Source organism: Labeo rohita, chromosome 17, assembly GCF_022985175.1.
Source record: "Labeo rohita strain BAU-BD-2019 chromosome 17, IGBB_LRoh.1.0, whole genome shotgun sequence".
NCBI classification, from domain to species: domain Eukaryota; kingdom Metazoa; phylum Chordata; class Actinopteri; order Cypriniformes; family Cyprinidae; genus Labeo; species Labeo rohita.
In genome coordinates, this window is record NC_066885.1 from 32,571,961 (window position 1) to 32,644,049 (window position 72,089).

The window sequence follows — 72,089 nt, forward strand, 5'->3', positions numbered from 1 at the left end:
ACAGGAAAACGTGTGCAGGGGAATGGAGAGACAGTAGGTGAGCATCAATCGTTACTGGAGAAAGTGTCAACTTAGCTTCACGGGCCAACAAGCTCTTTTCTTCTTTTCACAGGTGTCCTAGTTCGTGGTTGGTAGCAGAAGAAGGAAATCGGGATCGGCAGGTAAGCATCCAACAGAAGATGAGTCAGGTAAGTCTGTGGTAGCGACATTAAGACCAGACAGAGGTAGGTGAGGAGTGAAGGTGGCTTTATATTGGTGTTGATTACATAACGACAGGTGCGGGGAATCTGAACCCAGGTGACTGTGATTGTGCAGGATGAGTGCCGGGACCTGACAAGGCTGATGTTTCTCTGACAGTACCCTCTCCTCCATGGGCGGCTCCTGACACCCACTGCCGGCGACAAGGACTGACGCGTCTTCTGGGTGCTGGCTTATCTGGACTGATGGAAGTCAGACAGCAGAGAGGGGTCAAGTATGTCATCTCGAGGCACCCAAGCCTGTTCGTCCAGACCAAAGCCCAGATATTCAAGGCGGCCGCCTCTGCTGGGAATCCAGGATGGAGTTAACCTTGTAGATGGGCATTTACTGGCAATCTCTGGAGGACGATGCACGTCTGGCTAGACATTGGATTAGTGTATGGTTTCAGAAGGTATCCATGAAAGGTGGGTGTGATATGGTAGGTGGGTGGTAGGTCCTGTTGATATGTGACATTATTTATCTGCCTCCTGGCGGTGAATGGACCGATAAAGTGGGGACTCAGAGACAGATGTCCTGCGTAAATAGCCAAGCCTTGTCACCAGGGTGGGCATCAGTGTGGGTCTTATGTCTCCTAACTGTCCGCTGAACATGGATGTGTGCCAAGTCCCAAACCCTCTCGCTCTCCCTAAACCAGTAGTCTATGGCTGGCACTTCCGAGGGCTTTCCATCCCGGGGCAAAAAAGGAGGTTGGTAGCCGAGTACACACTGGAAGGGGGTGAGACTGGTGGAGTGCTGGCGGAGTGAGTTTTGTGCGTACTCGGCCCAGAGAAGGAAGCGACTCCAGCCATGCTGGTTCTGGTGGTAATAACTATGCAGGTACCTCCCAATGTCTTGAATCTTCCGCTCAGCCTGGCCGTAGGATTGTGGATGGTATCCAAATGTGAAACTTACGGAGGCTCCTAGGTGGCAGAAGAAGGCTCACCAGACCCTTGAGATGAACTGTGGCCCACAATCAGAGACAATGCCTTCTGGGATACCAAAGTTTCTAAAGGCATAAATAAATAGTAATTCAGTGGTCTGCATGGAGGTAGATGGCCCTGGGAGTGGCATCAGTTTACAGGCCTTGGTCAACCACGACCAGGACACAGGTGTAAGAGTCGGACTTTGGCAGGTCAGTAATATAGTCGATGTGGGACCAGAGTCTGCGAAGTAGTGGTAGTGTAACCAGTCTGCCATGAGAAAGATGACGGAGTGTTTTTTCGATGTGGCGCGGACTGAGCAACTCTTGACGAATTGTGAGACTTCTCGTGCCATGTTCGACCACTAGTACCTTTTTGGAGGTGGGAGAGGGTTCACTCACTGCCTGGATGTCCAGACCCTGAAGACGAATGGAGCGAGTCCAGAAGGGTAAGGCAGAGAATAGCCGGGATCTAGGTTTTCCCTTCTGGACCTCCCGGCGAAGCAGGTTCCATGAGCATGGCTTGTCGGCTGTCCTCATCAAGAGACCATTCAATCGGGCTTACGATGAGGGCTGGACGGAGAATGGTTTCTGGGGCCATGTTGTCTTGCATGGGTTGATGGAGATGGGAGAAAGAGTCTGCAAAGGAATTCAGGGTTCCAGGCCTGTAGGTGACCGTGAAGTTGACCTCCACGATGAATGGCTTCTGAGGATTGGGATGAATCAGGGTGGGAGCAGTGCAAAAGGCTTCTCACAGCTGGTCAAAGCTTCTTCGGGTCTCCGGAGGTCAGGACAGGGTCTAGGGTTTATTGCAGAGCATCGAGGTGAGTGGTGCTGTTATTATGCTGAAGGATCGGATAAAACAGTGATATAAGTTGGCGAAGCCTAGAAATCACTGTAATTATTTCACTGATGAAGGTAAGGGCCAGTCGATATAGATGATGATGAATCAGTGGAGAAACTCCCGGAACACCTCATTCATGAATCCCTGAAAGAGAGACGGTAAGTTGGCTAACCCATACAGCATCACCCAATATTCATAGTGGCCAGTAGGTATAATGAAGGCTATCTTCGAATTCAAATGAGGCTGTATGCACTCCGCAGGTCCAGTTTGGAGAAGATGCAAGCTCCACGAAGTTCCTTGAGGGCAGCCAGAACCAGAAATAAAGGATAAGGGTACATGACAGTTTGTGAATTCAGTTTGGTAAGCCTCCATCCATTTTGCTTACAAAGAAGAAGCTTGACACAGCTGGTGAGGTAAAAGGGCAGATGAAGCCTTGTCAGAGACCCTCTTAAATATATTCATCCATAGCAGCTTGCTCCGGGATAGACAGTGGGTACACTCTACTTTTCGGGAGTTTCGCTTCAGGCAGCAGGTCGATGGCACAGTCCCACGGCCTATGTGGCGGCCTGCCCTCTAAAGACATTCTGGAACACCCGGTATTCCGGCAGAATGGAGGGTTTCTCTGCTGGCTCGGAGCTCTTCACACTGGTAGAAAACATTTGGATCGGGAAACTGGTAGATGAGGAGATTCGGGGCAGGCAATATTGAAGACAGTATCCACTCCACTGTAGGACCTTGTTCCTCCAATCCAAGCAAGGAGAATGTTGGGTGAGCCATGGGCGTCCAAGGACTACATCAACGGTGGATAGCTCCAGCACGAGGAATGAGAGGACCTCCTCGTGTAGGCACCCTACATGAAGCATGATGTTGGTTTTTCTTGGATGGTGACGAGGTTTAGAATCTGGGGGTGAGGTTTTTTTTTCCATTGCAGGCGATTTAACATATCTACTGAGACGAAGTTCCCACAGCATCCAGAGCTTGCTCTGAAATGGAAGTGTGAGGAGAAATTAGTTGTATGGTCATACATGATAAGGTTCAGGTGGATGGTACTTATCGCTGGGCAGGGCGTACGAACAGGACAGGTATGGAGAAGGTGACCGCTCTCCTCACAATACAGACAGAGGCCAGAGTTGATTCTTCTGTCAAGCTCTGTGCGGGTTGGGTGGTGTGAGCTGATCTGCAAAGGCTCTGGAATGGCAGATCTTCTTCACAGGCAGTGAGATACTTAGAAATGCGAATTGCCTTTAGGATGAAAGTCTCGAGCGCCACAGTGGCATCATAGATCGCCATCTGTTGGCAAAAGTGGGGATTCAGCCCTTGCCTGAAAGCAGTGAGGAGAGTGGTCTCATTCCAACCACTTGAGGGATTCCTCCCTGACAAAGCCGGAACAAACAATCCTGAACAGACAGCTCTGACACAGCTTGGCCAAAGACCTTCTTAAAGTGGTTCGTGAAAGCATCGAATGTTTGTGTCACCGGACTGTTGGCATTCCAAAGGGACTCTGCCCACTGCAGGGCGCGTCCTGTCAGGAGGGTAATCATGAAGGCAATCTTTGATTGTTCAGTGGGGAAGGCTCAGGGCTGCTGTTCCAAGAACAGTGAATGCTACAATATAAAGCCACTACAATCCACCGCCATGGGACTGGCGGAAACAGATGCAGCGGTGGAGAGAGGTACAAATGCAGTGTTGACAGCTTGAATGAAGTCCTCGAGGGTGAGCAGTTTTGGCGGCTGAGGATACATACTGCTGACATCCTTTCTCAGTCTCGTCTTCTGTTAGGAACAGAAGGAGACCACAAGGCGAGTATCAGGTAAGTGATATGGAGTTTATTTCACAACAGGAAAACAGGTGCAGAGGAATGGAGAGTCCGCAGGTGAACATCAAACATTACTGGAGAAAGTGTCAACTTAGCGTGATGAGCTAACAAGCTTTTCACAGGTGCCTTGGTTCGTGGTTGGTAGCAGACGAAGGAGATTGGGATTGGTAGGTAAGTATCCAACAGAAGGTGAGTCCGGTAAGTCTGTGGTAGCGATATTAAGACCAGACAAAGGGTAGGTGAGGAGTGAAGGTGGCTTTATACTGGTGTTAATTATGTGGCAACAGGTGTGGGGAATCAGAACTCAGGTGACTATGATCATGAAGGATGATTGCTGGGACCTGACAAGACTGATGTTTCTCTGACAGGTGGACACACAGTGTAATGGACCACACCGCTTTCCCTGTTTGTATTCACAACAACTCATTCAGCCCATTTTGTTCTCCTGTGTATTTATACCTTGGTGTTAGCCCATGTTCTTTGTCTAGTCTTGTTCTTTTGCTGCCTGTTATGCAGGGCTGTATGTTAGCATTTTTTTGCACATAGCACTGGTGATACAGAAGTTAAAAGTTTTGTGGCACAGGCCAAACAGTTGTAGCACAAGTTAGGGGTGGGTGATATGGCTAAAATATAAAATATAAGTTCATCAGTCATGAGCAGTGAGTGATTTTTCGCAGTTTTATTAACATTAAAAGAATAGTTCACCCAAAACTGTCTGTCAATTCTGTCAGTGTTTTATTTTTACATCATCATTTACTCACTCTCAAGTTGTTTTAAACCTGAACAAGTTTCTTCGTTCTGTTGAACATAAACGTTATGTTGAAGAATGTGGCTAACCAAACAGTTGCTGTCGAATTCCATAGTATTTTCCCCTCTACTATCAAATGTGGACCAGCCACTGTTTAGTTACCCACATTAATAGAAATATCTTTTGTTTTCAGCACAAAAAAGAAATTAATACAGGTTTAGGACGCATACATAGCTGCACGCATCTGTTTCTCTCTTAACTGTTTACTTTCGTTTTAAGACAAAACCAACTGTGTTTATATGTAAACCTTATACTTTTTTGACTTATTAGATGCAAAATCAATCAGATGCGGAAGACAACTTAAGCCAGTAATCAGGTGCTGTTTAACAGGTGTGTGTGTGTGCGCTTCAGGTAGGTGCTCAGAAAAAGCGCAAGTCAGAACAGCACGTGAATTAAATGTTTAACCGGAAAGGCTTTAAATCAGATGCCGTAGAGACATAACTCTACTGCTGAGTTAACACTTGATGTGAACGTATGTCGTGCTGTACAGTATATTGAGGTGGATGCACCAGAACTGCAACTGACAGAATGTGCGCTGTACCACAACACTACAATATTTCTTCAAAAGAAGATTGTGGAAACATTGTAATTGTTCATGATCAAAAAATCATCATATTGCTCACCCATAACTACTAAGTATAACCACACACACAAACAAGCACAACGAAATCACTTCACACTACTAAGCAGTTGTGTTATGAATACACGAAACTGTATCACACGTGTGCTACAGTGGTAAATTTATCCATTGCACAGACCTGATTTTTTGTAGCATATATGTTGCACTGTACAGCCCTGCTGTTACGTGTTTGGTTCCTGTCTGTTCATGATTTCCTGTTAATTCCATTAATAAAGCTCATCTGCATTTGGATCCTCTCGCCTTCATCCCTGAATCTCTCTAAGTGTAACACTTAGTGTAATCGGGCTTGTTTATAAATAACAGTCACGCATTATGGATAACGATGGTTTTATTTTAATATTGGCATTTTAGTATGAACATTCACGCATTTAATTCAGTGTAAACTCTTGTAGCTTCTATCTGAGCTGCTTATCACAGGAAGGAAAGACTGATAACATTAGCCTTATTTAACACATTATTCCATATATAGATTTTATATATATAGATTTTGCCTCTCTGTCACAAACTCATAATGTGGACGAATAATGTCACACTTTGATGTAACCTGAGAACTGGGCGATTTTACTGCAACTACATGTTAAAGCAGTGATCCGTCTGACAAACACCCAGCAGCAAGCACCACACCAGCTACAGACTCCTGTCCTTTAATACTGTCCTTTAATCTCTCCACAACACCTTACAAATAAATCTCTGGGTTCTGCATAATAACAGGAACATTGCTCACAGGATATATTTAAAGTCCAACAGTGACTGTTTTGAAATTTACTGTCAAAGAATGTGAATTTGTCCACAAGAACTGCTTAAACCCCAGGGCTTTGGGCAGGTACTCTTCAGATTTTGGTAGCCCAAAAACTATTTTTTTTTTAAATACAGAAAATCAGATAGGAGTCTAAACGCCAATGAAAAATATTTTCAGTACTCAAATATCAACAAATATTAAGAAAGGGATTTTATTTCCACTATTTACAGGGTATCTACAGAATTTAAAGGGGTCTTATTATGCTCTTTTAGAAAGTCTTGAATTTGTTTTCGGGGTGTGCTAGAACATGCTTTCATGCTTGGTGGTAAATTACATTATTACAATACCTTTCTCCCCAGCCTGGCACAAATGGCTCGATTAGTTCCAGGTTTAATGAAGGCCAGCCTTCCGACAAAATGTTTACATTACATTACATTACATATTACATTATCCTGGGAGTGCCAGGATAATGTAATAACTCCGACTGCATTCATCTGAAAGAAGGAAGTCATATACACCTAGGATGCATGGAGGGTGAGTAAATAATACGCTACAGCAGTGTTGAGTCCTATCGTCAGCCTGCGAGATCGCTGATACATGATATTATAGTGCTAATTTATTTAATTATTTACATACTTAGTTTCATTGCCCGAAACCAGCTCCAGCATAAGGTTAAAAGCAGCCTAACATTAACATTATCAAAGAACATCATCACTGATTAGCCTAGCCTATTCTAGTGCAAGTTTATGCATTTTAAAAAACACTCACGTTATAAGTGAAGCTATCTACACTGTATGATGCACGAATCTCTTACCACACACTGCACAGGTCTGTGGCGAGTTACGGCTCTGACACGGCAACTGGAGTAGATTGCGGCTTTAGCATGTGTTTCGACCCCCTGTACTGCACACGTCTGTGGTGCGTTACTGCTCTGAAGCGGTCACTCTAGTCAATGCTTGTGTTTATATCCACCATGCTGCGGCCTGTTGAAGCAGCTCTCCGCGCTGCATCGCTAAAGTTAGGCTAATCCCCCACCTCGTCCATACCCACCCCCTAACAATTAAAATATTAGTTGGCGGGATTAATTTGAATGATATTCTAATAGGCCGCGTTGTGACATCATAGCATGCGGAAAACAAACGCTGTAGTCCAAAGGAGCTGTTCGTTGTAGTTCTTGAAAAGGGATTTTTTAAAAACGAAATATCTCCTTGGAGTGGACTTTGAGATTTGTAACTTTGTAGATCTTTTACATACCACACACTGACTAAAATTCAAAAAGTGAAAAGGCATAATAGCAAAAATGGCAAAAATGTAAATAGTCATAGTAAAATGAACACAGTATGAGTGTGGCCAGACAATTTCTATGATAACATACAGTATTTAGCCATAAAATGACATGATTTACAGTTCAGATACAGGTTTTCACAAAACAAAAATCTTATACAACAGCATTTAGGCCATTTTTATGAAAAGGGATAAATCAAGCATATAAATTATTATTTTCACTGAAAACGTATGAATATTACCGTCTTAATTGTTACGATTTTTAGAAGGTGCATTAACTTCTTTCACATGTACAACTCAATGTCTTTGCTGTGTAAAAACATGATATTTGCAATTGATCTGACCATCCGTGTCGCGTTTGGACTTTTAAACATGCCGCACTCACATAACTTATTCAATCACATCATTGCCTTTTGAAGTTTAATCCAGCCCTATCGCAATTCTTGTCTTTCCGTCCCCAACTGTAAGGCCTTTTATTTAATTATAATTATAAATTATAATTATGACACTTCTTATACCATTTAACGTATTTAAAACTTTTTATGGTCTTATGTTTGATACAACTAAATTGAAGAGTTTTTAAGGAGCCGAGGGAGGTCTGTTTTTAAGACAGCCCGTCAGGCAGGGCAGTGATACATTCCGGTAGCCCGACTGGAAAACACAATAGCCCCGGGATGTCGGGCTAATGTTTTTGCGAGCCCTGAAACCTCTGGGGTCTGAGGGGGTTTTGGGGTCCTGGAGAAGCTTTGACATGCCCTGACATTTGTGTTTTTTCAGTATCTTAAAAACATATTAATGGCTAAAGACTGATTACACTGTAATCAGCAAAAACTGTGCTACAATAATATGAATGTACATGTTTATGCGTGGTTAGTGAAAACTAAACTTTTTAAGTCAATGAAATAAGGTCATAAAACACATACGTTTGTTCACAAGACTTTTGAGAACTGTATGTGGTAGACTAGAGTTTTTGCTACAAAATGTTGTGACAATCATTCTGTTCACTCATTCACAGCAAACAATATATTGACTTAACTTTTGTAACATGTTTTGTGTTAGAAAGGCTGTATGCGAAGGACTGACAATGGCCATGAATATATAGTACTTCACACCTGAGAGACAAAGGGACTCCGATAATGAGCCATCAGTCAGTAATGTGTCTGTGAAGCAGGTAAGAAAGAACATGAGGAGAGTAAATAACGGGGGGTTTGATTATTTGTATTTTATTTACAACACAGTATAATCAAAATATACACAGTGCAGGTCAAGGACACATGATTGAACATACTGATCTAAACACTGAGACTTGAACAATTATACGCCTTTATGCCAAAATTCCTAGACTTCAACATTCATAGTGTTACAATAAACACTCATACCATTTTTAATTGACCTATGGGTAAGCCCAGGCCCCCTTAGTTACTGTTGCTGCCTCAGACAAACGAACAGAGTTGCCCACTGTCTTACAATGACAGCTGTCAATGTGAAAACCTTGTCCAAAGATGTTTTTGATCAATTTTGAACACAGAAAGATCACCTCTGGTTGAGGAGCATTCAAGTTGGACTTAAATATGCCATGGAGGGATATATAAATTATTTTAAAATAAATATGGTGAGTAACATGATTAATTTGGAAGCGAGGGTTTACAGATCACAATGCAAATCGGAGAAATCTCACGTTACGATCCCCACGATCGCAGATTTACAACATTCTGGATCAACACTGTTCATGTACTGCAGTATAAGATTAATTAATTTACATTTAACCAGTTTAATATGGAGAGAATAGTTAGCTGAGGCTTGTACGTTAGCATGGACTCACTAACTTTGGTAGCTAATAGTAGCTAGTTATCGATATTAACAAACAATAACTGCTTGAGCAGATGAATATTGCCACTTAATAAGAGTATGACAACCAGAAAATTAACATTGAATAATAAAATAAATTCCAAATTCCACTGCCAATCTTCTCAGGATACCTGGAATCAGTGTTACAAGCACCCCAGGCACATCATTTTATTATTTTTGTAGCATAAACACTATCAAAACAACAAGAGCTCAGGATCTTCCAATGCTTCTCTATGGCACCGAAACCTAAAGATATCCGAATTCAGGTTTGCGTGCAGCTGTTACTCAAACGCCACTGGCTCATCTGCATTCAAGGGGAGGGGCTTACCGTTAGGTAAATTCTTGTGGTTTTATATTTTATAGAACATTAAAAAAAAAAAAACATCCTGGCGTTTGTGAGATATTTAGATGCAATAAAATGATACATATTTCAAAATGTTTAACTTGATTTCATACATGTAGCCAGGAATTATAGTTTGGGGCAAGTCTAATTAGTAAAATTTGTACAAGTTACGTCACAATAACACAATTACAACTAACTAAGCAAGTTATCTTACTCATCAGAATGATATCCTCGACTGGTACAAGCTGGTCACATTCCTCTCAGCGCGTCTTCTTCCAGAAACAAAAACGAAAACGAAACGAAAAGATGAACTTGATGAATGTTCATGTTCGTTTACGGAGGTGATGTGGGTATTTACCTACATGTCTGCGCGTCTCACGTGAATGTTTAAAACATTCGAACATTTGAAAAAGGGGGCTGCTTGCGGCCGCGATAGAGATAATAAGTTTAGAAAAGAACAACTGGAGCTCGCATTGGTATTATATGGAAAAATTGTTTTCTACATGACTTACTTAATTTAAAAGTAGACATTTCAAGCTTTCTATACATATATTTCTCATGTCTGTGCAGGTATTGGCTGAGATTCTGGTTGTTTTATTTACGTGTCTGTGAAGAGAGGTGACGGGGACCGAGACAGCAGAGAGCGCACCCTGTTTATTTTCTTTGTTTTACAAAAGCACATCTTCACGAACTTGAATCTTCATGTTTATTTACAGAGGTCATGTGGGCATTTACATGTCCACGTGTCTCACGTGAACAACTGTCATATCAAAAGCGGAGCCACTTATGGGCATGATCACAATGGAGATAATGAGTTTAGGCAGGAAAAACTGGACCACACTTTGGTTTCATACGGATTACTTTATCAGAGAATAGAGTTGGGGTACTCAGACTCGTACTTGGACTCGAGTACAATTTTTAGGCGATTCAGACTTGTCACGGACTAGGATGCATTTTTACTCAGACTTGACAGACTTGAAATATCCCGAGTCCATCCGAGTCCAGAGATGCATTATCATGAAAGTGATATTTAGTATTTGCATGTGTTTTTAAGTTTTGTCCAGTAGCCTACTTGAAAGCAGACGGGTTTATGTGCGCACACACACTCAAAGCGCGCTCACAGAATGCGCCTCTCAGTTGGTATGCGAATGCTAAGTTAGATTTTGCTTCTAGTAGGTTCTGTTATTGCTACACACATGCTTGCCTTGGAGACTATTCATGTAAACGAAGTTGGTTTTGTCTTAAGTAAACCTGAATGTCTGTAGAATGTCTTCATGAATGTCTGTATTCTATTTCTGTAGTAGCCTTTATATAGACCTACCTAAAAAAACTTAAAAAAAACAAAAAAACAAATAAATAAATAAATAAATAAAAATTCTATTTTTAAAAAGATTTTATTTTTTAAAAATATTATTTCATTTGTATTATTGTATTATTTCATTTTTGATTAATATATTTATTAATACTTTTGCTTGTAAGTAATAGGCCAACTTGGAGTGTTCACTTGCCTTCGGTAAGCTTGAGAATGTTTTACTTACATTAGTTGATTAGTTTTTTTCTGTATTGAAATTATTTTTTAAACATGGTGGCAGTTTCTAGCTTCAAAGAAAAAAAAAATTCTAACATCTTTGCAGCAAGAGTTTTTATGGGTCCTTAACCACCTTGTGTGCATGATTTTCTAATAATTCAATGGCCCATCATTAATTATTCCTTATATAATGTAATTTATTGTAATTAATGTAACTATAAATGCATTCAAAAATAAAACGGGTTTGAGTTGGCTGTGACTTATGGAAAGTATATGTAGGGCTTTATGCACAGTGCGTGTCATTGTAAAGACTAGGTTTATCCCTCACAGCCTCATTTTCATCCAAGAAAAAGAAATGTCATATACAACCCAAAACACACAGCCACAACCAGAAATAAAAGAGGTGCATTTTCTGCTCTTAAGTTCCCATTCACCAAGATACCTACTCCTTTACCCCCACCCTTGAATTTATACATTTACTACATCAGTGAATAAAGTCAAGTCCCGCTCTATAATTTTTCACATTCTAAAACCTGTTTCACTCTAAAATATGTCCCATTACATAGGTCAGCCATAACTTCTGTTACATGACTTTAAGTTTGCTAAGCAGAGCAGGACACTAATTATGAGATGTTGTGAAATCAAAAATCAAAATGGCAAGATCCTCTAGAGGTTTGCTTTTCTTACAATTCAACTGACATTGCATTTTTCTAATTGTAAAGGTTAAAAACAGGGGTGCCCAAACTTGGCCCTGGTCCTTGGTTTAGCTCCAACTTGCCTCAACACACCTGCCAGGGGGTTTCTAGTATGCCTAGTAAGAGCTTTATTAGCTGGTTCACGTGTGTCCGATTGGGGCTAAACTCTGTAGGACACCTTCCCCCAGGACCGACTTTGGGCATCCCTGGCTTAAAACAATGTTAAGATACTGACAAACAGCAGTGTTTCCTTGGACTCGGACTCGACTCAGACTCTGCCCTTTGGGACTCGGACTTGAGACTTGGCTCCAATCCTATTCTCCCTAGCCACTGACTGACTGATGCGTAGCGTCACCCAAGGTAAGTGTCAAGGCATCCAATGGACCATAACCTCGTCTCTGGAGGACCTGGACTAAGCCGACGACCTTGGTCTGCTATCTCACAAGCACAAGGACATTCAGCAGAAGAAAGAAAAATTCAGCGAAATAGCTAGTACCATCGGGCTAAAGGTCAACAGTAAGAAGACTTGAGGAAGTCATGAGGAAGAATGCCACGGTCAATACTCCTGTCAACATAGATGGAACACCCTTGGAGGATGTGCAGGAGTTTGTCTACCTGGGCAGCAAAATGACAGCAGATGGTGACTGCGATGTTGAAGTGAATGTCAGAATCAGTAAGGCAAACCAAGCATTCGCCATGCCCAAATCAGTCTGGAGATCTACAAACCTGAGCCAAGATCAGGATCACACCAAGATCAGGATCTACAAGAGCATTAACATTAACATTACTAACATCCTAACATTAAGACGAATTCCTTGTGCTCTTTCTGATTCGGAAGCCGGAGGGCGCCCTTGCGCAGAAACTCCACATATGCTTTATAATAGAAGTAATAGTACTGACGACGCATCAGGAATCTCTAACCCAGTTATCGCTGTAGCTTAATAAAACGCAGACAGGGGAGTTTTAACCGAAGAAAATGTGTTCTTCAAGCAATCTTGGGTATTTTTATAAGGATAAAGTATATTAATAATGCAATGCTAATCGACATAGCCTTTATAATACTACAAAATAGCACGATTTCTGCCTCTTTCTGTGATATGAAGCCACATCTGATCACAAAAGGTTATTTAAAACACTTGAATATGTTATGAAGTTAATTTGGAGAAACAGCATGTCAATAAATGATATCTTTGTTGGACAACAGGTTTGTAAACAGGCTCAAACACACACAAAACTGCACTGCACACATGCTACTAGTACAGTTAACATTATTCAAGGCTCAGACCAGTTTTTGTCGCACTGCACAGTTTTGACCAAACCAGTTCCAGATTGGAGCTCCTCATTTAGGCATATAATACTTTCACATCTGCCTTCAGCATGTCACCCCGCACTGTTGCACACAGAAATATGTCAATAACTAGATTTTATTGTTATTATCACAGGAAGACTAATTCTTACTGTGGGGAAAATTTTTACTGGTATATCGCAAACGATAACATATCATGCATTCCGAGATGGAAGGTACTGTTCACTCATGAACTGAAAACAGCATAGACCAAAAGATCAATTGTGATTTAGGAATCGATACTGGTTCAAAAAAATGAGAATCTATTAAAGTCAATAGATTATCGATAGATAGATGTATATGTGTATTTGTGTCTGTGTGGAAGCCCACAGTTTTCTGAAGTGGGGAGGAAATATTACTATAGAAATATTATTAAATATTAAATAGAAGTATTTATTAGTTTCCTGTTTCAGGTATGATTCTGTATGTTCATTTATTAGTTTACTCGTTTATTATTATTTATTAGTTTACACCGTAATGACGCTTGCAAACTATATTAAAATATATATTTATTTGGTAACACTTTAAAATAGGGAACACTTCTTCACTATTAACTACGACTTTCTGCTCAATAAATTCCTCATTTGCTGCTTATTAATAGTTAGTAAGGCAGTTGTTAAGTTTAGGTATTGGGTAGGATTAGGGATGTAGAATAAGGTCATGTAGAATGAGGCATTAATATGTGCTTAGTAAGTACTAATAAATGGCTAATATTCTAGTAACATGCATGCTAATAAGCAACTAGTTTAGAAACTGTAAAAGTGTTACCATTTATTTTTTAACACGGCGGATAAGAAGAGTTCCTATTTTCTGTTTTTATTTGAACCCCAAAGGATGAGGCAACATTCGGAATATTCTCTTGCCGTTTACTGTTGCTTTTAGGAACTTTTTTTTTTTTTTGCGGAAGGACAGCATTTAACAAACTTGCTTCAAAAAAGTAACATATCAACAGATCAATTTTTGGTTTTAATATTTTTTATTGTGTGGTAACTGTTTCATAAAATAAGGTACTCGAGGCCATGCTGTACTGTGAATACGTCATTGCTGAAGGGGTTGAAGGCATTCTCGTACCTTATAGCTTACATATCAGGGCTCAGCGCTAAGGATTTTTCTACTGGCCCAGTGGGGCCAGTGGTTCGAATTTTTACTTGCCCGGCCAAAATTTTCACTGGCCCTACCACTAAAAAATTAAATAGTTGCCGTTATCTTTGTTTTTGACTCATGTTATCTTTTATTTTAATAAATAAGCTTATATGACACCAAAATTTTTACATACCAAATAAAATTGTACAATTCTTAATTCCAATTTCGATACCACACCTAAACCTATTAGCCTAACTAAAGTCCAAACATTATTTGTTTGTTCAACATTTTTTTAATTATTATTAATATTTTATTAAAAATGAAAAGATGCTTTAGGGAAAAACAGCAGACAGACTGAAAGTGCGCAAACTCAGGACGGGATCGGGAAGGATCTGCGAGCCGAGACTGGAAAAAGGGTCACCCGAAGCGCAGCGGCTTTCATGTTAACTTCAAAAACCGACAGGCGGCTCCGATAGCCTTGTGGGCAGCGTCAGTTTTTGAAGTTAACGGGAAGGAGAATGTCGGTTAACAACAATAAAATAAAAGTCTATCAACTGGCACCATCTCCATTTTTCTTGTTGTTCTTGTTGTTATAGAAACAACAGTTCTGGCTACTCGCTTGTCATTGGTCAGCTGTCAAAAAGGGCACTTGACGTAGGGCGTTTCTATTCAGAAAAGTTGAACTTTTTTCAACTTGAAATGACGCTCTGAGCTGCAGAAAAACACAACTATACCCGGCTGCAGCCTGCAGAATGGGGCGGGGCTGCACGTGGGGGCGGGGCTACACGCATCGCCCCGCCCACAAATGCTTTCATTGGCTAATGACATGTAATGACGTAGTCAACTCCGTAAACAGGAAATGCAGTTACGAGCATAGTTCAAGCTACAATTCATTCGTGATATTAAATATCTGTTACATATAAAATATTAAACAATATATTATAAATTCGTTAATTATCTACATGTGATATTAATAAATGGTCCAGTTGGCTAATGACATGTAATGACGTAGACACCTCTGTAAACAGGAAATGCGGTTAAGAGCACAGCTGAAGCTATATAGATATATATATATATATATATATATATATATATATATAGAATATCATTTGTGATATTAACTTACATACAAAAATAAACAATATATTATGAATTCGTTAATTATCTACACGTTATATTAATCTATACCAAACATAATACATTATGTTTTCATTCATTATTTTGGGCAAAATTTCATTATTATTTCTAAGCAAGCATCCACTTCCTGCTTTCGACCTGTCATATCTTTGTGCATTAAGAACTGTATATCGCAACGATTAATGTTTATTTGCAAATTTTAATTATTTATGGGTTTTTATTTTTATTTACGCATTTACTTGTATTTAATGTATTTTTTTTTGTCACCAACTCAACACTTAAAGTTTCTTTGAAAATGTTGTCTTAGAATTGAATTGATAAAGTGCCATTTTTATAAGAACTACATGACAGCTATTGCTTTGTTCTGATAACAAAACCTTTCACAATAAATTATGTGTACATGTAGAGATAAAATATAGAGATTACCTCATGTTAAAGAAAGTTAGAAGTCCAAAAGCGTTGGACTAAACAATATATGAAGAGGAATATACTCAAAGAACATGAAGATAATGCAGTTTGAGTATTTCATTTTATTGGTCATACAAAACTGCAGTTTAACATAACTGTTTTATTAGCAGAGGCCCACCTGTTGTGTCTTCCGTTGTTACCACATACATTTAACATGTAATAATACACACACACACACACACGAGGGCAGTCTTATTTTAACTACTTCACATCTCCTTATACAATCGCTCATTAGTGACATAATGAACGCAATGTTGTAATCAAACATTACAACTAATCAAATAAGACAAAACTCGTAGCTCAACTACTCACCAACGCAGCGACAAAAGAGTGGAAATAAAATCCTGCTGACCAATGATATAATTTGTGGGCGGGGTGACACATGTAGCCCTGCCCCACATGCAGCTCCACCCCATTCTGCAGGCTGCAGCCAGGACCTTCTCGAAAAAGACGCCGGCAGTGGCGTTTAAAAAAACGCTCATAACTTTTTTGAAAAGACGGTTTACTCCATAGGATTATAATGTAACACAGACGCTGGCAGTTTGAAAAAAGACGCCAAGTGTGAACATAGCCTAATAGTGATATGACATTTCTATGGTTACCGCTGTAAACAAAGCAGGTCCGTGCTTATGAACGCTACTTTTAATACATCATATAGGCAAATGAAAAAAAAACGCCATGTAAACAGTCTGTTCCTCTCACATGATACATTCTCATAAACCACAGTTTCAATATTTAGGATAATATTTCGCGCATTGTGCACCCTGATCTTGGCCTGCCTGCTACAGTATTTTTTTTCTCTCTTTGCATTCTTCTTTAGCGTCTTTGGCCTCTGTTAACGAATGTCTAAAGAGTTCGTAATATTTCTACACACATGACGTTTTTAAAGAAGATTGCATGCAGTTCGTGTGCAAGCCCAGAACAAGAGATCGGTTGAAATATGTCCGGTCGATCGGTGCATGTCTCCACTGTATAAATTATGTATTGATCATTGTTAAAGCTACAAAGCTAATACTTTTGTAGGCTATTTGTCCGTCAGAGATGCGTCTCTCTGCAATCAATTAAAATTTTAATTATCAAGGTTAGAAAACACGTGCAAATGATAAACTTTTGTGAAGACGCGGCAGTGGCCCGATCGGGCCAGGGACATATTCGTCAACTGTCCCGAGCGTCTTTCACGCTGGCCCCGGGCAATCAGGCACTCCTTATTGTCGAGCCCTGCATATGTATATATATTATCATGCTAATTTAATTATTTACTTACTTATTTACTGTCTTTACCCGGAAATGAATCACCTCCGGCATAAGGCTAAAAGCAGCCTAATGTTTTTAATATAACTGAATTTGTATTTAACATGACAACAATTTAATGGAAACATTGTAATTTACTAATTATAATGCTTACGTGTCCTCAGTTATTCAAAAAGCAGCTACAGAAAACTGACAACACACCGACAGACAAGCAGACGGAGCAGGTTACTTCTGGTATGAAACACAGTCTTAGTTTTAAAATGTTGTCATTTTTCAAAAAGCCAAACAATAAATACCGTTTTGTGGCTCTTTAACGTGTCCTGACAGATCACTGTATTGCTTTATTGGATCAATCTGCATGTAAACCAATCGTCTTATTTACTTATTTACTTAAAACACAAAATAAACATGAATGGATATCAGAACGTATTTTATTTCAACCAAGGAAAGACGTCAATACACACACTTTTTCAATTTAAGTCCACCTAAGTTACTCTACTCTCCTGTCTGATTTGTTTGTCGGACATAATGGCGGAATCAGCGTTATGAGGTCAGATCGTCTGTCAATCAATCTGTTTGTGAAGGATCAGTTTAGATTTAAAACTATAATGCTGCATGTATGGAGTAGGGATGTGCGCAACGACTAATTTGATCGTTGTTAAACGAAAGTTTCGTATCCGACTAGTCAGTGCATGTACATAATAGCCTACATTTGAAAAACGTATCTATAAATCATACTGTCAAATCCCTCAATGATTGCCTCGCATTATCATCATTAAATTTTAGGCAGTTGTTAAAAAGGAAACAAAAGAAGAGCATACACTCATCATCAGCCACTGCATAGCTTATTTTTTCAAATCAGCTGGAGAAATACAGAACAATTTAAAATTAATCAATAGCCTGACAGAATTATTCATCTTCATATAACATTAGACAACATATTAAAACACAAGTCAAAAACAATACAAACGTTTCTCAAGGAATAGCATTAAAACAGCTTTAAAAACTTACGTCATGCAGGCTATGTCGTTTAAAAACAAAACAATGCAACAATGCCCATTTTACTTACTCAAGACCATGCATTTTTGTTCAGTAAATTATCAACGTGGTCTGGTGAACTACGAAAAAAGGTGCTCGACAGGAACTGAAGTCGCAGACACGCAGAGATAAATGAAAAGCAAGCAGATAGTGTTTTTAGAAAGTGCCTGGACATTCCACACCTCCACCGAAGTGGGTCTTCATTTAAAGGAATAGACGGCGTGGACGGGATCACAGCGGCAGCAGGTTGTAGTGAATGACGTGATTGACATTTGCTGGCTTTGGCTAGCCTCTAAGCTAATGCCTACGATGTGCCTGTTACACATCGCTCCAGTAGAGTTATTGTAAGCTAATGTGATATTACACTGTTTACACAAACCTTTTCGATTCTTTCTAATTAAAATCCCACACCTTAGTCTTTTGCGTGGTCATAAGGTCTCTATAAAGGCATGCAAGGTCTGAAGGTAAAAATGTAGTTTTCGCCCAGATACACTTTTAAAGGGGTCATCGGATGCAAACTACACTTTTACATGTTGTTTGAACATTAATGTGTGTTGGCAGTGTATGTACAAATCTACCCTATAATGATAAAAATCCATGCAGTGGTTTTTAATTAATCTGTAAAAATAATATCCCCTTTTTCAGATCGATCCATTCTCAGATGCCTGTCAGTGTGGCGTCACAATGACAGAGGCCGCTCCCATGATAGTTGATTGACATGAGCGTCTGACCTCAGATCAGCTGTAAGAGTCGGACCTCCATTGTTTCGATGCCGGAGCAGGGATGTAAGTTAGACAAGAATATCTCCGATTGAGCGACTGAGGTGTTGTGTTGCTGGATGCAATAATGAACATAGTGGTTGTCATTTACTCCCGACATCTGAGCCGCTGAAGATGCAGTGGATTACGTTTGTTTGTGAAGGGAATGCGCCTCCCGATCTACATATATCCGTCTATGTTCACGCGAATCACTCGTGATCCAGCTTCACTTACAGCAGAAGTGAGTATAAGGGTTTTTTTATGAATCTTTGCGATCGCCTTTCCTAATAACGTGGTAGTTAGGAAGTTTAGCGGCTAAATGCAGCTAAACGCGGCTAATGTAAACAATACCGTCTTTTCACAGAGAGAAGAGAGGGGCGGGGCGAGCAGAGCTCATTTGCATTTAAAGGAACAACCCCTTAGAATGAGATGATTTTTGCAGAGCTGATTTTGGCAAGGTAAAAAGGGTGTTGTTTTACAAAACCATTGAGAATTTTTAATCAAAATATATTAGAGACTTTTCATTAAGACCCTAAAGAATCATATCAACTTGTGGAAAATGGGCATCTGATGACCCCTTTAAGACCCTAAAGAATCATATTAACTTGTAGAAAATGGGCATCCGATGACCCCTTTAAAAATAATGTATTATTTTTCAAACTTTTAATTTTAACTTATTTAAAATGTTTTAAATGTAACATAGTCGTGTAGTCGACTATTGTTTTCAGTGTTGACTAGTAGGAGCTGTACCATTTAGTCGACTAGACTCGCACATCCCTAGTATGGAGCATCTTTGTTTGAATTGTGATTCAAATGCATTGGTTGCCTCTAATTGGTGCTATAAAATTTCAATTTCTCAAAGAAATGTGAAGCATTGTGTCCAAGCAGTAATAAAACGTTTATAATTTGTCTTAAATCTGTCTTCAAAAAAAAAAAAAAAGTGATAAAATCATAATGTGAAATCAGTATCGTGTGCACATGATTAGCCATATATATATATATATATATATATATATATATATATATACTTGTAAACAAGCAGTACATTTGTTACTGCAGAGTTTTATGCAGCGTTCTTCATATTGTGTTTAATTCTTTTAATCTTTTGAGACCGCTTATTTGGCACCTATGGTATTGATTTAGTATCAGTACCTCTATTTTAGATTCTGGTATCGTACCAAAGTCAAAACTGTGCTATCAAGCCAACCCTAAGCTGAACAAGTGTGTGGTCGTACATTTTCTGTCCTTTCATAAAGAATTTGCTTTTCCTTTTCTATCACCATAACATGTAATGCCAATAAATTGGCAACTGCAACCGTAAGTTAGTGGTTTCAATTTGCCCATTCTGAGGGGAGTTTCCTTTTCTATAGCAGAACGGGCTAGCTGGAAAATGGAGAAAACTGCCAACATGTGTAATAGATGTCAGAATAGGAGAGCAATTTACAGTAAGTGGGTTTAACTTCTTTCTGTCTTATCTTAGAGAAATGGTAAGAATCCGGAAGATTACCACCTAAAGCGAATCTCAACTGACAGCCAGTGGTGTTGTCCCCGTATCCCTGACAATGCTTGATTACTCACCTCTATCATCTTGAGAGACACTTACCTCCATGTTCTGAGCATCTATCTAACTGATGTCTGCCTCTGTGCTGATAGAAAAACCCAATAGACGCATGAAACTCACATTCAGCTGCCTCTTTTTCGACATGGACACCACACAGCTAGAGACAGAAAACATAATTTAGTGGACCATTTGGATGAGGGTCAGGGGTGTGTGCACAGTTATTTTTGAAGGCACTGACACCTGTGTGGTTACCTTGTGGGCATACCTTCATTAAGAAGAGTGTGGAGGAGGAGAGAATCACAACACAAGTGTTGAAAAGAAGATACGATGAAACTGAAACGAGAAAGAGCGGACACAATCAATCTGTCCTTCAAGATTCCACACAGTGACCCACTAGTTCAACAGTCAGAAATGGGTCTCTAATACAATTCCACACTCGTGAAGCAAAAATTTCAATAGAGCTGTTCAGTTTGTAGGTTCTAAACACTGAAGAGAATTAGCATTTTGGAGCCATGAGTTTCCTTTCATGAGCTATTTTCTATCCACCTTATTTTTCAATGTGGAAGTAAGCTGTTTTCTGATAATGTGTGAGACTTCTAGTTCATAAGCTACCGTAGGGAAATCACGAGAAGAATAACAAAGTGCAGTAAACGGTTAAACTTTTTGCATCTCAAACCAGTGTGTTCATAATTAAGATAATACATTAAAATAATATGGTAAGACACCAGTCTGCGATATCACACAGTAAAACAAGTTGTTTTGTACAGCTAAAAATAGCTGGATGCAGATGAGACCAGAAGCCAGAAACATTACATTTACAAATGGCCACGCCCGCTCTTACAGGAAAAATACGGTGGATAGGTTTTTAGAATGACTGTTTTTGATATAGAAAATAAAGCTAGTGTATGAAAAATATATTATATGTGGTTAAAGTCACAACTAAACAGAAGTAACAACAAACATTTTGTTCCTTATTGTGACTTGATATTAAAAAAGGAAGTAGGTGTGAACTTTGCTCTATACATCGGTTGTTGTTTAATTGTTGAGATGAGACCGTGGCACTCAAAAGCAAAGACAGACAAACACCAGCTTGCAGTGGAGAACACCAAATGATTGGAGAAGTCCTGTTTAAGTCATGCCAGAAAAAAGTCTGTCCTTTTCACCGGAAGGTCCAGTGATGATATTGTGATTCAAAATTATGATATTGTCAGGTCAAAATGTTTTTGTATAAAAAAATAACACACAGTCAGACCTCAAACTTGTGTAAACAACACTACTATCCAATGAATATTAACCACAGACATTATTTTGCCTTTTTTTTTTTCTTTTAAATCCAAAACTACTACTTTAAAAACTCACAGGAAATTCCTAAAGGAATCCAGGTCAAATTAGCCTTTTGTGCTAATTTACAAAATGAAAGATATTAATTTACAAAAAATGCTTCAGGTTGTAACAATGGCAGTATCCATATGGTGGATTATGTCACATTCATAACCACAGAATGAAATCAAGTTTTTTTTTTTTGGTTATGTATCAGCAGGCAATGTGTATGAAGCAAATTATTGCCTTAATTGAAAAATACAATACAGTAAATGTATGTGGGTCTATCTGTCACTTACTCTTTTGTTAAGCCTACGTTTTTAGACATATACTATTTCATTAATTAAAAGTTGTAAATAATGGAGGTTTTCAGGTAAAATGCATCTATATAAACATACCTTTACTGAGCTGTCTTCTGAATGGTCTTTATTTTTTATGAAGCACCCACACCCAAAAACATTTTAATTCATTACAATTTAGCTTGCATCGAAATATTTTGGAAAATAAGTTAATATTTTGATACTGGAAGACGTCGTCCACGTTTGTACTGTACCATTTAATTTCGTGTGGAAGATGTTGCTGAGACAAAATATGTAATTTGTATGTTTCGTCACGTGTTAAATATTGATGTTTCTAGGTATTGTGGGCTTTCTACTTTTTATATTGGTTCAATGAGCATGTCTTAAGTAAAATGTCTCATGTGTAACGTTACCTTTTCTCTTCTGTTCCAGCTGTGTTCTTTCTGAGGCAAAATTCGCGCCCTTCAGTCAACCAGCTCGCGCGGTCTCCTGGGTAACCGTGCGTATGGCAACCACTGTAAACAACGCGCCCTGCCACACTGAGGTGAAGAGCGAACAAAACAGCTATGGCTTTCTCCAACACCGAGTATTTCGACCAGATTGGGAATATTCAAAAGACCATGCACGAACGGTAAGAACACATAACACTTTTTTCTTTCATCTTAGACACAGTAGATGCTGTATTGGCTCGATTAAACGTTAAGAAATGTAAGTGGGCCTTGAATGAGGCAGCGCTGTTGATTTCATGTGTCGCCGGAATGTAGCAGTCGAGCTCGGTGAGCATGAGAGCGATAACCAATGGGAGTGCGCTGAATGACTCTTTATAGCTTTTCAAATAAAAAAAGTAATTTATTTTCAGTATGTGTGTGGTAGTGAGCTCAAGTAGTATATCAGACGTTTGCTTATCTGTATTTTTGCAGTATTAAATAAGTTCGAAAATTAGCCTTAACAGATTCTTGCTTATTAGGATGACAGATTTAGTATATCATAATATTTGTTCGCTCTCTTTTTTTGTAAGAAATGTAAAGGTATACTTAAAGAGTGATAATATATAATAACGTTAGCATATTTGGTAAATTTCCCTGGTTCAGTCTGTTTAAGCTATATATTTGTAAGATCTATTTAAACTATATATTTAATGAGAATTCAACTGCAGGTGTATTGTTATTATTATTTTTTATTGTATTTAGGGAGAGAAGGAGACATGAGTTGGAAGAAAAACTGTTTGCCTACTTAAGATCAGAGGAAAGATTGTAAGTATAAAAACATTAGAAACGTACAAAAAATATTAGTAAATATATGTTAGTAAAAAGAGTAAATATCAAGAAACATAAATAATAAAGTATTAATAAAATAATATATTTTTATTGAGTTTATATTGTAGTGACAGATTTCATTTTTTCAGTTCTACTTTGTACGTGTATGTGTGTGTCACTGATATAATAGGCATTCTCCAATAAAAATTGTTTATTTCAGGACAAATAAGTAGACTACTATACTCATTGACGATTTGGTGATACTTACTGTGTCATCTGTTTCTGTTTAAGTGCTTGAGAACAGTTTGTTTTTATGATGGCTCAATTAAATGCATTTATAAAAATAAAGAATTTTGATATGAGGCCATGGTGGTCAAGGGTATGTGAGAGGCTAGTAGATCAGCATTTATCATTCATTTTAAAATTTCAGCCGTCATTATCCATTTTCGCCCTTTGCTAGCCACAAAACTCCATCTTAGCTGTGGAGAATCCATTAGTATTACTGTAAAGTGGCCCTTGACAAATATGTAATGTTTTAGTTTGTCCTGTACTATGCACAGTGAGGAGCAATTAGTTATACTAATAAGATAGCATTAACCTATTTATAGTAATGTTTGACCTATTTGTAACAAGTCTCCATATTTATTTCCATGAACACAAAGTCAGTACAGCCTTTTCTAAAAAAAAAAAAAAAAGAGAGAGTAGCAAAGCTGTCCGTCTCATGTCTGTCTCCTGCTCACAGGACTAAGTTGAAGTGTGCCAAGATGCGCTGCTATTACAAGGAGCTGCGCGAGAGAGAGCAGCAAGCAAAGACGCGCAACCTTGAGCTTCTTGAGAATGTGGAGAACTTGGCATCAAAAATGAAAGAATTCTCCATTGATTGTAGCAGGCTGCTTCAAAAGAGGGTAACAACCTTGGGCAGCTTCCTCTGTCCCAATATTCATCATATGCGCTTCTTAAAACAGTCCTGACTCTGTGTGTATTGTTGTGCATATTTCACAGTTTTTGTCAGGTGTTCAGTACCACAAAATGTTAGCGCAGTCTGAATGTTTGATTTGTATTTCCCAAAACTAAGAGATTCTTTTGAGGCACAGATTTTTTTTTCTACCCAGACATATATTCTGAGCCTCAATTAGACCATTGCCATAATCCTGTAATTGTCTGTCTAATTGTCTTCCAGTGTTTAAACATTCACACTTATTGTTGTTTGGGAACAATCATAAACACTCCAGCACTCATTTATCACTGCACACAAATGAGAAAAAGAAAACAACAGCTCCGTCAGATTGTCACTTAAAACTGAACAGTGCTCCACAGCTTAATATCAAATTAGACAAATTGTTTAATTACACCACCACAAATTAATCGCCCTGTATTCAGATAGTGAAGTGCCTCTGAATTTCCCTTTTTGTAAAAAGAACCCGTTTTTCTCCTTTTTTTGTGTGTTGTGTGTGTGTGTGTGTGTTTGTTGTATTTTGTTTTGTTGCTGCAATGGTTGCTTTGAATTGCAGTTGTAAGAGATACCTGCTAATCTAGATGCCAGTCAAGGAACATCACTTTGATTTTTATTACACTAAATTGAACCTTATTGCTTAATTGCTCAAATTCAATACCATGACCTCAAAACATCACATACAACTCTAAAACGCTCTTTCTCTTTTCCTCACTGACGTTTGTCTTTCCCACCCAGATTTTAACAGTGCTAATATTTGCTTGTAGCTGTGTTATCACGTCTAAAATGGGTAAATGGTTTGTTACTCTGGTCCCTTTTGAGAGTGCAGATATTGTCTTACGAGAATGAAGTGGGAGGTTGGAGGTAATCCCAGTGCCCTCATGTCTGCCACTGGTTAACTCGCCAAACTGATTAAGAGCCTTGGCAGGCACTATTAAGGGCACTCACAAAGGAATACACACACTGATTAGCGCTACATTTAGGGGCATAAACATATTTTTTCTCTTTCATTGCTATTGCTCTTCTATATATATTGAAAAAAGGAGGTTATAGATTTGAGTACATTGTAATTTCCTGTGTACTTGTGTCTAGTAACTGGGGTTATTAGCAAATGTTTTTGTCATTTACTTGTTGAAAATGATCTGTGTTGATTTGTCAATGATTTGACTTGAATTCATTTCAGTTGGAATACAAGACGCATATTACCAGACTGAAGAAAGACAGGAAGAAAATGGGGAGCAGGGGGGAATCAGAAGCGGACGAGGTAAGAGAAAATTATCGTGTCATCTATGGAAATTACAGTTCAGTGGGGAATTTACAAAGCTATCTGTGTGCCTTTGATAAAACTGCAGCGCTGTGATGGGATCCAATGGAAGTGTGTCGTTTTTTCAAAAGAAGAGAGTTGAGAGTTGTAGAGAAAAATACCACAACCATTATTCAGCTCAGCCTCCCTCTTCAGGAGACACTTTTGACAGTTTATATGGGGTATCAGTGTTCAAAGGCCACAATTAATTTATAATCAAAAGCAAATTGGAAAGTGCTTGAAGTAATTACTGTTTTGCTCAAATGACTTCAAATGACTGCTTTGGTTTAACAAAGGAGTATCACAGTCTTAAAACAAAATGATATTACACATTTTTAAAAGGCTGTTTAAAATGAGGGGGGAAAAAAAAGGATGGAAAAGAGTAAAGGAAAGAGTATTGCGGAAACCTCTAGCAGCTAATGCGATCCAACTGACCGTGTGTCATTTTTGTCTGCAGTGTTTACTGCACGTCATGTGTATGACAGCTAAAACAATATGCGTCCAAACTCTTTCTGTCAGTCCCTCGAACAAAAGTTGCTGTTATGTAGATTGCTCGGCGGCGGTCGTGAGGCTTTTCATTTTTCTCGTCGTATCTGTAGTGCCGCAGGTGTCTAATCCTAGCTGCTTTGCCCGCACTGACGATGTAGTTCAAGCCCGTGGCTGTAGCTTTCCCTCTCTTCAAGCGACTCGAGCTCTCTCGGATGAAATGTGGAAGACAGCTCATAATGACTTAGAGCATTCCGTCTAGAGCAGTCACTTGTGACTGTGCCGCATCCCCCCCTCCATCCCCAAATCCCCCCCACCCCCCCACCCCTTCCAGCCTGCCGATATTGTAATGAGCAGAGATGGGAGGAATCACTCCATTATGCATAGGCGCCACCACTGGCTGCGTGCATGTCCCCGAGGCTGCAGCATTCATTAAGGGGAGCTTACCAGCCTGAAAGCTGGGAAGCCATGATAACGGGATATGATTTTCATATTTAATATATTCCTTGGAAGAGCAGGCGCGTGCCGCAGATTGATAGAAGAATCAATTGCTACTTTAGCGAAACACTTTCTACTTTGCCCTGCAGCTAGCGATGGAATCACTCAGCCAAGAAATTAACTTTTCCTCTCACTCCATTTCTTTTTTCCTTTCTTTCTTTCTTTTTTTTTTCTTTTTTTTTTACTTCTACACTGGATCTGCCAGACAGACCGCGTGGTTTACAGTGGATGTTATTAAGCAGCTAACGGGTTGGTATTTAAGACCCTTATCAGAAAAGAAACAGAAGCCATGTTTTTTTGTTTTTTTTTTTTAATATGTGTGTTGATTTTTTTTTTTTTTTTTTTTTTGCACCCATCCGCCACTCTTCCTCCGTAGTGCGGTGTTTCTGTCATGAAACAGAGTTTAGGAGCATAGGATTGTTAATAAGATTAAAAGTTAAGACACTGATCTCAGTGCACTCAGCTGAACAGACAGTTGGAAGAAAATCTAACCTTGACCAAATGAAATCCTAGTCAGTCTGTAAAAAGCCACAAAAATGATACCTTGAAATGTTTTGGATAAAAGTTTATTTGAAAAGAAGCCACTGTAACCTGAATTGTCAGGGTTGAGTTTTGGGGCCAAGGACTAGTGGAAGTAAAGCAATGAGAGAATGATATATCAGAAATTTAGCTCCCACTTGCTGGCTATAAGGTATCCTTGACCACCCAATTAATTTTAGCACTTTTTAAACCTCTTGACTCAGTGTACTTGACATGCCTTTTTTGTTTTCTGCGGTTTTACTTCCTTTCATTTTCATTAATATAGAAAAGTAGTATATCACATTTTTACAGATATATTTGAAAAATGTTTAACTTTTTACATTAGTCAAAATATTCAGAAACTCTTGCCATGGGTATTCAAAAGGACATGCCTCAAAGAGTTAATTCCCCTCAAAATGTTAGCTTACTCAAAAATGAAAATTCTCTCACCTTTGTGTTTTTCCAAACCCGTGTGACTTTCTTTTCTCTTTTATGCACAAAAGGATATGGCAGAATACTCACAATGTACAGCGGAAACAAATGGGGAATGTTGCTGAGGATCTCAAAAATGATGAAAAGCACCATGAAAGCACCAAAAAAAATCATTTCACATGACTTATGTGCAGTATTTCAAATCTGTCATAACTGATTGCAGCATGCCAATTTTAATATGTTGTGTTCCAAAGAAAAAAAGAAACTCATACAGGTTTGGAACCAGTGCTGTTTTAGTATCATTAGCCCTATTTGGACAGTAATTGTTTCTCATGGGGACGTATGTGTTTTCAGCATTTACAGCATTTACACAATAATACGAATAAATTTGTAAATGAAATAAATTTTATTTATGAGCATGTGAGCAGCACGTGAGCAGCACGTTCCCGGGGTTCGTAGGATCACAGAACTCTTCTCCCCTCCCCTCCTTCGCCGTTCGAATCCATGAGGTGATACGTAAATTTATATATACAGACGTTCATATGAGAAACAATTACCTTCCGAATAGGACTTTTGATATACTGTTATAGTTTTTGTTAATATTTTAAATTACATTTGTATTTATTTATTTATTCATTTATTTTAGCTAAAGATATAGTAATTTTGTTTTAATTTGTCTAGATTTTATAAAGTTTTAGTTTTCATAGCTTATGTAGTTTTAAATGTTTTCAGTAATTCAACTTAAGCCTGGAACTCTGAATTTTTTTTTTTTTTTTCTACAGACTTTGATTCTGTCCAGTCGGAGTATGTCAAACATGTTTGATATTTTTGGCTGATTTTAGAAGTTGTTTTCATTTGTCATGCGTCTCCTAGCAACAAGGAGCACATTTCTATGTGAATTTGTTGTGATCAGAGTAACTTAAAAATCTGCTAGTGTGATCCTCAGTTGTGTAGTGTGTGATGACCAGTTTTTCTCTGTCACTATTTACAAAGTCGGTAAGTGTGTAATGCCTAGTGTTTTAAAAATCTGTTCAGATTTTAAAAGTCGGGCGGTGTATTCCAGCCTTTAAACGAACTAGCAGATATAAGTTTTATTTATATATAAAAAATATATCATATAGTTTATATGTATTTCAGTTTATATTTGTTTTATTTCAAGTAATGCAATTTTTTTATGGGTTGAGTTTTAGTTTTGGTTTGGAACAAAATTTTTTTACATCCTGTCTTCCACCACTTACATCTGCTATATGTATTGTTCGGCTTGCACAGCTCCCGAGCAGGTTCCAGCCTCCCAGCACACAGGGATCATCACAGACTGCTGTCATCTTCACAGGTCACCAGACCTCCAACGGCTCATCAAGAAATGATGGCGTCACAACCACACGTTCACCATCTCAGACAGAGCTGATACCTAATCATCCTTCACTCTCTCCTCTACAAAGTGGCCTTTGTATGCACTCCCATGTTTCAAAAGCCAGTGCCACTGCCTTTATATCTGATGACATTCTAAACTCAGGTGATTTCCTTGAGGGCAGACATTTGAGTGACGTGCATGAAAAGCAGATGGAGTCTGATTGGGACAACTCTCAGAGGGCAGGAGAGCAGCATAGATGGGAAGAACTAAACTCACCTCACATGACCCTGAAGGAAGCTGAAGTGTCCTCTCAATCTGTGGCCACGAAGATGCCTGAAGACATTGTGTCATTAAAGCGGTACCCGACCCACAGTCCTTCCCCAGACACCACTGATCCAAGAGATTCCTCACAGTACATGAACTCTAGAGATGAGGATGAGGAAGTGTCTGCAGAGGATGAAGGTGACTCCACATCAAGACACCAAGATCTTTTAGGTTTGAATTTTCTGCTCAATTAACTGCAATTCTGCATTGTGATTAAGCAGATTTATTGACATGACTTGCCACTTTTTAATTGATTAGCCTGTTTTAAGAATTATACTTACTCGTAGTAATCCTCTACATCTTTCAGATCACACTAACAGCAGACATCACGCTTTGAGAGGAGATGTTGTAATTCAAGAGCAGAGTGCAGTACACATTCGGACCAACAGTGGCACACACGAGCAGGTCAACAGACTGAAATCTAGAAGGCCTGATTCTCTCGAATCCCCCAACAGGTACAGTTGCTTGGATTTTATGACTATTTTCTTCCTTTTGAGTACAGCCAGACACTCTGTGGACCTATAAGACTGGCCCTACTGAATGTTTTCTACTCTAAAATAGATTTCTCTTTATTGATGCAATCACATTATTGTATTTTATATGTAATCTTATCTAATCTTATTCTCTAATCTTAAAGTTATCACTTATCTCTTATCCTGTAGATGCCTCTGATTATTACTCTAGAAGAAATACTGTGTTGCGTAATTGTCGCAATGAAATGGAAATAGCGACGAGTGAAATGAATTATCAGAAAAGAAAAAAATGTAGGGCGGGTACTTGGTTCTGGATTGAGTGGATTTTGAAACATGGGCATTGCACTCAAAAATAAATGAAAACTTGCAGTCGATTGTCGAGTGCCAGAGTTTTAGCAGACTTAATGATTGAGATGTCGGGCATACGTCAGCAGAGAGAAGTGTGTCGTTTTCACTGGAAAATTGAGTTTGATTATCTTGATTAAACATCATGAGATCCAAAAGAAATTTGGACATGGATGAATCATTCACAAAAAATGTCTTTAACATGCATTTACTACATAGATAAGGTGAATTTTCATGCTGACTTTAAATTCTACTTTAACTTTTTGCATGTGTGTACATATTAACATCCCTGCAACAAGATTAATGGGTCATGACATGGATTTTTTTTTTTTAAATGTGTTTCTTGAGGTTCACCTTTAATGTAAATGTAAAAAGAATCACAAAAATATAAACAGTCTTTTGTTGCACAAATGGTCCCGGCCCTCTGTCTGAAATGATCTTTTTTAAAGTTGCAGCTTTTTTAATGCTTATCAGGAAACGGCCGTTGTTGTAATTGCCTAAGGCATGAGTTGCATGAGGAAAAAAATATCAATGTCCCCACTATTGCACATGCTCTCAGATCCAATGCAAAAATGGCTACTTTCAACTTTACATCTTTCAATTAAAGTTTCTTTACAAACTCTTTATTACACTGTGCCTCGTTAGCAGAACTGCAGTCAAATGATCCAAACAAACATATGATCCTCCAATGCGATCCTGGATGCCATTCAGAATAAACAACTAATTTTTTCCTCTAAAGGCTGTACAGATGCAAACATGCTTTTTAAACAGGACGAGGCAAAGCAAAGGTTCCTTTACTCTTCCTTTTGTCCTACTGTAACTTGTGTCAGAATCGCTTCTCAGAAACTGAACGGTCATCTGTATACTGTATCCAGTGGAAGACCATGTCAGTAATTATGATGGGTTTTATTAGCTTTTTCTATTTATTGGTGTAGCCAGCCGTGAGCTGACTAAGTTCAAGTGGCCACTGGTGTAATGACATAAAACGAATCGTCACTAGGTGTGTTTGACTTTAATTGCGCTGTGCAGACCTATCTGTGTATGACATTAAAGTACTGTGAGATCTATAATGAACTATAGTGAAATTTTCCATATGGTTTTATAATGTCATACACGATCAGTCTGCACAGTGCAGTTGAAGTAGAACATACCTAATGTCTTGCTCTTGAGTCAGTCACATGCAAATGCCAGTTTGCCATCACAGGTGCTACAAACTTCAAAAGAACCGATTTTGTAGCTTGGTTGAACAAATGTTCTTTTCATACTGAGAAGGGCATTTGCAGGGTTTTTAAAGGGATAGTTCACCCAAAAATGAAAATTACTCATCCTCATGTTGTTCTAAACCTGTAAGACCTTCCATTATCTTCGGAACACAAATTAAGATATTTTTGATGAAATCCAAGATCTCTCTGATGCTCCATAGACAGCAAGGGTCCTATCACAATCAAAGCACAGAAACACAATAAGGATGTTATTAAAATAGTCCATGTGACATCAGTAGCTCAAAAGTAATTTTACGTATGCGCATGCTTTCCTCTGCATGTAAACAATGTGCGGTGCTGTTAACGCGGAGCTTTAATACGCTGCGCTTTGTTTACGTTCGAGGATAGTGCATGCATCCATAATGGTGCTAGCTTGATGCAGAGGAGAAGAATTGTTGAATAAAGGTTTTTTTTTTTTTTTGTTTGTTTCTTTGTTTATTTTGCGCACTAAGAGTAGTCTGGTAGCTTCATAAAAAGTTGAACCACTGATGGTCAACACTTTTGTTGATGTTCTTGGTATCTTTCTGGACCTTGAACATGGTAGGACCCTTGCTATCTATGAAAGGTCAGAAAGCTCTCGGATTTCATCAAAAATATCCTAATTTGTCTTCCGAAGATGAACAAAGGTCTTACGGGTTTGGAACAGCACAAGGGTGAGTAATTAATGACAGAATTTTCTTTTTTGGGTAATCTAACACTTTAAGGGAACAAAAATACTCATGTCAATTTGATTTGTCATTACTGTTACAATTGTATTTATTTATTTATCTATTAATTATTTTTTTTTGCAATATTGTTTGTCTTGTCTGATTGACAGTTTTTGCATGATAGTTTTGCAGCATGTTGTATTAAGCATGTTGAAATCACTGAATTGTAGCGCTGTAGAGAAAAGGGAAGGCTAATACAGTCAGGAGCAGAAGTAGAAGAAAAAATATGAACTACAACAACTGGGAGGTCATTTGTCTGTGTGTGGTTTTCCTAGATGGGGATGCGTGTTCATGTGCACACGGGTGTACAGATATAATGAACTGGGGTTCTGCAGCAAACAACCTCACTCAGTGGGGCTCAGTTGTGGCTTTAGGACACCTTGTAAGAAAGGCTCAGACCCCGAATCCAACATTATTGGCCTAATCCCAGATAATGCTTTAAGGGAGCAATTTTCTCTTCGGGAGATTTGACCCCATGTCCCAGTAGACTCAACTATTTCTTGACTTCATAGAATGTTCTGAAGAATGAAAGTGTGGGCATCACGAAGGCCTCCGCTCAGGTGGATTGTTAGTAAGGTGGCATGATGTGCACAGTGTTCTAAAAATGTATAGTATATATACAGTATAATAGTTATGCTATATATTTAACGTAATGAAAATATATACACATTCCCCACAAATGTTACCCACAAACTATTATGCTCTATATATATATATGTATATATATGTGTGTGTGTGTGTGTGTGTGATTGAAAGCACATGCACATATAAAAGCCAGTCTATTTGCATTTTCACGATAAAACATACTTTTTACTCATTATCCTTTTACTAATTTCAGCTTTTGACACACATCAAATTTATTTATTTATTTTTTATTTTCTTTTTTTATTTTTTTTTGTAGGGATATGAACAAGTAACTAACTATGTGAGAGCATTACTTCCTGCAAATGGTAGTGATTATCGTTTGCCCTGATATAATAACATATTGAAGACTCACTTACTGAAAAAAATACCAGTTCAAAAATAGTAGTCAAACTATGTCTATCTCCACTTCGTATTCATCTACAGGACCAAAATACTTTGTGAATTAAAAGCATAAGATTTGTAAGATTTGCCAATGTGTTGTCCCTTTAACCCCTTCGTAAAACATGCTCCTGTGGTTATGGACATCACTTTTGAAAAAGAGAACATGAAATGATTAATATCCATTAATTTCAACTTTATAACCCTCGAGGAGAATGTGATTTAACACTAACTACTCCAGCTATATCCCTGAAGCTTTTTGCCATTTATTATTATTATTATTATTATTATATTATTTTATTTTATTTTTATTTGTTTATTTTTATTATTTTTCAAAATTCTGCATTGAATAAACAGATTAATGGAAGTCTGTTTTATCACTATTGCCCAGTGCATACATGGAGTGGATTATCCACTTTAATGAATTGGTTGAATACATACATAGCACAAAGGTATGCATGCAAATTCTGCATTTTTTGGCAGAAACATTTGTTTGCTTCATGCATAATAATAAAGGCTCTGTGATCAAACGAGATGTGTATCAAAACAAACATCCTCTTCACTTTAGATGCTAATGCGCGTGCAAAGCCTCAGTGGTTCCCTTTGGAGGTGATTGTAAAGTGTTTTCTCATAATTTAAGACCTTTTAATAGATTTAAATGACATTTTATTGACGACACCCACCACTTGGGCTACTATGTTATTCAGTTTTTGTTGATAAATGAATATGGTTGGTAGTGACCTCTCTGGCACATTATTTGTCGCTGTGAATGTTTGCTGTTGAACATGAATGTGAGAGTTAGTGGCCTTGTGAAGAGGCCAGGCTAAGAACAAAGCTCTTGTAACGTTATTGTGCGTGTAAGCAAGAGTAGGAGAAACCATTAGTATCAGTCTTAGCATTTAGTAAATACCGTGTCACGCATGTTGTGATGCGAAAGTGGAGTCAAGGCTATCGTGCGCTCAGGTCTAGAGAGGAGAGCGTATCATTGTATTCTTTCGAGCGTTCCCTTCATGAAGCTGTCCTCTCAGCCTCTCTTATGGCGGCACGAGTTTGTGTTTTCAAAGATCTTGATGTGCTCCGGTTGATCTTTCGACTAACCCATTGTAATTCTACCTTTGTAAAAGGAGAGACCAGCACTAAAACACCCTGTAATGGATCCAGTGTGAAGCCCTTTCAAGTACGATGTGGAATTTGTAACGATTCTGTATCTTCACCGATTGATTTGTTAACACATTTGTTTCTCAGTATTTCCAGGCTTTGTCTGAGAGTCGCATCAGTTCCCTTGTTGCGTTCTGTTTCTAAGGAGAACTAGAATATATGCTAGAGGAACCATTATTGCTGTTACGGAGAAAACAAATAGTTGAAATATAGATAACATGCTCCTCATAAATGGCCTCAAGAGCAAACACCTATGGATGTTGCCAACAATACTCTGTAATCAGCTGCTGTTTGGGTGTGTTTGGTGTTTTGAAGAGCCCTGGCGAATAAACTAGGGGGGAAGATGATGACGGAGCAGAGGGATGTATGGGGGGGTGGCTGTTTCAGCCGCTCTGAAGAGGACTTTGCCCAGATGGATTGTGCTCGACAGAATGTCATGGATATAATTCACACAGGCAGCTTAATCAGGGTGTTTCCAGGAAACAACCTGCCAAAGAGAGGCAGCGATTGTTTGGTGCCCTCTGACCCCAGGGCCCATTATAGATTGTCATAAATTCTTTTTGCCCATTTTATATGGTGGGGGTTTTAGGATTTGGCTCTAGGTTTTGCGGAAGCTGTTCTATAAGGGCCACCCAGTGCTTAATACGTCAGTGTAAGAGATATGGATCCGCTAGAACTAAATGAGCCACAAACAATATTTCACATTTCTACAGCCATTGCCGGAGAAAGGCCCCCTATTTTAAACAAGAGCAATATGGTTAGTTTAATAAGGATAATTGTGATTAATTAATTAATTTATTTATTTTTTCTTGGTAAGGTAATTCTAAGGTAAGTCTTGTAAGGTAATTACATGCTCCCCCTCTGAAACAGTTTTACACCTAGGCTGTTGTTAAACAATAATAAATAAATAGTAATGTAATTTCAGTTAATGGAAGTCTAGATGCTGTAGAGGGTGAACTTAATCTTCAACCTCCTCGTCCCGATTCTAAATTCCCCTCAAAAGTGTGTGCTGGAGGTTTTTCAGGAGGGAAGTGCAAACTGCAAACTCACTTTCAGGTCCGGCTCTGTTCTGAAATGGTGGATAATATCCAATAAAAGTCTCATCCTATATATATATATATATATATATATATATCACATTACACATCCTTTTTTGCTCTGAAATATGTTATATTACACAAATAAAATTGCTTACAAATGTAGATTCTTGTTGTAGAATTGTAAGAGGCAGGACATAAGTTAATAAAGCTATATACAATTACAGTAAATGTTTAATTTACTTCTTGTTGTTTGTTCTTATTTTTGGAAAATGTCTCCAGGCTTTCCGTGGAAGAATTTTGTCATCTGCTGGACAGCGTTGAGCGACGTCTCGGTGCTAAAGATGTGAACCTCTACAGAAGCACAGTCAATGAGCAGAAACTCAATGATATCATCAGGTCAGAGAAGGAAGATGTTTTGTTCCCTGCTTGAGTTTGCTTCCTCTCATAGTGCTGTAGTGTTCACAGATTCAGTGGAAATTGCATTATCCTGCCTTTAAGGGCTCTCACTATAAATTAAGTGCCATTACTTTGGCACCAACAACACTCTAGCAATAAATCTTGGTTTCTAAGGGGTTTTGAATCACAGTGAATTGTTATAGTAACCATTTTGCAATGGCGAATATTTGGCAGTTTATTGTCTTTTGTTTTTATTTGCATAGGTTGAAAGAATTTGAGAATATGTGTACTAATATAAAAATGTACTTTTAGTGATACTGCATTATTTGTGTGATATTTGTGTGGCTCAAATGCACTCCACATATTCTCATTTCTAGTGTGATGTTTCCTTATGTGTTGCCCAGTATATGTGGTCAGTGTGGGCGTCTGGATGGTGTGGAACTACATGCGTGTGGTGCTGTGGTTCTGCAGCAGCTGCCCCTGTTGTCCTGCAGTCAGTCTCAGGGATGCCTCTTACCCAATGATCTGATCAACACTCACTGGTCGTCAGCTACAAAACCAGAACAGATCAGGTATAGTGCCTTACGGGTCTCTGGACTCATAGCATCTATTCAGGTTGTGCTATGATGTCTGTTAATCAAAGAACAGAATTTAAAAAAGAGGAAAATCAGTAGTTCAATAATCAGTAGTTTTAATCTTTATCTTTTATTTAATTTAGATTTTAGTGTTTGGTAACTTTATTAAATTTGGCTATATTGTCTTGCTGAAGGGCATAGGTAGCTATATTGTTTTAAGTCCATTAAAATAACAAGTCTAATGAATGTTAAATTGAAAGCTCTCAATCGTACTGTAATGTTGAATGGCTATAGTCAATGGTTAAATATTAGGGAAAAAATCATAGAGACATCAGCTGTATCAGTGATACTTGCCATTAGTCATAAAAAAAGATGGCATTAAACAAATATCAAAAACATACTTCCTTCATGTTGTTTCTACATTAATTTAAAGATTTAATGTGAAATTATTGCAATATAAATGTGTGATTAATTAGTTAATTTGTTTAATCGATTGACACCACAAATATATATATATATATATATATATATATATATATATATATATAGGAGGAGACCATTTGATTGCCTGAATAGTGTCTGAATAACGTCGTTTGGCAACATTAATAAACCAAAAACGCATTTAAACATATTCTTACAGTCGAAGAGTCCATTTTTCTTGTCTGTTTCTTGTGGATTAGAATGATTTAACTTGACTGTAGTTTTTTGATATATTGTTTTATGTTATAAGAACTTATAGAAGTGTAACCACTGACAAAATACTAATATGTTTTGGTATATTAAAAGGGATATAAATATAACTACAATAAAGTATTCAAAAAATAAAAATATATTGTATTAATGAGTGAGTATTAGGGTGGTTAATGTTTCTTGCAGTTAATTAAATGTGATGTATATTTCAGTTGTGTGTGTGTGTTACATTTGTCCTGGTTTGGGCATGCAGGTCATGTCTGTCAGCTGAAAGCGCTCTGCTGTGGGACTGCTGTTTCAAACACTTCTTACAGCTTCAGCAACAGAAAATCCTCAGCACTGACCACATCATCCAGCTCTTTACTCCACTCCTAGTGCCAAACAATGCCACCTACACTGAGAAGGTATCGCTCTCACCTGGTTTCTGCATCACAATAATCTCTCAGTCTCAGTTTAGTTTTGCTTTTGTTTTCTGCTTTTTGTTTTATTACTGCAAGTATTCTTTGCACAGACCTGTTATATAATATGGTGAATTGTCTACAGCCATAATTCTTTTTGTGGTGATAAATTGTTTATTAGTTATTTTAGTCAAATCTGAGTTGTATTGAACCCATTTCATCATTTAATATATGGAACTGCCATCATGAAGTGCTTCACAGATCACTAGGACTACACTGGTGTTTAGACATAAATGTTTTCATGCATCTATCTATCTATCTATCTTTCTTTATTTCTTTCTTTCTTTCTTTCGTCCTTAACTGTTTATAGCAGAAAACCATTTTCTAGGAAAAACCCCAGTTCTTTAATGAATTAAACTAAAAATCTACTTCAGCAGTGCTGAAACTGCCCTTAAAGGTTCAGTGACTCATGTTAGTGTCCATAAAAACACTTTTTAATGCTTGTAGTGGTAAATATGGAGGCATTATTATCCTGGAATATGTAATAATTATGAGAAAAGAAAGTTTTTAGAATATGATGCAGCTGGTCCAGTAAAATGACCTCATCCCGTAAATGTATATAGGTCTTTCCTAGAAGCAGCCCTGTTGTAAATTTCAGCTTTATAAAGGTCTCTACGTTTTTTTTTTTTTTTTTTTAAATGAGGTCATGGTGTTGGTGTTACTCTCCTGTTATTATGAGACTTTGTTATGTGGCATTTGGCCTCTGATGTGTGAATCTATTGTTGGGTTATGATTAGGGCTGCACGATACATCGTTTCAGCATCGTCATCGCGATGTACGCATGTGCGGTAGTCACATCGCGGCAGTCACGATGCAGGGCAAAATAAAAAAAATAAAAAAATATGTGTCTGATTTAAAAATGCACTTTCTATATTTCTAAACTTTCTATTCACGGATCTATATTTGTCTAATATAAAGTAATTAATTCATATTCAAGGGTTCTTTAAAAACCACAAAGCACACGTTGCTTCACCTACTTCGTGCACGCAGTCTCTGCGTGCGCATGGGGAAATGAGCGCGGGACAGGAGAAAAGCGCCGAAAAGGAAGATTTGGTAGCATGGAAGATTTTGGGCTGGGTGTTTTTTTTTTTTTTGTTGTTTTTTTTTTTTTTGTTTTGAGAGAGGTGAGTCTTTTTATTTGAGGGGTGGAAGGGAGACTTAAAAAAAAACAAATGAGGAAAACGATCCATGAGGAAACGATCTCTACACTGCTGCAGACGCTCCGCTCCGCTCCTGGAACGCACTACTAGACTGCAGACTTGTGCAGCTTGAACGCTTTAATCCGTTAGCATGAAAACGAAAAAATACGCACTGCAAACGGAGATATATGAACGTGGCGTTATGTGTTTACCCTTCAAGTGTGCATGAGCGCCCAGTCTGCAGAGGAGCGCACGAGCGCTGAATGATTAAACACTGGAAGGAATTAAAAAGAAATGCAGTTTACAAACTTTAGTGATGATGCGACACTAATTCTCTTGTGCAAGTAACATTTCCTGTGTCAACTGTGCAGCTTGCTTATAGTCAGACGCGATGTGTCGAGAGAGAGAAAGACAGAGCGTGCGGTCATGCACTCGCGTTGTTTGTGAAATTACGGCTCTCATAAGGTTTTCAAATTACTTTATAAGTTATTTAATGAAGAAATATGAATTGTACTTCACCCTCAACATTATAATTGTTTTACCTGCGTTGAAAAGTGCCTGAGCATGCAGCTACACGGCAGGCGCAGCATCAGCAGATCGGTTTTTGAGATCGGCCTTTTTAGAGACCGCCGATCAAACATCCCCAAGGGATTATCGGCCGATAATGATCGGTAACCGATCAATCGGAGCACCCCTATTAACAACACTTGTTATTGTCATTACAACAAGTTAAGTTTAGCTTATTACAGTTTATTTGTTACCACTGGGGGTTTGGTGCATAGCTGTTTTTTTGTTTTTTGTTTTTTCAAATTTTGACAAAATATATTTACTAATCTGTTTTCAAAAAAGTTGTTACATGTTGTTGAATAAAATGTTAAAGTACTTATTTTGTCACTCATGTTAATTCCTTAATGTGATAATGAAGTGTCCTCTTTTCATTCACAAAATGAGTTGCCTTTCATCAGGGTAAAAGCAACATTCATTATTAACTTCATAACATATTAGAGCCTTGATTTGCCTGAACTGACAGTGAATAAGGTGTTTATGAAACAACCCAAAATAAGCTTTAGAAAGTATTTTATTTCAGGGTTTTGATTATACTTTTACATTTTTTATTCTTTGAAAATGCTTGTAAAATTACCCCAGTTATTCTTGAATTATTATTTGATTTTTAAGCAGTTCAAAACACCTGATAAACATAAACGAATTTGTACACATCGCAATATATATCGCAGGAAAAAAATATATCGCAATGTAATTTTTTCCCAATATCGTGCAGCCCTAGTTATGATAATATTTGACATTTGACCTCCCTTCCTTGTCATTATTTCTGGTACAGTTTCTCTTGACACTGCCGAATTTATCAGCATTTTTACTCAGGTACTGACTATTTGTCTTTGTTTTAAAGTTGTGGCTTACATATTGTTTGTGTATATTTCTGTTTTGTCTGCTCTGTTTCTCATGCAGAGAAATTGAATTCTGATCTCTGGATCTGACTTGACTTAGTGTTTTGTCATATTGCTTAAAAGCAGTTTTGAGAGTTGAAAGCAGAGCTTTGAGTAAAGATAATGATTTTAGTTAAATTTTTCCTAGTTTACATCTGTCACCAGTTTCCCTCATACAGTTCATTGTTAGTGGTATCTGCTGTCTGATCTTGTATTATTTTTATGTGAAAAGATAAGAGGCTGAGCAGTGAGTGAACATCAGGCTCAGATGGAATCTGCACGTTTTCTTCACTGATTTTTGCTGGAAAGGTTTTGGAATTTTGGAGATTAGTTTTTTTTTAAATTCAAATACATGGTGAAATGTGATAAATAGCACTGCCAAAATGTTTAATTAACAAACCTTGTTTTTTACATGTTTTTGTTGTTGTTGTTGTTGTTGTTGTTTTTAGCAAATTCCAAAACTTAAAAACAAAACAATCCACACACTGAATCTAGTCAGGTTGAATCTGGACGCTGTACACACATTGATATCAATATGAATAACATGATCTGAAAATATCAGGGAATTTCAAAACTATAAATTTAGGTCTATAAAATGAATGAAAAAAAAAAAAAAAAAAAGTGAAAACCCTGCAATAAAGACAAGTCGTCTCTTTGTCATCCAGGCAGGAGAGCTGTTAAAGAGGCTTCTCACCCACAAATCGGAGACCCGTGAGCCGTCAGAAAGCGAACTGTCATCTTCTTGCAGCTTGCCCTCTCTTCTGGATGACAGTGTGGAAATCAAGCCCGCCAGGCCTTCCAAAACAAATGAGCAAACTGTTGGAACAGGAGGTTAGTAGGCTTGCTTGACATTTCAGCTGAGCTGGCACTCTTTCGCATTTACAAATTCTGCTTATTGCAAAGATCTGTTTTTTCCGGCTTTAAATGAATAGCCCATTTAAATACGCACAGGTGTTAAGAGCCGTGCTCAGCCAGACAGTACAGATCAGAGAGAGAAACTGAGAGGGACTCCCCAAAAGCAGGCAAACCACATTAATGGCTCGTTTTCAGCGCCAAAGCAGAGAAACATCAGCTCGGTGGCTCCGTTCTGATGAAGGAAGAGGGGAGCTCGAGTACTCGCAGAATGCCAGAGCTCTGACCCTCATGAGAATACACTTTTGCCCAAATCTCATTTCTGACAAAGCCAGCCAGCCTTCGTTCTCCCTTTAAACCTGTCTTAATCAGTCCTGCTGTTCAGTTTCAAAAAGCTCCCCACCCCCCTTCCCCAGCTTTCTCTCTCTCTGTCTCTCTTTCTTTTTATTTCTGGTTTCTCCTCTGTCTCGCTCTTCCACCATCTCTCTGAGCTGCGCTTTCCTTCTCTTTTCTTTGTTTCAGGAATTCAAAGTGCTGAAGAGGACAGTGCCGACCAAAGCCCAGTGGAAAGTATTCCTATTAGAGGTAAAAAGGCAGATCGAAGAAGCGCCCGTTCGGGAGTTCTTCTGTGTCTGTTTTGTCTTTCTCCTCACGCAGTAGATAATGGGGGTCCCTTTTTTTCCCAACTGGATAGCTGTGAAAGGATGATCAAGGTGAATCAGAGGTCAAAGTCCCACCTGAAGAGTGGAACAGTTCCTCTAATTATCGGCAGAGAAAACAAACCCGTCTCTTTTCTTCTGGCCTAGGTATGGGTGAAACTGAGATTCTCAGAGCGCATAATGCGGAGGTTTAATTGTCCGCCGGCCGGGTTGGGGGTGCCGCACAAGATCTGTCATTGGTTCTCATTATCTGCTAAACAATGCCAGCCAGAGGCGGACTTGAAAAGACTGGATGTCAAGGCATCCTTTGAAAAGCCTCGGGTAGCAAGTCCCAGCGCCAGCTCAGAAATGTAAAACTATCCATTATTCCACTTGGCTATCTGATTTCAAACTGTGCCTTTCATGCGCAGGGCTAGCCCAAGAGCGCCACGGAGAGAGAAGTCCAGCTTCTCACTGCAACTAATCAAAGGCATTATGGTAGTGGAAAACCGCCTCTGCTGTCCCTGGCTGCTTATGAGCTGTTTACAGGCGGCTAATGAAGACTGCGTTGAGTTCTGTTGCCTTTCGTATTACATCACTTTGCAATCATCAGTGGAAACGGCGTCCGAACGACGGCCTTCTGCCGTCACGCACAATGGTGTTTTATGTATATGGTGAACAAAAAAGAATTCTTTAGATGCTCTTTCTACATGCTACTGATGCCTATATTTTGCAGTCATTACACCGGAAGAAACGAGGAACAAACAACATGCCATGCTACAGATATCCAGATAACGAGATGCTGGAAAGTATTTTGTCTTTGGGGGCATAACCACTTGGCGATTTGTTTTTCCGTTTGCTTTCGCCATTTAAAACCAACGTACTTTTGTTTTCCGGGGCTCGTTTCCGAAAAATATTTTATGGTTGAACGCTCGCTGGTTAAAGATCTCCATTTCCAAAGTTTATAAAACATGAAAGACAGTGTTTTAAATGGAATCCCATAAGATGGCGCGGCAACACAAAAGCCGGCGGGTTCTTTTTTTCCGCAGACGGCAGCCTGTCTATGTGCGTCTGGATTAGATCAATAGTTTAGTGCTCACTCACTCTGTTTTTCACCTCCTCTCTTTACTCATCAGAGGCCTTAAAGAGCTGATGTTGGTTCATCAAACATCAGAGCTCTGGAAAGTTGGAAGTCGAGGTCTTTAGCAAATATTTGACTAGCTGCTTTCGCATTTTGTATTTTTTTTTTTTTTTTCTATAGAGACCAAAGCATATCAGCTGCTTAAACAGTCTGTGGCACAAGAGAAGCACTGGAGTGACTCGGAGGAAGAGGATTCTGAGCCGTCAGGTAACAGAAAATAATAGAAAATATTCGAAAGCATATTTCCATGAAACATTTAAAAGTTCTAAATATCATTACACTTGAATTGTTACATTTATTAAAATTTGCTGTAGAGTTTGCAGATTATGTGTCCAGATTGTGTTTGTAAATTAATTATTTTTAAATGGCCTATTCTGAGGAAACTGTGCCGTTTGTACCTAAAAAGTTCAAGTTCATTTCCCCAACCTCAGGCCTAAAGTACCAGCATCGTAATTGCCATAGATATAGGTGGACAAGCATTAAGCTTTTTTTTTTACACTATTGCCCTTAATTGTAAATCACTTTTGATTTTAAGAATGTGTGTACATAAGTACCCATTTCTCTTTTAAACTATGTGCAATGCCTATTTAACCCAGATGCATTTCAGAAATGCAGATAGTTGACGGGTGTCAATATTATATACATATTCTACATACGTTATGATTATGGTGATCTTACAAATGAACAACACTGTGCATATATGCATATAATGCATATTTTTGTAATACTGCAGTATAAATGTGAAATAATAACACACCCTTTTCCCGTTTTTTTTTTAATGTAAATTTTTCATTCGTTATCCAAAGACATCAACAAATTGGAGAGGTCTGAGGCGCTCCAGGACTCTTTAACGCCAAATAGCTGGTAAGTACTCGCAAAATTCCATATATATTTTAAAAAAAAAAAAAACTTCTTTCCATTTGTCCTCTTTTAATAAAAAAGCAATATGTGTTTGTCCTTGAAACACTCTTAGCATCATTAACACAAGTTCACGTGGGAGGCATCAGTCAAGCTGTATTTTCATTCAGAGCTTCCTCTCTCATCATGGGCATTATTTGATTGCTTCAGTAAATCAGGACTTTGAATGATGAAAAAGGATCTTGAGGGTACAATGTTTAGGTTTTCACATCAACACAAGTTCACACAATCAGCTAAGACACGCAGCCCTCCCAGCAGCGCCTCTCCTCCATGAATCCATTAGGGCAGGTAATGGATGGGTAAACCTCGTGAAGAGTAATCGTCTCTGATTTCACATGCTTTTCCGAGCATCACGCTGACACAAGGGTCGAAAGTCTCCCTCCCTGTCTCTGCGTCTTTTTTCTTTCCCTCTTCTCCTTTTCTCTCTTCTGCCCAGTCTTTATGCCCACTCTTTGCCCGCCTCCCCTCGCTCTCTCTCAGCTAGTTTACACTATTTGCAGAGAAAAGGGTATAATGATCGCACTCTGACAGAGCTCTCTGATGGATGCCACAGTCTGCCCAATGAGTGGCCTCATTAATAAACATAAGCTGTCTCTAGTGCAAGATGCTTTTGGATCGTCCCAGAACCTCACAGAGCTCCTGAGAGAACCCTGCCGGAGACTCTCCATCGCTTATGGAGGGTTAGAGGTTGTTTAAAGCTCAGAGCAAAGATGATGGTTAGCATCGGAGCACTTGCTCTGCTTTCAGGTAAAATATTTTGTGGCACTGTTTTTTTGCATGTGTGTGCTGTGTTGAAGAATTCCTCTTGCCAGTCACTTCTTGCGCTTTATTGCTTCTACAAGTACCCTGCACTCGAGGACCAGTAGAACACTACATGTGCTGTTCCCCCGTCCTCTCTGCTTTCTCGCTCTCTCGTCTCCGTCACTTACTGCTGTCGTTCTGTCACTGAGCCGATGGGCACATTAAAAGACCTTCTGGTACAGACCAAAACTCCCGACAAAATAGTAATAAAGCGAAATAAAATAAATCAAGTGCCTCTCTTTCTTACCCATAATTATGATTTTGCGCTTAAGCCGAGACCGTAGCTGAAGAATCAGAGTTTAAAGCAGGCGCTTTGGTGCAAAAAATGCATTTATGGGCCTTTGTGCGCCTCCTCATTATGTGTGGGGCTGATTCATTAAGTAATTGGTTTGCAGTTGTTTACATGAGTATTAAGGCCCCCTATTCAGTAGTCTTTGAGAGATACATTGTGCAAATGTTGCATGTTATGAATGCCCAATGAGAGGCGGGGGGCCAGGCCTATTGGCCAAACACTGCGCTGGGCTGAAAAGACCAGAGAAAAGCGTCAGGCGCTGCTTTGCATAGCAATGACTCGCCCATAATAAGCTTTCCAGATTAAATACATGCAGTCCATACAAGATGCAAAGAGATACTCTTAACACATTTATGTGTGTTCATTTCACTATTATAGCACGGAAGAGAATTGGGGTCTTTCATATCCACCCCCGTTTTTTTTTTTTTTTTTTTCTTAATTCCCTGCGCTCTCCTCTCGCCAGTGTGCCGTTTTTACTGCGAAATACTTTTATCGAACAGAGCGTTTTATTGTATTATAATTCAGAGGCTGTGCGGATGGACCAGGCGGTATTTGTTACGCCTGTGTGCCGCAGTGATTCAGGAAGGAGAGCGCCGGAATAAGCAGCTGCACTCCATGTAAAGACCTCTTGTTCCTGCGCTTTGTTTAAGGCTGCATGCCACAGCTTCCTCCTCTTCAGCCGCTATTGTGTCCTCTGCTACTGCAGGCATGTAGCGCAGATCTCGATCGTTCGCTGGATCTTAATCTCCCACTCTGTTGCTTTATGAAAAATAACAGGTTAGGATCTTTACCAACATTTCTCACATAATCACTGAGGAAAACAGTTGTGCTTGTGTTAACAGAAGAAAGTAGTTCTTTCACAGTTTAACAAATTTGCACTTACGTTCATTTTTATTCATATTTTAAGTTCTTATTTTCTTATTTGCCTGTAAAGTATTACGTTTTAGTTTGAGTACAAGTTAAACTAAATTAAGTTTTTAAATATTTTATTTTATTTCAGAATTAATGTTTATTTTATTTCAAGTAACAAATCTTCTTTTCTTATGGTTTTAGTTTTTTGTCATAACACTGGTAAGTGTGTCTTCAGCTGTCCACCATTGAATGAGTGCGTGCGGGGTGGTGGGTGTAACAGGGGGTAGCACTAAACAGCAGTAGCCAGTGGGGGTCACTCTCTTTCTTTGTGCCTCTCTTCATCCACCTGCTTTGTCTGGTAAAAAAGAATATCCTCTGTACACCTACCAACATTTATTTCAGTTAGCCAAAAATGGCGCTTTATTTCCCAGGTCTTCATTTTGTGATACTAAAATAATACCAGAGAAAAAAATTGGCAATAAATGCAGTGACCCAGTTCCCTTGAGGTGCTGCTGTCTGTGTGTACACTGCACAAATAAAAAGAAAAGCCCCCCCTGTCTGTTCTCCTGCAGTTCTGGTGCTTGGCCAGCAGAGGGAAGTCATATTTAGCCAAGCAGTTGGTACCGGCACAGTGGCAGCCGGTGACAAGTAGAGGGCGCTCTCTCTGCTGCTCTGAATCATTACCTCACTCCAGAGCTCTTGGCTCTTACAGAGGTCTAATCAATGGTAAATCAGTGCTGCTGTGGGTCACAGCTGGGACGGGTGTAGGTGCTATTGCTACCTTGCACAAACACTGATCCAAAGAGCGTGTTCTATTAGCGTAGCTGTGGAGGCGTATAGATGTTTATATTCATATGCTATATTCTCATGATAGGTATAGCACCTTTTATACTCGTAGACTGAAAAATAACATTGGTGTAGAAACCACTTTAACTTGCTTTGAATTGCTAGTAAATTTAACAAATAATCACAATGAATTGGCAAGCAATACATTGAACTAAACATGGAACTTGGAATGAAGTAGAAAGTATTTCTATAACCAATAATCTTGTTTACAACAATGTATGTGTGTGTGTGTGATTAATCAGCAATTGCATTCGTTTTTTCTGTAATGTTTAGACATGACACACATGCGTTTTGTCTTACTTTATAAACAGACTATTTGGAAAGGAACAATATCGCAATGATACACTTTCATCAAATGTAATCGCAGAGCTATAATCGTACGTGATCACAGGTATTATGAAAATAACTTTGCCCAGACAACAAACGCAGACTAACCGCAGTCTATTTACATGAAGCGTATTGCTGCATAGGATGCCGAGAGACGTCTTTTATTCATAGCTCATAGATATCATAACAACAACCCACACACCCCATATATTAATGTATCAAATGCTTGCCTAAAAACGCACTGGGGCACTTTTCATCAAATATCGCAAATACGTCCAAATGCTCAAAACAACATGGAACAGAGGGAGAGCGGAAAAAGTAAACGTCGGAGCGGAGGGAAATAGAGAGAGGTTGCCGTCAAAGCAGTAATTTGCATCATTTTACACATTACATTCACCTCTGTGTATGAGACGCAGCCAAACAGTGGCCAGCCCTGTCTTACATATTCAGATTCGTTGCCTCAATTAAGTGAACCTCAGTGCAAGATGAACTGGCATAAATGTTTATGGAAATGGAATATTAGATTGGAGGGTCAGTGGCATTCACAGCTCTCTATGATAATAGTGTCTTGAAATCAGACTCGTCACTGTCTGAAGTGGCCCAGCTGATAGAGCATTCCCATGGCAAGCAAGTTATATAAAAGAATAGCCCTATTTACCCACCCAAACATGTATTTATTATTGAGCTCATCATGAGTAAAGGGGGGAAAAAGCCCTCAAATTCTGCTTTAGCGTTCGCTGCTGGGAAAGAGAAAGGCCTCCAATATTTTCAGCTTTCAATTTCAAAGGGAGATGGAAAATTGGACACAAGATGTTTGTTTGCTAGTTTATTCATTTTTGCAGACCGTTTAGTATTTAATTTTCAGAAATCCCAAAAAGCATTTTTTTTATGCATAACCCATCAATGTAATCATTTGAATAATGTTCTCTATGTCAAACTCTCAACAGCAGTTCTTCTAGTGTCAGTTTATATACTAGGACATGACAAAACTTATTTCTGGACTTAAAAATAAATAATATATAAGGTACAACGGGGCTAAAGGCACACCTTAAGAAAAATGTGCCTTTCACTGCGCCTAAAATGTGTAACTGCTTTTAATTGTTTGTATTGAACATTTATGAAGCAACAGATTTTGTGACAATAAATCGTACAAGTCGTTTATTTTGATTTAAAATTGTATAAATGTATAAGTAAATGCACACAGTATTGATATAAATACTTTAGGTAAAATAATGTTTTTTTTTTTTTTTTAAATATAATGTCTAAGTTAATGCTTGTTCAAAATAATCACTTTAGCAAAGTTTGTACTATTTTCTGCTTATTTTGAAAAATAAAAGAATTATTTTTGTTCAATAAATATATTATCATTAAAATGTTAATATAAAAAATATTTTTTAAAATACAGAAACAAAATCATTTTAAAAAGTAAAGATTCTGAAAGCAATGAAGTAGACCCCATAATAATTTAGTGTAAATGTACAGTAGCAACAACAAATTATGCTTATGATTATAATATATGATAAATATCATGTTTTAAATGTGATGATTTCATTCGTGATTATCTCTAAGATGGACACCCAACATGATATATTGTATTTACCATCTGAATCTAACCATGTCATGTCAACAAATGGAAATGTCAGCCATCTATTAGTTGGCATGTTAATTATTGTGCCTTTAAGCCCCAACAGCAGAAGCGCTTTTTACCCCAAATACCATAATATAACATTCATTTGTTATTTAAAAAAATGTTGCTTTAATTATGTAAAAAAAAACTGAAAAGACTTTTGTCACAAAATATATGCATCCATTTGAGCGATTCTCATTTGCTACTTAAATCTACAACATTTTAAAACACATCAAATATTAGATCAAATAAGCACAGAATCAACGTTGTGCTGCTGCCCGTGATCGCGTCAAGGATCAGACAAATTTGCACGTGCATCTTGAAATGCGAATGTTTTAGGAAGTGTTTTAGCAGAGAATTATATCAAAGGTGCCCCGTTTAGCCCCGTTGTACCCTACTATGTTATGTCGCATACACTACCGTTCAAAAGTTTGTGGTCAATAAAATTTTTGCTTTGTTTTTTAAAGGTGACACATTAAAAATGACAGTAAAACATTTGTAATGTTACAAACTAATTCTTTTTTCATTTCAAATAGATTATTTTGAACTTTCTATTCATCTAAAAAATATGAAGCAGCGTAACAACATTGATAATAGTCAGTAATGTTTCTTGAGCAGAAAGTCAGCATATTACAATAGAAATGCGTTGTTTTAAATTGTAATAATATTTCTCAAAAATACAGTTTTTGCTGTTTTATATTTTGGATCTAATAAATGCAGCATTGTTGAAGAGACTTTTTCTTTTCTAAACAGTAACTTTTGAAAGGTAGTGTAAGGAATAATGTACAGCCAATCTATTTAATGAAGAGTGTGCTCAGTCCACCTTAAAGGGCCTTTTTGAGCAAGAGGATGCTTTGTGTTGCATTGTTGTGCTTTGCGAGACTGCCCCCTAAATAGCATGTTTCTTCGCCTTTCTCGGGCTTTGCTTCTCCTAAAGTCATCAAAGTAACCTTCACGATTGGTCTACTATATATTCTAAAGTTTGATGAAAAAGAATTCAGCTGCCAGTATCCGTTTCAGAAAGGTTTTTCACGGGCTTCGTGCCAGTCACGTCCTTTAACCCTGAGAGTGAATACATCTGTGGTACTTTTTGTATCTGTCTACTGCAACTTTGATGTTCTGTGTTTTATGAGTTTGAAGTTGTATTCTTATTGAGCCAAAGGTGATTTATGTAACTTGTTCGTTCTGACCCTGATCATAGCATCTGCATACATGCGTCAATAGAACGTATGAAATGTCGTACTTTGTGTGGAGATGTTCTGGAAACAAAAGAGCTAAGCTGAATTATATGAGAGCCAGCCTAATTGAGTTCAACTACATCTTTACAGCTCCTTTGGTCAGTGTCAAGGTTGAGCGCACGTGACTGAATTTGCCGTCGGGTCGGCGGGGCACATGTGAATACACATACAGTCGGCGCTTCGTTTATTCATTCGAATCCATCAAAGGGAAACTAAATATTCTTACACTTGCTCCCGGAATCCTTTAAAGTACATGGACGTGAAAACGAAATCAGTGATATGGATATATGAAGACACGGAGGCTGAGGATGAGGGTGAAGATGAAGACGTCATTGTTGAGATCTGAATAGCCCTGTGCTGATGTAAATGAAGAAGGAAGCCTGTATGAAAAGTAGCGTGAGCTTTTGCATATGCATCAATGCAGATCAAAGGCTCGTCAGGGGTCGTGCATTTACATAGAGATATCAGTGATGCTATGGGAACCCGGGAACCCGGCAACCCGGCGCTCTGTCCACTTATGAATAGAGAGCCCTGACCGGGTCCTTCAGCGCCATTAGAAAAGAAGTCAAGGAAGTTTTATTTGGCCGCTTGCCCCATCTGAGGGCAAATGATGTTCTTCAGGGTTTGGTTAGGTACCTTTCAAAGAAAAGACAACGTTTCGGTAAGAGACGATGGCTTCCTGGAGCATTTTGTGTGTGTTTGCGGCTGATTCAATGAATTGATGTTGAGCAATGAAAAATATGCTTCTGATTGTATGATGTGGTTCAAACATTTTAAGAGCTTTTTTTCTTGTGCTACTATGTTGTGAAACAAAATGTTGTTGTTACTACAAATGTGTAGTCTTATCTCTGTGTTTTGTTTTTTTTTTTTCGTTGTCGTTGTTGTTGTTTTTTTCAGTTCTCACAGGAAGACTGCAAAAAGTAGAGCTTTCTCTGCTGTCCAGTCGAAGGGTAAGACCACTCTACAAATTACTAAAGCATGTTAAAAACATGTGGTGTCTGGTGTTGAATACAGCTGCCATATCTCTTTATTTAAATGCTTATGTTCCACATTAAAATATACTACTGCTCATGTACTGTTTACAATTTGTAAAATAAAATCCATACATTTTATGAAAAAGTTTGGAATAATTGAAGAAAAAACTATCAAATACTATCCAAATTTTAAAATGTTTTTAAATTTTTAAAATGCTTTTAAATTTTTAAAATACTATCCTTTAGGAGGACAAAATGCGTTCTTGTTATTATCAATATTGAAAACAGTTTTAGCTGCTTAATATTTTTGTGGAAACTGTTTGGGGTATCACGGTTTCCACAAAAATATGAAGCGGCACAACAGATTTATAATAATCAGAATGTTTCTTAAGCAGCAAATAAGCATATCATATGATTTCCGATGCTGAAAATTCAGCTTTGATCACAGAAATAAATTTCATTTTAAAAAAGATTACAAAAGAAAACAGACATTTCAAATTATAATAATACTTTTACTGTATTTTTTATCAAATAAATAGAGCCTTTGTTTGCACAAGAGACTTCTTTCAAAAACAGCAACAGAATGTTAACGCTGCATGTATACTATTTTTGATTGCAGCATTTTGGGGAGAATCAGATGACAGCAATTCTGAGATCGAAATGGCCTTGCGTCCTCAATCCCACAACACCAGCAGCCATGACTTTGATGATTTCTATGATTAACGTTTCTCTTTTGAGAGTTTAAACTGTCGAGTTTTTTTTTTTTTTTTTTTTTTTTCAATGAGCAGTTAATATGTTTGAAAGAGATGCCTTTATACGATCGCAAAACAAACAAAAATCTTCAGAGAGGAATGAGTGCGACATTCCATGAAAACAAAAAAGAGCCATCCTCTTTATTGTGGCCAAAGACTGTGAAGGGTTTTCAAAACATGTCGGTGTTAACCCTGCTTGAATCTCTTTAGCTGAACAACACTTGGGCCTGGTTGAAATAGATTAAACTTGGTTTTTAAAGTGATTCCTTTGCACTGTGCTGAATATTACGCATTTTAGATGCTGCAGGTATCTGGCGGTGAGTTGGAGTGGAATGCTCTGAGTCAACTCCTATGAAAAGCCAGTGCACAATGGCCACTCTGCATGCTGCTGAAACACCTTTGAACTCACTCAAGTACCCCTGGCCCATTTAGGAGGACAAAATGCGTTGTGCTCATCTCAATATAGAAACAAACGCTCTCTGTATTTGCGGCGGTAGAAAAGCGATTTCGTCAGCCGAACGCAACGCAAGCGTCTCCCCGATCGGCGATGTGTGCAGTGCAAAGTCCACTTCACAATTCGTCTGTTTTGCAAGTGTGCACAAATTTTTATGCTCTCTGGCTGATTCTTGGGGGATTTGAAGCCGCTTTTTATATATTTTGAATCATAGGCACAGACGTCTGCGTTACTGTACGAAATATGTGACGTGCTCGCCTCAATTCATTGTTATAATATGCCCCTCTAATGGCTATTTTTAGGCTCCACATGATAGTTAAAATTACAGATAATTATGATTAGGCATTGAAAAGAGCACTGATCAAACACAGCAATATCATTACAGTAATAACGGTTATTTTTCCAAAACAGCCAATCAGCGATAACGACTGTAACCCTTTTTCTAATGGACCTGAAAATAACATTGCAAACTAAAATTGCTGTGCACGGATTTCCAGAACTGTTTCCCAGCCATCAATAATCTGCATTGCCCGTGACAGGGGATTGTCATTTTGTCTGTGACTCCGAGTTCATTTGGTTTCATCATATTTAACATGCACACAGGCATGTTATCCCGTAATGATACAAAACCTGCATGGTTCTAGCCATCAGTATGATTCCATTAGTTAGCTTTTAAGTAACTTTATGAGGCCGAACCTGCTAGAGTAGGACTCCACACTCATTAGCCATAATGGCTGCAGCCAGCCTTGACCCGCACGCGTCGAAACGCGCCTGCATAATTTGGAGATTGCTAAAAAGCTCCCCTCACATAATATCTGTGTTAAGGATCATGTCAACAGATACTTGTGTGATGGAGGAAGCTCTGTGAGAGAGTTACATTGTGCCGGCCCGTAACAACACCATAAACACTTTTTAAAGGAACCGCCTTCCGAGCACTACGGCCCACAGACGTGCCAATTAAAAAAAAAAAGTCAAACCCGGAGTGCGACTTGCAAATGATGTCACAGCAAAGCAGAGAAAATGTTTCGCTTCAAATGAGTCCATGCTGAGATTTCTTTTGCTAAAACGTGTGTATGGTGCCACTTTATAAGCATGCACGACGGTCTCCCAGCAGGGAAGGTCATTAAAGCATTCAGATTCAGAGACATTCTCGATTTAAATCATCTGTGTAATGGCGTATAGTGCCTGATTTCAAGGCTCACTTAGGATGTCCGTTGCTGAATCTCCATTCATTTAGTGAATAAAATCAGTCAAATCTACATGATTAAGTCTTTTCTTATTTTATTATGAAAGTCTGGGTTATTATCTAGCTATTATCAGTGCATGGTATGTGTGTCACGCTCTATATTTCAAAGCCACCTTTATACACGTACCATGCAAATCTGCTTTCTTTTTTCTGCTATATATATACGTCACACTTTAGTTTAGGGACCAATTCTCACTATTAACTAGTTGCTTATCAGCATGCATATTACTGGATGTTTATTAATGCTTGTACACTGGTACCCTAAGGTACAAAAGTGAAAATTACCAATATGTACTTTCAGAGTACTAAAATGTACCTTTATGGTACTAATACGTACCGTTTAGTGGTAGGTAAGGCACAGAGATGTACCTTTTCACTTTTGTACCTTAGGGTACCACCCCAGCGACAGAACTGTACCTTTTTTTCTGAGAGTGTAGTTATTAGTGAAAACTAAAGTGTGACCATAAGTAGTTGAAAATGCTTGTGCTGCCTAATTAAGTCACTGATAAACAGAGTTTTTATAGTCTTTATTGCCGTTTCATTTTGTGCATCCTTGCTGAATAAAAGTATCCTTCAAAAAAATAATTTCTATATACTTATAATGCATATACATGTTCATTATGTGTTTAAAACATTATTTTTAATTTAGCCTTAAGTGTTAAGATGATTTTTGGTCAAGGTCTCAGTTATTGTGCTCTAATTAACATTTTTTCTTCAGTCTACTGTGAACTGTCAGCGTGTTTTACTGGAGACTTTGTTGGCTGTTGAATCCAAGTCAGATAAGTGGTTAAATTGTTCGCGGCATTGGGCACCTAAGCTAAACTTGTGTTCTGGCGATGAATGATATGCGGCGAAGGCCAGACATGTCTGTTTTTGTTTCTGGAACAATCTCAGACAATAAAAGAAAGGAAGACCTAGATGAAAGCAAGTAGGGAAGTTAAACACTCTCATTAACAATGATATGCCAGCATTGTGTTATTTGCATATTGCATGTTTGTGTAATTTATTCACGCGTATTCGACAAGTTGAAGTTTCAAGTGTGTCCCTTCCACTCTCCCCCTATCCACTTTTATTTTTATCAGGGAATAATGATTTAAAACAAGGTCATTTGATCTTCTGTTTCAATAGACCTTAATGAAATATTCATTTACTCGCCTGTGGTTTCTCTGACAGCGTTTCTGAGGATGTTCAGCGAAGACACAAAGGCCGTGCTTTTCATCATTCAAGCCCACGTTTCACATTTTGATTCATACAGATATAGATAATTAAACCCTCTTTTACTTGGAAACATACAGTTTACCTGGTTTTATCAGTGTCCAAGCAAAAGCCATTCTATAATATGCAAATAGGACTTGTGGGTTGGGGGAACGTGGGATGTGCACAATATTAAGTCTTTCTTAGGATTGTAAAGGCTTAATTTACTGTAGTGTTTTACGTGAAAAACAGTTCTACATGAACAAACTTTAGCGCAATATAAATGTCGCCTCAATGAAATCACTTTGTTCTTGTGTCTTCGTTGTTTGTTGTGTTGTTGTGTTGTTGTGTTTGCTCATGAGTTTTCATTGGCTGTGTGCTGTTGTCACATGTAGCCACATGTTCTTGTTATGTTTTGTGTAATTTGGCACTGAGGAAGAGCTTTGTCTCGAAAATGTTTTGCACCTTTGCACATTTATTGCACTTTGCACTTATTTGCACTTATCTTTATGACCTCTGATGAAGCATTGAATAAAAGATTTTTTGAAGAGGTATAAGCTTGCCATAGCACCTTAATTCTTAATTTTTTGCTGGCTCTATAAAGCACATGGCTTTATTTTTGTTTCTACGTGCCATGTGCTGCCATGTCTTTTGCATAACCCTGCCTGTCTTGTTATCTGATTATTGCTGTAGTTGTTCCACCTGTTCCCCTTATTACCCTCCTTGTTTGCTTCCCTATTTATTCTTCCAGTGTTTTATGTCCTATGCTAGTCTGCCGTTGTATGTTTCCTTGTCACCCTGCAGTTTAGTTTTCCCCCTTGGGGTAGTTTTGTTTATTTTTGTTTCATTTAATTAGTTAAGAAAGCCCATTGCAAATTCTGCATTTGAGTGCTCGCCATCTTTACTACAAACCTGACATATACACAAATTCTTTCACAGTGCAAGAGACTTGAAATTATCCTAAGCTAAAAAGCATTAAAAAGGAAGACAATTGTAACAACAGAACAGACTATACTATTAATACTGTAAATGTTGCTGTAAGTACTTGTGCTATTGTGTAATGCAATAACCCCATTGCATACAGCCTGCAGGTTTTATTGACTAAATATTCTTTCTTCATGACTGAATTGATACTCTAGCTGACCTTTTGACCTTTGGGTGAGTTAATTTGGCAACCTTTGTTCATCACTTTGCATACTGTGAAATGACAACTCCTCTTCCTTTCTTCCTTGAATGTACATTGTGACCAGTTGTGGCTATCTTATAAGATAAAACTAGTACCATAACAAGTACTCGTACCCCTGGTTTCACAGACAAAGCTTAAGCCTAGTTCTAGACTAAAATGTAAGTCTGAGCTGTTACAACTGAAAGAAACTTGCACTGACTGATCTTAAAATATATCAGTGCCTTTGTTTTGTCTCAAAATGCACACCAGTAATGTTTTTTTTTTTTTCTAAGCATATTTATAATAATATTTATAAGCATGCACGACGGTCTCTTAAATGTCCTAATTGAAATATGGCCTAATCCTGGCTTAGTCTAAGCCCTGTCTGTGAAACTGGGCCATTATGTTTAGGTACCCTAGTTTGACTATGTTAAGTTTAGATGTACCAAACAATTTGTTGATCGCCCTTTAAGATCACATTAAATTATGAAACATATTAAACATGTTTTGTGTCTTTATAATACACTGACAACCACCAAAAACGACAACAGGTGGTGATGAGAGTCACACGATCAATCGAAGCTTATTATAAGCAGCTTTTCCTCAAGGTGAGAAGAAAATAATAATATTAAGAAGTTGCAAGTGTCATACACGCAAATAGTTGTAGTCAAGACCACCTAATCTGAGACCAAGTCCATTGTGTGTTGAGACCAAGACCAGACAAAGACTTTAAGGAGTTGAAACCAAGACAAGACCAGACCAGCACTGAACAAATTCATCTAAAGGATCTACATTTACTGCCTGAGAAATGCCTCATTTTAACCAGTCAAATGAAATCTCAAACAACAAAATTCATATTTGCACTGCAGTGGTGGCATAGAAGCTGCATCTGAATTGGTGTTTTAAAACAAAACAAAAAAAATGTTTATTGAATGTTGCAATATTGTGTTTTTTTTTTTTTTTTTTTTTTTTTTTTTTTTTTTTTTTCAAAACAGTTATCTTGCTCTTGTGATATTGCTTAATTACATCATATTGTAATATAAAAATCCACATCTCATACACTCAAGCACTTTTTTTTTTAAACAATATCTTGAATTTTGTGGGAGTATGTATAAATTTTAACACAATTCCTCAATAATTTCTGACCCGGCATAACAGTGTAAATCAGTTCTCAGCCAGGGCCCACTATGGGGCTTCAACAAACTTACAAGGGGGCCTCAAGATGACTTCACATTATTTAAAATACAAAATAAGCATTAAAATTAACTAAAACAGGTAGAAATTCAGTATAATTCTTAGGATTTGGTTATTTTTATAATGAATATTCATCTTTCTAGTCATGTTAAGCTCTAAAATATTTTGGGTGAGTGGAGGGGGGCCTTCAAATATTGTTGTGGACAATAGGGGGGCAGTGATGTCAAACATGTTGAGATCTACTGGTATAAATCAAAATATTTATTTTTGTTATTTAGTTATTTAATTAGTTATTGATGGCATTTAAAGCAGAAAGTTTTACTTCCAGTCACTTTAATGATGCTTGTAAATAAATCAGACAATGTACTGTCAATTTAGTGATACAGTGCCACCCACTAATACTGGCACCCTTGGTAAATCTGAGCAAAGGTGGCTGTGAAAATAAATCTGCATTGTTTATCCTTTTAATCTTTTATTCAAAAAATAAATAAAAATTCTAACCTTTCATTGAAGTAAAACAATGGAAGGTGGGGGGAAATCTCATTAAAATAAATGTTTTTCTCTAGTTCACATAGCCACAGTTATTGGCACCCAATTATTGCAACGTTCTTTTCCAAATTTGGAGAACGCCTGACAAGAGTTCAGAGACCATTCCTTCATCCAGAATCTCTCCAGATCCTTCAGATTCCCAGCTCCATGTTGGTGCTTCTTCTCTTCAGTTCACCCCACTCATTTTCTGCGGGGTTCAGTTCAGAGAACTGGGACGGCCATGGCAGAAGCTTCATTTTGTGCTCAGTGACACATTTTTTGTGTTGATTTTGATGTTTGTTTTGGATCATTGTCTTGATGGAAGATCCAAGAGTCAGGTTTAGATTTTTTATCTGTTGGTATTTAATAGAATCCATGATGCCGTGTATCTGAACAAGACGTCTGACAAAAAATAGGCCCACAAGATTTAAAGATCCACCAGTGTATTTAACCATGGACATGGAGTACTCTTTATCCCTGTTTTCACCAAACCCATCTGGTGGGTTTCCTGCCTGAAAGCTCTTTTTTTATATTTCATCTGACCATAGAGGCTACTCCCATTTGAAGTTCCAGTCGTATCTAACAAATTAATATGCTGGAGTTTGTTTTTGGATGAGCCAGGAGTTTGTTTGTTTGTGTGTTTGTTTGTTTGTTTTTCTTAAAACCCAGTTGAACAACATATGGTGATGTAGGTTTGATATATGTAATTTTTTTTTTTAGGATTTCTGACCCCACTAATCTAAACCACTCTCTGCAGTTCTCCAGCTGTGATCCTTGGAGATCCTTTGGCCACTCAAACTCTCCTCCTCAGTGTGCATTAGGACGATAAATACACGTTCTCTTCCAGGCAGATGTGTGACATCTTTAGGTGTTTGGAACTTCTTAATTATTGCTCTGATGGAGGAAATGAGGATTTTCAATGCTTTAGCTATTTTTTTTTTTTTACAGCCACTTTATTCTTTGGTTTTACTCTATGTGATAGATGATTAAGGGAATTTGGCCTTTGTGTACCTCACACAGATAATCCTGTGGAACAGGAAGTCATGGCTGGACAATTTTAGGCTGCGTCCGAAAGCTCTAAAACACTGCCTTCGGAGGCAGCATTCTGCTTCACTTCCTGTCTCTGGAGGTACCTTCTTCTGATCAAATTTTAAAGGCAGCATAGATGTATCCTTCGCTGCCTTCGATTTCCTACAATCCTGTGCGTGTGCGTCATAGAGGCTATATAAATAATGTTATTCTGGTGAAATTAGACTTGTTACTTTATATAATAGATGAGATCTTGACCATGATAAACTTTATGTACCGTAATAGTGTAAAAAGCATAATAAATAATATTGTTTGTAATAATAGTATTTAATAAAAAATGTTAAAAGGGTTCAGATGAGTAGTAAATAAAAATAATATTTACAATATTACTACCAATAAAAACGAAACAGACACTAATAACAATAACCCGTTCTGCAATATTGCTTGCATCAGTGCTTTGATTTTTTTATGCAAAAAGTAGCTGCCATTCTCAGTCGTCTTCTCCGATGCACAGACCTTCGGTGGGTAATGACATTGAGGTCTTTATGTATTATTAAAGCATTTATATATAACTGTATAAGATCGTTTTTCTCCGAAATCTACAACTTAACGGTTAGGTAACCTAGCAACGGCGTCACGTTCCGCTGCCTCTGAAGTCTGTCCGAAACTGTTCCCGGAGTTTCATTCGCAGCCTTTGAAGTCACTGCCTGATAAGACAGAGAGGCAGCAAGTCAGCTGACTAGACTTTTGGACGCAGCCTTAGTCACCCTGGTGTGCTACAAAACGTAAATACAAAATGAATATACTTTTACTCATGAGCCTTTCAAGGGGTGCCGATAATGGTAGCCAACATGCATTGGAGAAAAACATTTATTTCATAATGTGAGTTTTCCCCCCACTTTCAATTGTTTTACTTCAATAAAAGCTTAACATTTTGTGAATTTTTTGAATGAAAGATCAAAAACATAAATGATGCAGATTTATTTTCATATAGCCGACTTTGCTCATATTTACCAAGGGTGCCAATTTTAGTAAGCGGCACTGTATCCCCGCACTTGTGGTCTTGACTGGTCTTGAAACAAAATCCCAAGTCCTCTTAGTCTGAGACCAAGACAAGACCAAGATCATCAAAAAATCTGAAGACCAAGATTTGAGTACTACAACACTAACAAATACAAAATGCTATCTTTGTAACACACATGACACTGAAATAATGCAATAAACATTAAATTAACAATGCTGGGAATGTCAATTCATTTTTTTTTTTTTTTTTTTTTTTTTACTGTGCTTGTAAATTATATGATGATTGTATAACAGTATTTTTACTGTAAAATTATATTAAATACTTAGCTCTATTACAGTTATTCACTGTTATTAAACATACTGTTCCTTTTTTACACTGAAATCACAATCATTTTTACAGTGTATGTATTTTGTGTTTTGTATTTTAAAATGTCAACATTGTAGGCCCATGCTACAGTTAAATGTGCTCTGACCAAAAACATTCATAGGAGTCACCTGTAAAAATGAATTTCTGTGCGAAAGAATGTTTTTGTACAGATGTACAGTTTTATGTAGGTTGTATATTGTGTAAATACAGCAACGCTAGATTCCAGGGCTCAGGATGAGCTAGGCAACGTATAGCGTCAAGGAACCCTCAGCATTGCTCTAGACCATTGGGCCCTTCCATCTAATGCACAAAATCAAATTATAATTAACCACATTTAAGTTGGAGCAGCAAGTCCCTCCTTATAGGTTTCCTGTGATCTCTGCCTCTTTTTTCCGCTTCATGCCCATGGAGTAATTAATATGGTAAGACATCATGTTCAGGGAATTCCTTTGAGATGGGTTTGCGAAAGCTGTTAAAGCCGAGAGGCTGAATTAGTATTCATGCAGATTTTCTCGCTACTAGTCCCCTCTCCCATTGGGACCGAGGGCTAGATTGGGTAGACAGACAACGTTCATCCTTGATTATGTGAGCGGAATGCCACCCGGCTGCACGAGTGGAGCGGGAAAAGGGCCGTTCCTTGGGCAGCAAATCAATTTCTATGATCTGCTAAATGGAACAACAACAGTGTGATACTTTAACCCCACACATCAGGGCACGGAAATAAATAAATAAAGGTGCACGCTGAGTTAGGATGATTACTGCCCATTACATATAGTCTGGGTTCCTCCATCAGTTACCTACCATTTAGGATGAAATTTTACATATGCCATGATTGTGCAGAAGCATTAATGTACTGGTCATATCTCAATTAACTCCAAATCCAGCCATTATTCAGAACTACTGTAAAACAGAAAGCCAGGTTTTGTTTTGCTGATAATTGGTAGCTGAATATGCACCTTCTTCCTGAACAACCGATGAGTGCCGCCATGATGGATTCTAACTTCTGTTGTTCCGATCTCCGTAGGAATCCATGTTTGGGCTTATATAATTATTTAAAAGCTGTTTGTAGGATAACACCCACCTGCTACCAGTGTAGTTAGCTTTATGTCCCCTGCCCACCATTAAACTTTGACATGTGACAGTCATTGCAACACTGTAAAATATAGGTTTGTTTCTGTGAAAAACCTATCTATGGAATCTTTCCATTCCGCAAAAAGTTGTTAATAGTGGAAACATTTTTAGAATATTCTTCAAAGGAAAAGAACTGAAAGGGCATTTTATGCTTTTTGTAGCTAGACAGGAAGCGAAGTGGGGGAACGGGATCAGGAAAGGTCCACAAGCCAAGACTCAAACTCGGGAAGCCCGATAGATATTGGCACCGGCAAAACGGGCTAATTTTAAACCGTTTTCTGGAATGAGTCACTTCTGCATTCAAGAAAATGCAATTAGCTGTTGAGATACTGTGTTGCACATTTACTGCTCAGCCACTGTTCTCATTTGTTCCTTTTTCAGCTTAAACGTGCCATTTGCTGCACGTGCATTCCGTCGAATGGTGTTTGAAGACAGTTGCGAATGTTGCCAGCGCCATTTGGAGGGCCTTATGCTTTCTTTGCTCTGAATCTGTTGTGCACCCTCTGCTACCTGCTCTCGTCCAAGGGTGACCCTGCCCTCTTGTTAAGTAGCCCAGATTGTGAGCTTTGACTTCCCATTGGATAATTAACCCAAAGCTGAGTCTTATTACAGCTGTCTTGCAATCTGGCACGAGGTAATTCACTGCTCCCTGAATGCAGGGCCAAAGCACTGGCACCTTATGCTCCGTGATTGAAGACAATCTCCTGAGATGAACAGAATTAATCACCGCAGATAAAGGAGAACTAGTTTTCCTCGTGTCTCTTTGGCTTCCGCAACTATTGACTTTCCGCTCCGCAGCTATGCTCGCAAACGGCGTCGAGGGCTCAACAGGGGTCACCTCTCGCGTTCACCCTTCGCCTGCGTCCTATGTGCGAATACGCTGTGTTTTTAGCCTCTGCACTTCAAGCATTCAGGCGCAGTTCATAACCTGCCGTTACATCTGTAGCATTTCACTTCATCCGTCTTTGTCTGTCCTACCGCAGGGAATACAAATGTTTATAGACTGAAGGGTGCAGACTCCATCTGGGAAAGCAGAAGTCACATTACGGTAATCTCTGCCTGGATTAAATCTGTTGTTCATGGAGATGTTAACAAAGGTGATAAAACAAGATTAGCCAAGACACACAGAGCGGGGATTGTGGAGTGTGTTCTTATTAGCATGCACTGTGCTCTAGAGGAGAGAGCACGCTCAACTCTCCTCACGGGGGGAACAGGGTTCAGCCATTAGCATGAATAGGAAATGCTAATTTAAAGCCTCAGACACCTGCTCCTCAGCAGCGGTCCTAGCTATGCACGGTGAGAGATTCTAGCTGCTGGTATAAATGTATACACGGGACCACCGTTGGGGAAGCTTCTTTAAAACCGTTGCTTACCCGAGCTGCGAGCCAACCATCATCTGAAGAAGTTAATCTACTGGGAAGCTACTCTTTTGGAAAAAAGCTACTTGCCAACAAAGACAGGCTACTAATCAAAAGTAGCCAGTGAAGCTGTTTAAGGGAACAATATTTCTAAATAACTTTGTAATAACTGCACGCTATGAATCAATTAGTTAAGCATTGGTAAATAGTCCGTTCATCATTTATAAAGCATTATCCCCACATTAATAGACAGTAGAAAACTGTTTATAAATGCTGATATAAATGATTAGTTTCTGATTCAATATCTATAATATTTTTAATATATTTTTTTTCATAATTTTTAAATAATCAATTCATCATTTCTAAATTAAGTATTATATTATTAACAAACCAGTTATTTAGGAATTGTCAGGCATTCATAAGATCACTTTGAAAGTGTAAATAAATGATTAATAAACTGTACATTTATACATTATTTAGACATACAGTAATAGTTACTCAGTGTACTAGTAAATCCTTTATTAACACGCATTCTTACTGTAATTCATTAATAATTTATGTAGTTATGAAACATTTACTAGTTGTCAGTTATCTATTTTTGTGAGCTCATCTAAATTGAGGACTACTTATGCCTTGTAAACGCTTTTACAAAGGACATTTAAAGGCTTAGCTATCTTCTGAACAGAAAAAGGAAACAAACAACAGTAATACAGAGCATAGAAATATTTATTTCAAGATGCAAAAAACAAAACTGTACAACTGTACACTTGATACAAATAACCTCTGCATATGAAAAATAGTGAAACAATCAGTTATTTTTGTTAAAAAAATACAATTTAAATACTTTTTAATCTCAAACGCTCGTCTTGTCTTACTCTCCCTGAACTCTGTGTATTCTGGCTCCAGACAGTTAGGGTATGTCGAAAAACTCTGATCGTATTTTCTCCTTCAACTTCAAAAATCATTTCAAAATCATCCTACATCGCTGCAGAAGTACCGACACAGTCTTTACAAAGTGAACATGCAAAGATCATCAAACACCCTTAACAAAAAAAGGTAAAACAGCGATATAGGATGATTTTGAAGTTGAGGGAGAACATGAGATGGGAGTTTTTCGACATAGCCTAACAGTCCAGGCAGAGTAAGACAAGACAATCAAAAAGTATATAAATTGTGTTATTTTTATGAAAATAACCGATCGTTTCGCTAGATAAGACCCTTCTTTCTCGGCTGGGATCATTTACAACCACATTTAGGATTGTTTGAAGCCGCATTTGAACTGCATCATAGTTTTCCTCAAAACATATAATTTCTTTACTACTGAAGAAAGAACATCTTGGATGACAAGGGGGTGAGTACATATGTGAATCTTTTTTTTGGAAGTGGACTTATTTAATTTTTTTAATTTAATTTAATTTTGTTGCTTCTTTTTTATATATTTATTATATATATTTATATATATTTTATATATTTACATTTACTTTCTTGCTTATTTATTATTATTATTATTTTAACATTTTGTTTTGTTTATTTCCTTTTTTATTTTATTTTTTATTTATATGATACTGCAGAGGTTTATTTTTCATTATATATGTATATTGGTCTGTATCACTCTGTGTTGTGTTTGTTTGCTTTTTCAGTTTAGAAGAAAACTGAGCCTTTAAATCTAGTTTAGTTTTACGAGGCATAAATAGTCTTCAGTTTAGGTGAGTTCACAAAAAGAGTTAACTGATAACTACTAAATGTTTTATAACTACCTGAATTAATCATGAATTACAGAAGGAATATGTGTTAATAAAGCATTTATTAACACACCATTACTATATTTTTAAATAATATGTATAAATGTTCATTTAAATAGTTTATTAATCACTTACGTACACTTTCTAAATTATTGTATGTACCACTGATGACAATTAAATATCTGGTTTGTAAATAATGTAATACTTCATTTAGAAATGATAAATTGATCATTAATAAAGTATAAAAATACAATTATTAAACACATTATAGATATGCTTATAAATCACGAAAAGAGCATTTATATTTGCATGTATAAACTGCTTACTACTGTCGATTAATGCAGCGATAATGATTTATATATGATGAATTGACTATTTACTAATGTTTAACTGATGATTCATAGTGTGCAGTTATTATAAAGTGTTACCCATGACTCTAATAAATGCTTGTAATTTTAACAGTAAAGACTGTAAAATGCTACAGTCAAACCTATTAGTTACTTAACGGCAAGTTACTGTATATGGTGAATGCCATAAAAGATCTAATAGGTCTTTTTAAGTAATTTCATAGTAAAATACTGTCAGTTGTACAGACTTGGATGTAAAAATCAAGAGTCATCTTTGTAATAAATAAATAAATAAAAAACTAAGCTGATATTCCCACAGTTAACTGCACAAGACTTTGCATTTGAATGCATTTTGTTAAAACAGTTATGTGTCTATGTACATTTGGGCTTTATGTTACATCTTACACCATGATGGTGTTTTATATTTGTGTGTATGACACTGTGCACCTTTTTATTCTAATATATACCTCTGCTTGTGATAAGGCAACTTGTAATGAAGTCTGTTTCCTCATGTGTCTATTTATCACCTGTATTATTACGGTGTTTATCAGTAAATAATACAGGTGCAAACAGAGTAGTAGTATATGTTTAGGGTTGGTTGCTTGTAATTATGCATAATTTACTGTTATTACTATAGTAAGCACATTGTAAATAAACAAAAATAAACAAGGACATTGTAAATAAAGTGCTACCCAAAAACAATGAAGATATTTTAATGAATAAACATCCATCTCAGTAACACTTTACAATAAGGTTCATTAGTTAACTACTTTAGAAATGTTAAAAAGAACACTTTAATATTGCGACCAGTTTTCACTGTTAACTAGTTGCTTATTAGCGTGCCTATTATTAACATGTTGGCTGTTTATTAGTACTTATAAAGCACATATTCTGCATGACCATATTCTACATCCCTAATCCTACACAATACCTGAACTTAACAGCTACCTTACTAACTATTAATAAGCAGCAAATTAGGAGCTTATTGAGGAAAAAAATGTAGTTAATGGTTTGTTAATAGCGAGTATTGGACCTTAAAATAAAGTGTGACCATTAAGGTTAATTTCAACATTAACTAATGCATTATTAAAATCAAAAGTTGCTTGTTAACGTTTGTTAATGCACTTTGAATTAACACAAACAATGAACAACTGTATTTTTATTAACATTAACATGTATTGTTTATTGTTCATTCATGTTAGTTAATACATAAACTAACATTAACGAATGGAAACTTATTGTAAAGTGTTACCAACATCTTAATTAGAGTGAAATTATTAATCTAGAACAGATACATTTAGACTAATACAACCAGTCAGAAGCAGAGTTATGAACAGTAACCTTTACATGAAGAACTTTAACAAGAGAAATGGGCCAATTTTCTGTTTTAACTGCTTTATTAATACTACAAACCATCACTAGAATTAATCAGACATCACACCATTGTATTTAAATCTTTGGACCAGTCCTCACTGTTGTATGAGTTTGAGCTTTTGCCTTCAGGTCAAAGATTTAGAATACCAATGTTTACTACAAATAGGGAGGAGAAGTCCTTTTTACCACAAGCAGTGTGATGCTTAACCCATTTAATCGCACTGGTCCCAATAGTGACCGTAAAAAATTAATACAACTCTAAAACCTTACTGACTGATGTTTTAGTTCACTTTCTGCAAACATGGAAAAAAATAAAGAGTCTCCATTAAATACGCGCAGTTTCACATGGTTATTGCAAATTGTCACATGACCAAAGCAGTTTATTTCCTGTTTGCACCTTGGGAAGATGATGGCTGCAGCAAATCTCCAAAACAAAAGGCTAGTAAAGTATGTTAACATAAAGATATGACAAAGATTTTTGATACACATTATCTTTAAGGTGTCTAGTATTAATTTATGGGTTTACATATATTCAGATTTTTTGAGTGTTGTCATAGAATAACTGAACATGTTAATGGTCACAAAAGTGACCAGTGGGATGACAGTGAACTTAGGTTTACAATATAAATCCAATTGCAGTTGTTAGTGAAAATTACACTAAAATGTTGCAATGACAAAATATTGCACTAAATTAAAAGTTCAAATGTTAAAAATGTTACAATACTGATGTTGTAATACTGGTAGCACTAATATAAAAATTTGATGATATGTGTTACAAAAAAGTAACAATTTTGAAATCCGTTGATGGTTGTATTTATTTTTTTTTTATCTCAGTATTCCTATAAATGTTGTATAAGGGTTTTTATGCATAATAGTAACAATAGAATGTGATCGAACAATTTAAAATAGCTGGGCTAAGATATATAACAATTTTTTGACTGTAAAAAATAATTATTGATTATTCCAAAGGTTTCCTAATGAAACATCATTTGGATATTTTCATGTCTGGGAAAAAAACTGGATTAAATGGGTTAAATGAAAGATAGTGTTTTTTTTTTTTTTTTTTTTTTTTTGTACCTACTTTACTGTATTTTCTATTTTGGTGTTTTCGTTTATGCATGTTGAAGCCCACTGAAACAAAATTTCCCCAAGGGGATAAATAATGTACTTACTAACTATTAACAAGAAGCAAATTAGGAGTTTACTGAGGCAAAAGTCATAGTTAATAATGAAAATTGATCCCCAAACTAAAGTGCGACCAAATCTTTTAACTACTTTGAACACTCAGACGTGTACTTGCGCCACTGCGGCACAGACAACACAGCTGCTGAGCTACTTTCATGCTACTGAAAATTTAGTAGCTACGTTTAGTTAGGACTCCTCCAAGCTGCATGGGAATCAGTTGTTTTAAAGCATGTAACATGGTAACTGCAAGAGGAATATGGTAAACGATACATTTAGATTAGCCTGGCTCACACTTAAAGTGTTATTATAGTAATTCATTATAAGTCCAGCTGTAAGGTTTGAATATGCAAGTTAGATTCTTAAGTAGCCATTAAACTAATGGTCAGAATTCCCATAAAGAGGAGTAAACACATCTAGAAGGGCATCCACTTGCAATGCATATAGTGCTTAAAAGACGCCGTGATGTTGCATTCTCTTCAATATCCACCTGGAATATTGATTGTGCCCCAAACTTCGAAACCACCAGCCATATATGACATCCCTTTAAAGCAGAATAAACTGAAGAATTAAGACATGTGAAGAGAAGGGAACGGTTGAGGAAGCGTTATGTTGTGCACCGTACTTGAAATGGGAAACAAGTGCTCTCAAGTTTCATTGCTTTCCTTGTGCTTAGAGGCCACCGATGTTGAATTTATGTTATTGTGGATATGTCACATACTTTGAATGAGATGCAAGCACTATCAGTTTCCTCATAAAGGACCCACATCATCTTACTCGAGTCAAAGAAATCTCAACACTTGACTGACGCAGTGGGGGTACGGTCTGGAGGAGGGACGCTGTTGCTGATCATGCAATCAGCAATGATGCATTTCAGTTTGTGATCGCAACCCTTGAGTATGTCACCATTTCTTTGAATCTTAGAAATGCATTCCATGTAAATCAGCATGTGAATGACAGCACCTCGCTGGCCTAGGTGCAAAAATGTTTGCACGAAATATGAGTCCTTATTTAACTTAGCACATTATCCACTGAATGCGGCTGATCAGGTTCAGTTTTTATTGAAATTAGAGGAACCCGAAACCAGCAAAAGATGCTCAAATTCGTCAAAAATATCTTTCACCTTGTATTCAACTCAGCATCGAGCAGAAGCAAGGCCACACATTTTTTTTCGATTCACAGCGTATGATTGAAATAGGTCGGCTGCCCTAAAGTGCAGCGTTTTGAAGCATTTCTTTTACGACCACCGCTGGATGGCTGCTTGTATGGTTTGTTTCACTTGCCAGCGATAAAATTGGGAATGGCTAGTCCTCGAACGAGAGTGTCTTTCTGTTCATACACACATCTCTGTCTTTTATTAATGATGGACTCGTACAAGAGCAGTGAAAACATGCTATTCAGCCGATGATAAAAGACCGTCAAGCGATGCCGAAGCAAAAAGAAGGCCAAGTCGCATTCATGCGGTTGAAGCGCTGACTGTCTACTGTTCGGGTCTCTACATAATGTAGGATTAAAGCCTTTCAGCTGCAGGCATTCTCTATAAACTCATTTCAGAATTTAATGTGACCCCTAGTCTTTAAAACTCATTTGTTTCCAGTTTGCCAGACTGTTTTTCGCCCATGTTTCTCGTTGAGCTTGACTCTGAAAGAAAAGGTCATTCGTGGAGCGGAAGTAGAGGGCAAAATCTCCCTTTAATCAATTCTGGTATCTTGTTTTTATGTAGGATCTCAGTTGGAATGCAGCGTCACTGTTCGAAAATAATGTTTTGTCCGTGGTGTTTAAATAAGTCTCATGGTCTTTAAAAACTTTGTATAACTAAAAATTGAAATTTGAGAACCAGTCAAGGTGCAGCATATGTGTGCTTTTTATCCCCCTCAGTCTGCTAGAGTTATCAATTTCGTGAAACATCCAAACCCCACGGGTGGAACGGTATATCCTAATTTTATAAGGGGAAACTGGGCGAGATTCCATTCGCTGGCTAAATGGCCATTATCTGAATATAACACTTGTCCAGCAGGCAAATGGGCCTCGGTAGGGGTTTAAGCGCCGTAATGTCAGTGAAGACTCTGGAAGGGCAATGCGGTCAATCAAAGGCCACCTAACATCTCTCAGCCCCGGTGTTGGGTGTTCCTCTCCGTAATTCTCTGATTTGACTTTGATGTGCCAATTTGCTGCTGATGAATAATTGTCTGGTTTGCTGATAACTTGTGGGAGTCAAGAGCATTCTGGTGGCACTTAATGCAAATGGGATATTTGGGTTCGGCAAATCAGGACCGTGTCCCCTGCATGTCTGCCATGTGATTCGGTGGATAAACTTACCAATTAGTGGTGTTTGAAGAAGCTATTTTTGATTAGAGCAATCAGTAAACAGCACAGCCTCTCTGTGATTGTCCTTGTGATTAGATGAGTTGTCACTTGAGAAGTTGTTGGAGATTTTAATGTATGGCCTTATAGTCCTGGAAAGTACAGTAATTACCTGATCTGTTTTCTGCAGCACAGCACTCAGAATAAAATGTGGTCGCTTGGAAAATTCTGACCAGCTCATTTCACCTCTTTCAGAGAAGCACGGTAATTGGAGCGTGGTTAAAGTAGCCCATGTCGGAGATATGAAATTCTGCATTTCCTTGGAAGAAACTGTAACGTAACAATTAGGAACAACCTCGGGCTCAGTGGAAATACATGACTCCTTTCCTGCGAAGCCTGAAATAAGTTTCTCCGGGTACAATTGACCCTTCGCAAACAGCTTGACTGACAGGCGATCTGTTGATTAGATTAACTTCGGTTGACTTAAACTTAAAACATTGTGTGTATTGACATCTTTCCGCAGTTGAAATAAAACCTTCTGGTGTTCATTCGTGTTTTTTTCATGCTTTAATTAAAGAAGAAAAACGATTGGTTCATGTGTCATTGATCTAATAAGGCAATACAGTGATCTGTCACTATACATTAAAGAGCAAAATGTTTTTATCGTTTGAACAGTTCTTTAAAAAAGACAACATTTTAAAGCTGTAGCCTTGTGGGCGGCACGCTGACATGTAGCGCCGTTGCGCTCCGGGCGTCCCGAGTTTGAATCCCTGATTGTGGCCCTAGCCCCCTCTCTCTCTCCCACTTCGTTTCCTGTCATTGCTATACTGTCCTATCAAAAATAAAATGCAAGAAATCCCAAAAATAAATCTTTAAAAAAAAAAAAAAGCTGAGACCTTGTTTAATACCAGAACTAACCTGCTCTGTCTTGTCTGTGGGCATGTTGTCAGTTTACTGTTTGCTTCACGATGTTTTTTTACTGCGTGAGAATGTGTGTAGTGAGAGCCCCATTGTTTGTCGGACATAGCAACAGTAACTAAGGACGGCGGGTTTTTGCGAAGGGTCAATTCGCTGCACTTTTCAGGTCAATGTCCACAAGAGGCACCATAAGCAATATCATTTTTTGTCCATTTCAGATGTGGGTTTATTAACCAGCCTAGTGTCTAAATAACGTGTTCGGTTTTCTCAGAAACAGTATAAACGTCAATATGCCAACATTTTGTTGGTTAATGCATGTATCATGACAGTTCATAAATGAAATGTCTCGTGAAAGATCAGTTCTTACTCACACTTTAATTGAACATAGGGGAGAGTGGGGTAAGATGAGCCATTTTTTACTTATGTGGTCCTCAAGATAAGGAAAAATGAGGCAGAAGTACAATGAAAGTATATAAAGTAAATTTCAGGATTTTTCCTGTTATTTTAAATGATCAGAATACATCTATGACAAAGGGTTCTAAAATTATGGCTACTTATAAAAAAGTAAAAAAAGTGTTCCTGTGGCTCAATTTGCCCCAGGTTAGGGGTAAGTTGACCCGAGTCAGTGGGTAAAATCTGGGTCAAAACTGACCGTCTGACTGAAACCGATTCAAACCCATGTGAAATTTTAAAGACAATTTACCTCTTTTAAAAACTTACTAATCAAATTTCATTTTACAAACAGTCATTTTTCTTTTCTTAAAGCTAACCTAAACAAAATACAAAACAATCAAATTAAGTTTAATTTTCAATCTTTAGTTGTTTGTATTTCTGAAACAATGTGTTGAACACCAAAGTTTTATCTTCCCCAAAAACAGACTAAACAGAGGTGAGTAAAGTTTGTTGAGTTGAGTTTAAGTAAAATTAAATAAAAGCTGGATTAGAATGAAAGAATAAATGCTACTGAAACTAATAAACATTTTAGTCAAAAGATTCTTGGCATGGTAACTTTTCTGCAGTGCTGAACAGACCTTTGGGGACTACAGGTTGAAAGATACACTGTAAAAAAAAAATATGTAAAATTTATGGTAAAAATACGGCAGCTGCTGTTGTTAGAATTTTGCTGCTAAAAATATGGTAGAAATGTTTTATATTTTACTGTCTTAACTTAAATTGACATTTAAATACTGTAGTTTCATTAACTGATATAATATTAATGTACCCTGATACCCACCAAAAGCAGGTGGTGATGAGAAACTCACATGATGAACCAAAGCCCATCACAAGCAGCTTTTAAATATTAACGTATAGAAGGTGTACAGTGTCATTCGCACAAACACTAAACACCATCATGGTAACGCACATGAAACTTAAATAATGTAAAAATCTTTCATTTAACAACATTAGATGTAGCATACAACCCTAATGTACAAAACTGATCAGAAAAAACAGAAGAAACTGTTATTTCAACAAAAAAAAAAAAAAAAAAAAAAAAACATCAAATTTTTAAAAATGCAACACAGGGAATTCTGGGAATGTCAATTTATGGTTATTCACTGTAAATTTTACGTTCTTACACTACCGTTAAATTACATACAACGTCCAATACAGTTTTTCACCGTATATAGTAGGGGAAATTACCGTTAACCATTTAACAGGTTTTTACTGTAGCATTTTTACAGCCCTTTACCATTAAATTCACACTTATTTTTTACAGTGTATATTTGATTATAATGTCATGAAAAGCATCTTCTGGTTCTCAGAGAAGGATTTGGTGCACGTGTACACTGTCCCTATCAAATAAACTACAAAAGAATATGTATATATATGATAAACTAAACCAGTTGAATAAAATCACATTAAAATACCAGTTTACACTTCAGAGATTTAACTTAACTTCAGTGCCTTATGGTGGGGTAAATTAAAGTGTTGGCTCAACTTACCCCAAAGCATTTGGCTCACTTTGTCCCATAGCTGGCATTTTGGTGAAAAAAAAATAGCTAGCTAGCTTTGTTGCTAAATCACCTATATGCATCATAAATATTTTTAGACCTGGATAAATTTCCTTTGCTGTAACAGCCATTACATCTGCTATGTTGAAATGTTACTTTGACAAGCCAAAAAGCTTTTAAACTTCCACTCCTCCCATGTGTTTCTCATTTTTTACAGTCTGGCAGAAATTATGTGTGATTCCAAAATACATGGTCACATGGCAGCAAAAGTGTACAGTTGCCAATATACAGGGGGTGGGTCAATTTACCCAGTGGCTCAACTTACCCCACTCTCCCCTATCCCCTGCACTAAACCCAATCGATAATGTGAGAAAACAAACATGAGATAAAATCTCATTTGGTGACATAACCATGCCATTTTAGATTTCTTTTACAAGTTTATTATCACGACTTACTTTTCACGGGACTCAACCCTAAGAAGTCTGTGATGAATAAATGCAAACTGCAGTGAAGTGTATGTATAGGTA

The 72,089-nt window shown here is 37.7% G+C and overlaps 1 protein-coding gene across 5 annotated transcripts; it reads left to right on the forward strand.

Annotated features, from left to right (window-relative positions):
* Positions 1-22,473: 22,473 nt before the first annotated feature.
* On the forward strand, positions 22,474-55,291 carry kiz (kizuna centrosomal protein). 5 transcript variants are annotated; one of them, XM_051133580.1, is made up of 15 exons: positions 22,474-22,592; positions 23,152-23,214; positions 23,960-24,122; positions 25,353-25,433; positions 28,677-29,256; positions 29,393-29,540; positions 35,373-35,489; positions 35,894-36,061; positions 37,008-37,158; positions 40,462-40,627; positions 41,171-41,233; positions 42,548-42,634; positions 43,234-43,291; positions 50,226-50,278; positions 50,922-55,291. In XM_051133580.1, the coding sequence occupies exons 1-15, from the start codon at positions 22,528-22,530 to the stop codon at positions 51,023-51,025; spliced, it is 2,067 nt and encodes a 688-aa protein (XP_050989537.1). In that variant the 5' UTR covers positions 22,474-22,527; the 3' UTR covers positions 51,026-55,291. The 5 variants fall into 5 exon arrangements, 4 of the variants coding, with proteins under 4 accessions (XP_050989537.1, XP_050989538.1, XP_050989539.1 ...); XM_051133581.1 differs by having other exon boundaries at positions 28,677-29,223; XM_051133582.1 differs by lacking the exon at positions 41,171-41,233.
* Positions 55,292-72,089: the final 16,798 nt, after the last annotated feature.

What these genes read in the sequence shown, in the direction of transcription:
- kiz (XM_051133580.1), top strand. Translation starts at nt 22,528, where the DNA reads ATGGCTTTCTCCAACACCGAGTATTTCGACCAGATTGGGAATATTCAA. An exon ending in CAAAAGACCATGCACGAACG is followed by an intron (nt 22,593 to 23,151) that starts GTAAGAACACAT and finishes TATTGTATTTAG; the next exon opens with GGAGAGAAGGAGACATGAGT. An exon ending in CTCTGCTGTCCAGTCGAAGG is followed by an intron (nt 50,279 to 50,921) that starts GTAAGACCACTC and finishes TTTTGATTGCAG; the next exon opens with CATTTTGGGGAGAATCAGAT.